A 72,089-nucleotide genomic window follows, 5' to 3' on the forward strand; every position below is an offset into this window, starting at 1 on the left:
GTGACAGCAAAACACTCTCTCCAGACATTGCCAAATGTCTCCTAGGGGCAAAATCACTCTGGGTTGAGAACCACTATTTTAGAGGGAATTATAACAGAAATTATTTTCAATTAGAAATCCTGGTAAATGTCTCCTGCCTCTTCACAAGTTGTACCATCTCCAGAGAAAGGGTTTTCCTTTTCTTTCTGGCTGGTAAATTCTTCCAAGATTCAGTTTCAATGTCCCTTCCCCCACTCAACTTTTCCAAGAAAAATCTACCCCTTGCTCTTTGATCCTCCTCGTGGACTCCATTAGACTTTCTTAATACATTGCTCACTGAATAAATACAAAATATCTTTGTTTTATTTTGAGATCAAATATCTTTGTTCTGTCTCTTTACTTGTCTATCAACCCGAAACCTGTTGCTTGTTTGTAATGCGTATCTCAAAGACCCTGGGGAATTATCTCTATAATCTTAAAAGCATTATATGATTTAATATTAATAATTTATTACTTTTTTAATTTAGGTGCAGTTGGTATACGATCTTAAATTGGTTATACTCATTTTAGATGTACAATATAGTAATCTGACATTTTTATACCTTACTAGTACAATGGGATCACCTCACAAATTCTAGTAATCATCTGCCACTGTGTAAACTTACCACAATATTCTTGACTATATTCCCCTTCTCTTTTTCACCCATCTCCCCACCTCCACCCTTCTGGGTTTCACTTAAATGTGGAATCTAAAAAACAAACAACCAAAACAAAAATAGACTCGTAGAAACAGAGATCAATATACCTTTATTTTCATGAACTAATGTACCATTTTCTCCTGTTAGGTAAAGTAACTCCTCCCCAATAGTGAATGGCCCCTACTTCAAATTTTAGTGAACAAAAGATTCCAGTATATACAGATTTGGTTTTGTATATTTTTTTCCAACCTCAAGAATCTTAATTTCAGTATATAAGAATTATGTGTCACTCCTATTGGGAATAATTAGGAAAAAAGAATAGGTGTTAGGAATAAAAATAAAGCAAAGCAGATGGCATGGCAGTAACCGAGGATTTTGCCCTGAGGCTTTAGGAAATAAGGGAATTGGAAGAGACATAAACCAGGACCTTAAAATGGCACTCCCGCAGCTGCTAGGAAGGAGGCAAGTGATATTTGTGTAAGAGGGGCCTGATGGTATGTGATCTGGGGAGTTATGTCTGAGACTAAGGGTGCAGGAGTCAACAATTCCAAATCGTGAAATCAGAAAGGCATTGTGAATTTGGATAGAGAACCAGCTACAGGAGAAAAATCCTTTCATATGTATATTACCTTCAGCAAAGCAAAGCAAATTTATGGGCATTTCATTGAAGTGGCAGGGGAGAGAGACCCTGAGAAATTTCTATTGAGCAAAAGGTAAATGGAAAGCAATTGTACCATAACCATTATTAGTAATTTAAGACATGAAAAATGTCACTGATGCTCTCCTTATTTAGCATGCTGTCTTGAGGGTTCTACTTTAGAGATTACACAGAGATTTATAAGGGTTCGCATCCAGGCCCTCTATTACCTTATTTTCCCCATAAAATTTAAAGTACCTTAAACTGAAATATCTACTTATTCCCACAATTGGGAAGGAGCTACTATATTTGTGACATTTTCTGAGCTTGGAATCTATATCTTATCCCTGTATCTGCCTCTGCATTTGCACCTGGGACATCATTGGAACACCATCATGGTTCATGGAGCTTGCAATCCAAAACAGGTCATGGCTAGAAGAACTGGCAAAACTCAACCTCTTCTTTCAGATGGAGATTCTGAGAGAAAAGTGGAGAGCGGGACCACAGAAATGGACTCAGCTGCAGGCAACAATAGGAAGTCAGAAGCAGGGAAAGTATGTAGATAACCAATATGTGTTGGGCCAAGCCAGGATGGCCATCAGTGAGATAGTGCAAGAAGAAATGCAGGTGTTGCATCAGGTGCTGGAATATAGAGCCCCAGGGAAACACTATTGCAGACCCAAGCAACAGTAACAGACATGCACATCGAGGCAGGGTGCTGAAGTGTAGGGGCAGGACTCTGGTCTCCATGGTGTCAGGAGAGGGCAGTAAAGGGAAGGTTGCCAAGATTATGTTTCAGGTCTAGTCTTCAACATCGCATCTTGCATAGACAGATTTGTTGAGTGAATAAATGAATGAATAAGTGAATAAAATGAAGAAAGCCAACCATAGGGGAAACAGGCCCATTATCAAAAGAGGAATTCAGGTGCAAGAAGAGGGAAGATATACCCTAAGAATGGGCATACCATTTAGATTGGGTTTCAGATAGATGAAGCCCAACAAAAGAACAGGGCCACAGAGTGAAATCCAGTGAGTGACAGTTGGAAGATGCTACAATCGGAGCTTCTTAAATTCATCACACACAAGGACAGGACCCGTTTCCCGTCTGTGCAGGCCTGGATCTGCAGGTGTGCCTGAGGGGCCACAGTTGTAAAACCAGGAACCTGCTAGAAAGCCCAGCAGGGACTCACAGGCAGAAACAATGACTTCTTTGAAGTTGTAGTCCAGCATCTGGCACATCCTGAAATGGGAAAGTCTATTTTCTTACTAAGCCTCTTGGGTGCTTCAGAAGGAAAGTCCATTTTGTAAGGCTCCGGAGTGCCATTTTTATTCCAGTATCCAATCGTGACATGGGAACTACAGGGAATAGAAGCATATATCTGTGATGTCAATATATAAACAAAATGTTTGAAAACATCCTCTGAGGGTTGGGGGTAGAGGGGCATTTTCTAGAATGAGTAATGAATGGATTTGCAGTTAACCCTGAATCTTTCCTGTCTCGCCTGAATTATTTAATTACCTAGGGAGGTCCATACCAGGTCCTCAGAGTGGTGAATTCCAAAGCACTGTAACAGGGAGAGGTTAATTGGCCCATAGAGGGGCCAAGGCTATAATCCAGGCTTCATCAGCCCTGAGTTGTAACCATTGGGCCAGTAACACTTAGCTTTCTCGAAGAGTTCATGTATATCCTTCAGAACACATTTTCCACTGTAAGCTTAAACAGAGTTTGAATCAACAAAAAGGAATTAAAACTGTCTTTCTTTGCTGTTACAAATACTGTAAATAAAGAACAATTAATAGTCTTTCAGAATGGTCAGCTACCTATTCCCCTTGAACCAAGGAGAATCAAGAAAAGAAGCAATAACTTAACATGCATATTAGAGAGAGAGCAAAAATGGATTTGAAGGGGGTTTTTTTGGAGAGAAGAAGAATAAAGAAAAGAAGTTCATATTTTCTTCACTGGCCTCTCCCACTTTTTCATCTTGTCCTGCTCACATCTCTTCTCCATGATGTTAAATTTAGATAGATCTCAAGTTTAACCGTTTCTCAGTACTAAATCACCTGGAAGACTGTTAAAGCACAGATTGCTACTCACCCACGGAGTTTCTGATTTAGTAGATCTGAGATGGGGAGAGTAATTTGTATTTTTAACAGGTTCAAAGGTGATGCTAGTATCACTGGTCCAGGGACCACACATTGAGAACCACTCACCTCGAGGAAACCTTTAACTTTCCTGAGTCTCAATTTTCTCCTCTGTAAAATAATAACTAATATTCAGACTGTTATAAAGGTTAAATATTGCAAAATATTCCAGACAAATGCTTGATGCTATTTTAATTTAAAGAAAAGAGCAAGAGACTGGGAATCAGGAGATGCCAGGTCTACCATAAGCTACTTTATTACATACCTCTCTAGACATGTTTACTCATTTATGAAATGTATTACTTCACACAACTAAAACTTACTGAATACCAGCTGTGTACCTGACGCTGGCCAGAATTCAGAAATATGATAGGAAACAAACTCTGATTCCACACATTTATAATTATGATTTGGATGACATCTAAATGGTCTTCTAACTCTAAATTTTGTGACTTTATAATTAATAAAATTAGCATTTTCTTATTCTTCAATCATTTTGTTCTTCATAACTCTGACCCAATTAAATAAAATCTTTATGAGATATCAAAGAATAATTATGCTATATTGGGTGCATTAGCTAAAATATGTTCACATATTATTCAAGTAAACTTCATATGTTAATTGCTACTCTTACCTATCAATCAAAAGAAAATTTTAAGTCTATGGGTTAAATGGTAAACCATCAATGAAAAAAATAACCAGAATTTACACTTAAGTTCTATAGTCTCCAGTTATGTCATGCCAAATCAGTATTCAATTATTGAGTAAATACTTGTTAAATATCTATTATTCAGCAGGCACTGTGCCCAGATCTAGGGTTGGAAGTGTGAATAACATAGGCATCGTCTCTGCTATTAAAGACCTCACATTCAATTGAAGTCAGTCAATGAGCAATTAACTCCTTTAATTAATTCATCAATTATCATTGTGATAGATACTAGATATTAGGAGTACAAGGCATTTTGAAAATGTACAATAGGTGAACTTGACCCATTCTAGGAAACCTAGGAAGCCTCAGACAAATCACTTCATCTCTCAAAGCCTCAGGTTTTTGCTTACAAAATTGGGAATAATAAAACACACCCCACTAAAGTCTAGATAATTGTTGGAGGTTTGAGGTAATTCATGTAAAATTCCTGGCACGGTGCTCAGTACACTATATAATAGGTAGTTATGATGTCACATTAACTAACTAAAGGATTGTTCATGCAAGTAGAGAATGCCAAAGGTCAAAATCAAATTTTAAATTCTAAAGAATTCATCAGTAATACCACTAACTTAATTTTCTAGGTTTTTTAAAAGATGAAATATAAATTATATAATTCTAAATATAGTATCACATACAATTAGATCTTTATAATTCTTCTCTATAGTAATGTAAGAAACAAAAAGAATGTATCTTAATTCAACTTAATGGGTGGGTCAATCAATGACCAACACTCAGAACCTTTTTTGCAACTGAGGTAAAGTCTCCTTGTGTCTTCAAGTCACTTGAAAAGAATTGAAAAAATATGAGCCTGGAAACCAAGCCAACCAACCTTCTAATAAGTCAGAGTGAACTTTGGAATGCATCAGCATTCCAGTGCTCGAAAATTTAAGGATGGCTTTGGAACAAGCTGAAGAAATGTAATCAGCATCTTCTCATAATAACAAGGTGCACTTAATTTAAAGCTGAAATTTGTGTACCCTAATAGATTCCCTCTGAATTATGGACCATTGACTATGGAATAGTCAATAAAAAGATACCACAAAACAATTATATCCATATATTCAGTATGAGTACAAGAATACTCAAGTGGTTATTTCATATTTCTAAACTTGAAAAATGGGGCACTAAATCCCACATTAATTCTCCCAGATTCAACTGGGATTTATAACTATTATATAAATAGATTCTGTCTACACATTTTATAGGACCTCCAAAAAAATTGATCATTCACTACCAAGTTAAAAAAAAAAAGTTGCGAGCCTTAAGTGTTCCTTGTTTCAACACTTAAAAGCAGATGAGGAGGGGAATATTGAAGGAAACCTCAGGTGAACATTTCAATGGAAGTCTTTAAAATGGGGTAAGATTAAACATCTGCTTTCGATGATCTCATCCTAACATGCAAAATTCTCTTCCATATTAATCTCAACATCATCCTTACACTATACCCCAGCTTTTTTTTTACTTCTATTATACAGTCATGCGCCAGAAACCAATGTGTTGGCCCACCACTGATGGTATGCACAACGGTGGCCCAATAAGATTACAACGAAAACTAGATTTGGGGTGGTGAGCACACAACAGAGTATATTGATATCGAATTATATTGGTAAACACTTGAAATTTATATATCATTAACCAATGTTACCTGAATAAGTTTTATTTTTTTATAAAAATATTATAATAGAGCTAAAAATTCCTATCACCTAGTGATGTAGCTGTTGCAACACTGTAGTGCAGTGCATTACTTAGCATATTTATGGTGATGCTGGTGTAAACAAACCGATTGTGCTGCCAGTTGTATAATAGTTTAGCACATGCAATTACAGTAGTGGGCTGTACCATCTACTAGTAGATTTGCATAAGTTCACTCTATGATGTTCACACAACCATGAAATCACCTAACACATTTCTCAGATGTGTTTATTACCTCACTTTTCCACTTTCTCTCAGCTGAATTCAATTCCATTGAAACCATCCTCATTAGTGTCACCAGTGACCTCCACATTGCTAATTTATGTAACCTTTTTAGCTTTCTCAGAAACACAAACTTTTAAGCACCCAAAAAACTATGCTCTCCTCCCCCAAACAACCTTTATCTTGCCCTCTGTAATGGAGACGCTGTGGTTTTCTTCCATCCTATGTCGCTGATGCTTCTTGGGCACCTTTATATTTTCTTTTTCTGTTCATTGATGACTTGATGGATCATTTCAGGGTTTTATCCTGGGCTTCAGTATTGTCCATTTCCATACACACATACAACCTGAAATATTTCCTCCACTCCAAGGACTTCAGTAATCTGATGACTTCTTATCCATAAATCTAGGCCAAGTATACGTTTTGGGTTTCAAGCTTAAATATCTAATCATCTGCAAGACCACTCCATGTAATGGTCTACAAACACCCCAAACTCAACATACCCAGATTTGCCTTCATTTTCCTTCTCTCCTTTTACCCCAAATCTTCTCCTCCTCAAATGTTTCCCAACTGGATGGACAATAATACCTGCAGGCAGCCAGTTGCTATGGCCAGAAACCTGGTGATGCTCCTCTAGTCTTCTTTCTCCCTCAATCGCCACACAGATTTGCCTTCATTTTCCTTCTCTCCTTTTACCCCAAATCTTCTCCTCCTCAAATGTTTCCCAACTGGAGATACCAGCTGTCTCTCCGCCGATTTTTTGAATTGAGTTGATAGAGTAATTTGAGTTAACGAGCTCCTTTTCTCCCTCAATCGCCACAAACAAACTTCAGAGTCTTTTTCTTCTACTTCTGAAATATTTCTAAAGCCCACCAACTTCTCTCCAACTCCACCAACACTACCCTCGTTCAGACCACCATGCCATCAGTTTTCCTTCAGAATTACTGCTCCTAACGGTTTTCTGTCTCTGCTGTGTTGCCCTTCTAATTATTTCTCTAGACTGAAGCCACAGTCATCTTTTTAAAAGCACTCTCTCATTACATAATTTCTGTGCTTAAAATCATCCAAACACTCCCATAACATAGTTAAGAAAACACAAGCCCCAGAATATAGCTTAAAAGATGCTGTTTGATTTGATCCCCGCTAAGTCCACCAAGTTCATTTCTAGTTCCTTCTTCTGTTCTCCCCCTTCCCTCCACAATCTCACATGCTGAGACTTCCATTACTCAGACCTGCCAAATATTTTTATGCCTCTGTTCCTGGATTTGTCCCCATCTCTGCTAAATCCTGTTCACATGTAAGGCTTGAGCTTGTTGCATCCTCCAGGAAGCCCTCCTTGATTCCAGCCACCTAAATCTAGATTAGTTGTTCATCTTAAATCTTCTCATAAACACATAAGCTCCCTGTACTCCCCATCACAGTACTCCCAACAGTTTTCTCTATCCTCCAAGAGACTAGAAGCCCCCTGAGGGCAATGACCACATCTTTCTGTTTCACAGTCATACACCGACCAATTAATATAGTAATTGGCACACTAAATATTATTTAAATGAGACCATATTACACATATATACATGTAATATATATATTATTTAAATGAGACCATATATTATTTAAATGAGACCATATTACATATATGTGTAATATGGTCTCATTTAAATAATCAGCAAAAACTGAATAACCCAACTGATATGATGTAGGGCAGGAATTGCCATGTCTTTCGAAGAAATATCACACAGCCCTCAAAACTTTTCAGATACCATCTTAATTGCTAATATCTACTTAGCAATTGTTTGACAACCAAATTAGCTAAAAGCTAGAACTAGAATGAGATAGTGTGGTATTAATGCTTTCCACAGAGTGGATCCTTAATAAGTGTTTGAAAGGAGCCGTCAGTCAGATGCACACTTTGATCAAAGAAAGGAATAGAAGTATAAAACAATATGGCTTTTGCAGGCTGTTCTGCATTCCTTTAGCAGTCAAGTTCCCAGCCATTCTCTTGCCATACTTTAAAGTGTGCCCCAGCTTGTCATCTTCGGTCATAGAGAGCTGAAGAGATCATCTTTTTTGCAACAGAGAATGATCTAGCAATAGGAACCCAGGTGCTAACTGTCTAGCAGCAAAATGTAGAAGCCTTTGATCTCTGCTTCCCTTCTTCCATCCCCCACTCTCAATCTCTACCCTCCTCAATCCACTTTCCTTACTGCTTGCTCCTCCTACTCAGTCTCAACCCCCCTCCCCAACACTCTCACCCCTGCCCCCAGTCACCAAGCTTCCCCTACAGTCACACACGCCATCACAGCCATCACCAGGACACTCACTTTAGGCCTTGGGTCAGCTCTCTTCCCAGACCCACCCCTAGCCACCCAAAGCCACTGGCTGTTTGGAGACACAAAATATTAAAGGGATCTGAAGGTAAGCGTTAAAGAATTCCTCCTATAGCACAAACACTTGATTAACTAACTTTTCCATTGATTGATGAGGAAGAGAAAGAACGGGGCAAAAAAATGTGTAAAAACTGCTAGAACTGGAATCTGTCTCCCACTTTAAAAAGAAAAATTCCCCTTCAGTTTTCTCCATTTTCATTGTTCCGTTTAGAGCAAGCACCTCCCACCAATCACTGAGGACTGCCTGCTTCAAACCCTGCCACATCAGCAGGGAGGAAGCCAGGCAGCCTTTGGTGTTTGCATCAGTTTCCAGGAATGCGTTTCAAGTTCTCCGTTTACTGTGCAGAGATGTTTTTCCTTTAAGTTTATGCTTGTGTGCTTGAATCCATAGTTCTCCAATTCTCAAAAACTGAGCATTTTTATGCTAAATGGGAAATCACAATTCCACTTACCAAAGCTGTTCTAAAATTTACATGATCAGATTGAGTGTGGATTCATTCTACTTTATAATCACCTTCCTAGAACGGACCTGACACCCTTTCAAATTCCCTTACTCAAGTTATTTCAAAAAGTCTTCCAAAGTTGTCCCCCAAGTCACTGCCCTTCCTTAGAATAAAAGAAGAATGTATTATGGTTTTGGGTTGTCCTCTTTTATTTGGTTATTCTCTTTTTGTTTGTTAGTTTTTAAGTTTAGAGGAAGCAAAGAGTTTAAGAATATTCAGTCCCTTGTTTTATAGTAGCTGCTGATGAGTTAAACAGAAATTCTTCCTTAAAGTACAGTCCCTCCCTCCTCCCCCCCCCCAAAAAAAATGTGGGGAGAGGGAAGAGATGGGGAGGGGAAGAAAGGAAGAAAGATTAATAAAGAATTATAATTTCTCTTTGATAGAGATGGAATTGACCTAAAGATGCCCCTTTAGCGTTGACTCCTGGGGGGGGGTGGCACTTTAAGTAATCCAGGGCTGCCTCACAGGGGTGCTGGGCAAGCAGAGGCAGAGCCCCAGACCTATGGCCTGTCCTCTGGGCCAGAAATGACACGTCAAGAGGTTGGGAAAGGGGACAGCCACTGAAGTTGACGGCACTCAGCATTTCACAGTTCCCAGGAGCTCCGGCCTCCCCCCCCCCCAGTCACCCCACCCCCCAGTGTCTCAAGGTCAAGGCCCCAGCTCCTCCTCTCCCTGGTGGAGAACGTAGAGTGGGATGGGAAGAGAGTTAACATCCATGTTGATGGGACGCTGCTTAGGGTGTTGCCAGAGAAGACTGCCCATCTCCCAAACGCGAATTAGAAGCCCCTCAAGACAGGCTAGGTGGTTTCCCCATCTGTGGAAGGAGCTGGGAAGAAGGCAGGAAGATGCGTGGGGTCAGTGCATGGGCAGCGAGGTCAAGAGGGATTGGGGGGCTCACTAGAGGGTTATCTGAGTCCGGGCTCAGGATGAGGCTAGTAAATGCAGACAAGGAGTCTGTGAAGAAGAGGAGGTGGGGGTTCTGTACCGCATGAGAGAGGTGGCCAGGTCCACCTGGGGCAGTCATGTGCAGGCCAGACTCCCTAAAGTCCGTTTAAAATTAGCCTCAGCAGAGGGAAGCCAGGGGGGAAGGACTCCCCAAAGACTTGGTCTAGCCTGGTGTGCGCAAAGCATGTGCACAAAGCATATCCTCCTGGGTGCTGGGTGCCACGCCGCCCTAACCTGCTCCCCACCCCCCAACAGTGGGCGTCCTGGGATTCCTGCCTAACCCTCCACAGACAGAATCCCCCTATCACCACCCTCTCCTTCTCTCCAGCAGCTAGGAAAGAGAGAGGGGGGAGGAAAGAGAAGAGAAGAGAAGAGAGAGAGAGAGAGAGAGAGAGAGAGAGAGAGAGACAGAGAGAGAGAGAGACTGCTGAAAATGTGGGCACACACACTCTCCAAAGCGGGAGAAAGACTGGAGAAAAGCTAGGCGGGGGCTGGGGAGGGGCGGGGGGCGGGCTGGAGGGGGCGGGGGAGGATAGCCAGGGCTGCGCCACGTCTTCGAGTCCTGACTCCCCCCTCCCCTGCCCCCTCCGCGCCCGCGGGGCCCTCTCCACTCCGCCGGTGGCCCGCAGGGCACCAGGTGAGGCCGGGCTGGACAGCTCCTGCTTTGATCTCCCGGCTCCCGTCCCCTCCACAGCTACCCCGCTGCCCCGAGCTCTGCAAACACTGCCCACGTCGGTGTCTGCTGAGCGCTCCCTCCGACGTGTCCACAAGTGTTTCCAAACTTGGAAAGGGCGGGGGAGGGCGGGGGGATGGGGAGGGCGGAGGTATGCAGACAGCGAGTCAGAGTTTCCCCTTGAAAGCCTCAAAAGTGTCCACGTCCTCAAAAAGAATGGAACCAATTTAAGAAGCCAGCCCCTTGGCCACGTCCCTCCCCCCTTCGCTCCCTCCTCTGCGCCCCCGCAGTCTCCTCCCAGCTGTGGCTGCCCGGGCCCCCAGCCCCAGCCTTCCCATTGGTGGAAGCGCTTCTGGAGGCACCCTCGGGCCAGGGAAACTTTGGCCGTATAAATAGGGCAGATCCGGGCTTTATTATTTTAGCACCAAGGCGGCAGGAGGTTTCGGCTAAGTTGGAGGTACGGGCCACGACTGCATGCCTGCGCCCGCCAGGTGATAGCTCCGCCGGTGACCCAGGGCTCTGCGACACAAGGAGTCTGCATGTCTAAGTGGTAGACATGCTCAGCTTTGTGGATACGCGGACTTTGTTGCTGCTCGCAGTAACGTCGTGCCTAGCAACATGCCAATGTAAGTGCCTTCAGCTTGTTTGGGGCAGCGGCAGCGGGGAGAGAGAGTTTGGACGGTTGGGCAAGAAGGAAAAGGAAAGCCTCAACTAAGTTCGAGGTGTGGCTCGGAGGGAAGGCTCTCTGGCATGTAAATAAGAAACACGTAACGTGTCTGAGAAATGAAACCATAAAAGCCCCGACTCGCCAAAAGTTAGGGAACTTTTCTCTGAACTCCGGAGGGAGACTGGTAACTTGGTCTGTTCAGGTTAGCGAAGCTCAAAGGGAACAGGTCTTTCCCTCTGATGGGATGGAACAACTGAGGTGATGAAGGCCCTAACAGGCCCCATAACTGCACTGACGCCCACTGTGTGGAACTTGAGACCTGCTTTGGGAACCCCTCTGTTTTTGTAATATAAAACTAACCCCCTGAGGGAGGGCTTTTCTCTTCTGGGTGTTTTAAGACTTGTCTGGATGATGATGATGATGATGATGATGATGATGATGATGATAATGATGATGCGCCCTCTGCAGGAAGGACCATGAAAGTGCAGGGGACCAGGCCTAAGCTAATGGAAGACTCTGAGGTTTACACAGAGAGGTTGTCTGCCTTTCTGATTAAAGCCACTCCCAGTAGATAGTCAGTGTATTCTGAGGAGGAAAATGGATGCTACTTGGAATGGACACATTATGAAAAGTAATATTAGCTTCTCAATTCATTACCTGGTCATGGAAATGGTAACATTATTTAACCAAAATCTTCTCTGCCTTTTGTTGAACCTGAGAGTTCAACATGTTTCCAACGACAAGCAGATATTCTGGACACAACAAGTTAGGAGATAGCAACACTGATCTGAGAACCCAGAGACTGGTTTTTCTCTCATGGCTTTGCCACTAATTTACCATGTGACCTTGGGCAAATCAAACTGAGCCTTTCCTAAAATGCAGGATAGAGATGAGATGGTCCCCAGGGCCACTTCCCAGCTGTAGGTTTTATGACCAGACTTCCACATCAAGATAGCGTGAAGAAAATCAGGCCATTTTTGTCTTGAAAATGGCTGCCTAATTACCAGACAAAGATAGTGATTTGATGGAGTTTGAGCGGTGTCTGGCCACACCCAACACTCCAAAAAGTTTGCTCCGCCCACATGCCACAGTGTCTACAATTGCATCATTACCATTGCAGTTTTTTTGTGTTTCTTCCTTCATCCACTTTTAGTATACATACTGTGGATACTAAGGAGTAACGGCATTGAACAAATTCACATTACCAAGTTCGTTCTTTATGAGATCAGAGGTTGGGAGGAAAGAACTGGCTCCTAGAGAAAAGATGAAAACAGACCTAAGGAAGTTTGAAGGCAACTAACTCACCTTCTGATCCACAGCCAATTACCATCTGGAATGAATATTACCAAATACACATTCTTTAAAATGGCTCAGTCTGAGTAACTAAGAGTCAAATATCCAAAATCGTAAGGACTTCTGTTAAGTCCATGCATAATTATTCTTCCTGCTGATGGACAAAATGAAGTAAACATATCATTTTCTTAATTTAAAAGTAATTTTCATAAATTGCCCTTAAATGTCAGTGCTGGATGTGGTCCACCCTCCTGAATTGTGACTATTGCAACAGATGTTCTCACTCCAAATGACACACTTCTTGGCCACCTAATTAAAGCAATTTGGGGGGGAGATTTATCTTATTGCCAGCTTGGCCACACTTATATCCTGTGTTAACCTATAATTTTTATACCATAGGAAAGGAATTCAGTCTTAAGGACTTAAAGCAATTATGACAAAGGAGGGGATATTACTTTAGTGTATTTTCCCCATTATTTTTCAAGATTTTTAATTCAGTTTTTCCATTTATACAGAGCAATTCCTTCTAAGGGAAAAAAGTAATACATATTGGTAAAACGAACTTACTTATTTAAGTGAACCAATTTAAAGCAAAATTTCAGATGTCTAAATGAATCCATGTTCATGGTGACTAATTTGTCAGTTAGACTTTTTTTGAAAAAAATAACATTAAGATTGGTACAAACTCAGTGAAGTACTAAGTAACCTTAAGGTTTTATAAAAACCAAAGTCTACCTTAGGTAACATACTTTCCTAAATTTTCCCTTTTTTATATATATATTAAAAATTATCTAAACCATAAATTATTTCTTCATCAACCTACTGGTCTTGATACCTGTGTACTTTACCAGCTTAATTTCTAAGCATTAGAAATGTCCTTCAGACACATTAATATTTCACAGATTTATAAAATGGTAAATAATTAACTATTCAATTCAAAATAGTTCCATGTTAATATTTCATGCAAATCACCTTGCTGATCCCTGCCATACTATTGACCTGCATAATTTCCAAGTCATTAGAATATCCTTAATAAAGAATATCCTTATCTTTAATCAGGTAAGTTAATTTATAGACTAATATATCTACTTGGTGATCGTTGATATTGGTCAGTGAAATAATACTAATAACTATTCCCTATTTTCCCATTTTTTCTACAGCTTTAAAAGAGGTAAGTAAAATTATTTTGATAATTTTTTATACACTTTGATTGCCTTGGCCACAGTAATGTCCTCTTTGGGGAAAGAAGGGGAGGCTACCTTGGTTTTGACCAAACTGGATTCCCAAGAATTATGTCGTCAAACTTTTCTGGCTGCCTTAGAAAGTACCCACCCCCACTTCTAAAGTGGGCGGGGCTACTGAATAAGACCAATCTCATAAGAACACCCATAAGAAATAGAGAGTAAATAATCCAGTGGAAGTTCGGGTTTAAGCATCAGCTACCATAGAGCAGAAGACCTCACAGCCAGAGAATCTTGTCATTCCCCTGGAATCATTTGCAAGTATTATGAACAAATACTTAGTTCATGAATTGAATTTGAGGCATAATTACAGATAAGTATATATTTTGGTTCTATACATATTTTATTTATTTATACAATTTAAAGTTATACTTTGAAATTTAGAGGTAATATTAATGCACGGTGTAACTATATTTCTATACTACATGAAAATGAGATTCATTTTAAAATACATGTATACAATTTTCCTCATAATAATCTTTCACTTTTTCTTTTCTAGGAAACTGCAAGAAAGGTAGGAGTCCAATATTTCTCTACAGTATCTGAAATGATCAGTGATAACTTTTAATTCTAATAAATTTATAGTAGACTATAGAAGAAAAAGACTTTGCCAAGACTTGCCCACATAACTATGCATTAGCTACGCCATAAGATAAAGTAGCTTTGATGTTTAAGATAAAGTTTTATCTTCCAGAATCATCTCTAATTATACTTATAAAAAGTGGTGATCTACCTAGTAAAGACAAAAAGAAAGACTCGTTTTTATTCTGAAGATGAAATGACTATTATGTTAATTATAGGTAATAGATGAAAGTTTATTTTAAAGGGCTTTGACTATATAAATATGATGTTAACGATGTAACAAAATGGTAATTTTACCCACAGGCACCATCTTTCTAAATATAGTAGTTAGAATATTGGCCTAATGACTGGGGACTAGAGTCTCCAACTTCCCAGTTTAGAAATATTACATATAATTATAATAAAACCAATCTACTCTATTGTACTCTGCTATTTTTATAGCTATTATCTAATAACATTGTCGTTAGATCAGTCTCACCGACTAATTTCTATTAAGAATGCTTTGCTTGTTCACTGGAAATTTCTTAGACATTTAGAATTGTGCTATTTGTATCTTCCTCGTAGGGCCCAAATGGAGATAGAGGACCACGTGGAGAAAGGGTATGTAATTTTTGAACTATTAAAGGGCTTTGGCCCGTAATTGAATAATTACACACTAGAAACTACAGAAGACTGACAATTTATAGGAATATTATATATCCAGGTAATTGTACCACCTTTTAAGCAGATAATGCCCTACTACAGAAGAAGCAAATGAGCATTATTATATATAATCAATATTCTTTTCAAGTTAAGATTATCCTTCAAAAAAAGCAAAACTATTACAGACAGCCATATTCTTTGCATGGTCTTTCTTTCTTTGTTTTTGGATGACCTGTCCAACACATACGTAATGAAAATGTATCTACCTACCACCACATAGTCCTTATCTTTTTAATACATTTGTTTGCTTTTCAATTGAGATGTCTTATGTAGCTGGGAATAATAGTGAAATATCAGTCAACCTGTCATAAATGTGCAAATTAGGCTTACATTTTATTCATAATATGCTTAGATCCCTGCTATGTTTATTTAGCATATGTGGTTTTGCATTCTATGATGCTTTTGCCCATACATAAATACCTGTATCTTATATCTTTTGGAAAGTGCAGACTTAAACGTATTCTGCTCAAACGAACCATTAGAGGTAGCATTATGACGGTAAATTACTTTAACGACATAAGTAGTGTTAATGGTAGGAAATCTGCAGGATTTTCTACCCTGTGATAAAACGGCTTTATTAATTATCACATTAATTACTCCGCTATTCATACATAACATACCAGAACAATGGAATAAGTTCATCGCAGTCAGAAACTGACAATCAATATGCATAGCTCATCCCTGTGCACTGTTACCCACATAAAGTTTATAGAATCATACATTTTAGCTATAATTTCTACCTTTATTTGAATGCTGGAGCTCCATTATGAATTAATATTCAATGGCTGAAATATTCCTGCTCATGGAGAAACTACCTTGTCTTGTGTCTTCTTCATATATCAGTTACTAAACCTCCTTCTGAAATAGACTCGTGTTCCGTTTTAATCAGAGACAAATATGGCATATTAAATTTCCACACCACTTGCACATTGAAAGGTCTGAACAACAATTTTACCACATGTATTCTTAGGTATCCTTTTCCACGTATAAATTCTGATGGGATCTGTCTAATCCTGACCTAATTTGCTTTTTACATAACAGGGTCCACCAGGCCCACCAGGCAAAGATGGTGATAATGGTATCCCAGGCCCTCCTGGCCCACCTGGTCCTCCTGGCCCCCCTGGTCTTGGCGGGGTAAGTGTCTTAGTATTTTTAACTTTTATCTGACTTCAGTTTCTTATACCTCTATGGGAAGAAGGCTCATTGTAGAATTTATTTTTAGCAGTTAGGTTTGCTATGTGGATATTAGTATATTTTATTTCATTTCTTTGGTTTCTTCATTCAAGATTCTGCTTTGCCCGTCTCTTTATGAGCTCTTGCCAATGACAGGACTGGTCTTTGTGTGCACGGAAGGGAGCGGCAGCCCTCACGACCATTATTTAATTTGAGAATTTAATATCTTTCATCAGTAGGGCACAAATAAGAGGTGTTGCATTATTAAAGAGTTTGATTAGGTTGAATTATAACTGAAATCCCTGCTCTTAAGCAATTTCGCCAACATTCTACTCTTTTTGTTCTCCTTGGCTTGAAGTCTGCTGAACCAACATTCAAGCAGTTTAGTTTTAATTTGCCTGAAACTAATTTGAGAAAAGTACATTTCCCTCTTTCATTAATATCTTCCTTTAGCTTTATGTCTTTAACAATGGTATGAGTGCCAAATGGCCTCACTGCAGGAAGGAAAACATATTTGCTTAATTGGTTAGCACTATGAATCAGAAGCCTGATTCCAATACTCAACTGTATGCCAGTAAAATAAGACCTTTCTCCCCCAAAGATCTTATTATGATTGCTTATCTATTGGGTGCATTAAAAGGCGCCTTCTTTAATAGATCTACCACTATAAGAGAGATCTTTAACAGTAAAGTTATTACTGTGAACTATTTTTAAAAAGTTTAATCTTCTAAGGGGCATTTTAATTTAATTTCCCTCTAAACTTGAAAACTCCTTATATCTTTTTTGAAACTCCAGCAAGAAAAAGATCTCTTTGTATAGTCATTTTGTATAGTTCTGGAGGAGTGAGGCAACAGGTGGAAATGCAGAGTTGATCTCAGCTTAATTATCAGAGGCCTTCAGTTACTTTGAAAGTTTTGAAAACTCCCCTTTCTCAGAGGAGGGGTTGGAGGTGGGAGTGGAGAGACAGGATGAACATAGCACGAAAGGGCTTGAAAAATAAAGCAGGGAAGCTCCCCACTTCAAACTAGGTATGGATTAAATTTAAAATTTGTTATTTCCCTGACTTTTTAAGAATTTAGCTTGATATGGAATTCTAAAGTAATAATTATATCAAAAGCATTGCTCCCTTTTAAAGAACAACAGAAATATCTTTACAATTAGAATAAGAAAATGAACTATATGGCTGGTAATTATTATGCTTAAGTTTAATATTTACACATGTTTGTTTATGTTATCCTCCTCTAGAACTTTGCTGCCCAGTTCGATGGGAAAGGAGTTGGAGGTGGCCCTGGACCAATGGTATGCTTATCTCTTTTTACCTTAGCCAAAAAATTACTGAATAGAGAATTTCTTTTATGTTAAATTTCACATTGCCATTTATTTAGCTACTTAGATAGCATTCAATACTTAGATCAGATAAAAGCAGCAACTTTTTTTGGTATTCAAATATATTAAAAAATCTAAGCCTAGTTTAAGGGAGTTCAATTTTCTCTACAAACATGCCTCTTAGAATAAATCAGATATTTATATCAAAGAAATAATCTCTGGACACAGTAATCATAACTTAGATAAATCAATTTAATTCAAAACAGTGACCACTCTGATTAAATTTTTTACATCCTTTGGTATTGTTTCAAATTTTAAGCATCATTAGAGACACAGAAGTATCATGTTTTATAAACTTGTTGGAAAGGATCAGCAAGTTCTAGTCCAGACAATTCATTATATAACTAGAGAGTTTAAGCCCTTTCCTGAGGTCATGCAAGTGGCTAATGACAAACTAGGACTAACCACCAGACAAGATGTCTGATACTGGATGGCATCGTGCATCTAGTGCTTGAATAAAATACTAATTTATTCAACAAGTATTTCTCAGGCCTTCAATGAACCCCAAACTGTAATATGCATTGGGGGTATAATAGTAAATATGATAGATTCTCACCCTCCCTCAAGGAGTTGGAAATGTAGGAAATGTTTCTTTTTATTCATTTTGATTAAAATTCTTTTTTAGTCTATTAATTACAAATTAATAGGAGAGAATGTGAGTAAAATTTAGCATTTCTATCACTCAGCACAAATATTCATCATTATATGCTATAATTTGAGTGACATTTAGAAAAGTTTCCTATATGATTATGACAATGATGATCTATCTTTAACAAGTGAACCTTTTAACAAGCATTAGTGAGAGCTATTAAGAAAAAGAAACCTATATGAGCATGCAATAGTATATATTATGTATAAAATAGAGGGAAAATATGTAGGAGTTAAGACATTAAGTTGATTAAACACTACAGTTTAATGCACACATGAAATTTAGGGATTTTAATTAATTGTTTCCAAACAAAGGTATTTATCTGCCCAAAGCTAACAAGGTCCTTGAAAAATAAATTTCACCTGAATAATGTATTCAGTGCTCTATCTTCAAAAGAAGATGTTTGGCTGGAGTTAATGGTCCACAATAAACTAATATACTATAAGGGCAAGATAATATTTTCTGTAAATTAAAACTCTCACTTGAAAGTTATGTGCCTTTAATTGATGATTTGCAATTTCCTGACTTTTCCTGGTAATTTAAAACATTCATGTAGGAAATTAAGAATTAGAGATTTCCTTCTGGCTTTGTTTACATTGGATATTTGAAATTAGCCATTTCAACTAATGTCCAGCATTAGTTGAAATGGCTAATTTCAAGTAAGCAATACCTATATTTTAAGAAGAAGCTAAAGGGGAAAAAACAAAGCGCTAATAAAAAAAAGACTACATAAGCCCAGAAAATTAATATGGATTTCAGATTCCCCTGACTTTGGAACACCTCTCCGGGGGGCATAGAGCAGAGTGTTTTACTTTTAAATATCAATAAAATATTATTTAAACTTGCACATCCATACACATTCACAGTCATATGTAATCAACAGATATGTGTTTCACAAATAGGAAATATAGGCAGCAATAAAGCATTAAAATAATTTTCCATGTTCAAAAATCAATAACTATAAAACCCTAGAGGGTTCTTCCCTGAATTAATGAATACTCATTGTCTGTCTCACAGCCTCCACAAAATAAACTCCTTTTTATGTAAATGAACTTGTGGCAAATACACGGAAAAATGAATAAATATAATTAAAAATTCATGCTGTCAAAGGAAATTATTTTTTAATGTATACCTAAAAAGATATTTGGATTGAAAAGTGACAGTTTCTTTGAATGTCGAGGCAATTTCCAAGACCAAATAAATAATTCTTATAATTAAGATGATGTGCCTTTTCATAAAATTCATATCATTTCACTCTTGGCATTAACACAGTGGGGCAGGCTTGACAGCAGAGTCCCTGTGTGTCATGAACAAACTACTGGAGACTTGTCTGTGTGATATTTTCAGCAGTAGAGGAACGGCCCCTACAGAAGAGCTTGCACGGGCATTGATTACTGCAAAGGGGAATCAAGAATGGATATTTGCCTTGCAAACTAGTAACACTCTGTTTTACTCTACTTATGTGCTACAGAATAAAGAACCAAGGGGAGAACCATCGGCTTCCATTCAGGCCAGATTTTCAATAATAATAGTATACAATAGACCCTTCCAGTCCGAAGTTTCAATAACATTTTACTTTTCCTTTACCCCTCATTACATCCAATTTTGTTTGACATTTTCATCAGTCACCGACAGCCCTTAAAGGAGCTATAAGGTTATAACAAACCTCCCTCTAATCATTAAGAAGGATTCTTTTATCCTTTTCAATTTGTGCCCCTGGGGCAATAAAAATATCCATTGCTTAGCTAAGGATGACATGGGAGATGACGTATGATCAAGGGAATCCAAATGGAAATGCTTCGTCAGCTGCATAGAAGGTAGTCACATATTCTGAACTATGCAAGACTGATTCACTTCATTGCATTTGAACAATCTCACTATGTCCGCTGTGCACAATTTTAAGGATGGACCCTGTGGCCTTCCCATCTAATTTGAGTTCTACTGATTTGGGTTAATAAAAAAGGAAAGGCAAAGGCAGAGTAATAGTAGAGGAAACTTGGGTTCTTCAATGCTTCTTTGGCGAAGGGCAAAAACTATGAAATAAAACCAGGACCATTCTGTTCAGCTGTTCATTACTAAATGTCTATGGTGATGGCTCTAACCCTAACCAAGGCCATGACCACTGTCAGCGCTAACTCTGTCCGTCCTGTTTCCAGGGTCTGATGGGACCCAGAGGCCCTCCTGGCGCAGCTGGAGCCCCTGTAAGTACAAAAAGCCTGTAGAAAAAGAAAAAAAAAGCCTTTATGTAAAAAGCTCTTATGTAAAACGATAGAATTAAATAAAGGCTTGAAGTATGGCGTATTGTTTTCTCCTAGGGCCCTCAAGGTTTCCAAGGACCTGCTGGTGAGCCTGGTGAACCTGGTCAAACTGTAAGTACATTCATCCCCTTTGTGATAAATACTTTTTTAAAAGAAATGTATTAATATCTCCTAACACAATGATGGGTCTCCCATTCTCTAGGGTCCTGCGGGTTCTCGTGGTCCAGCTGGCCCTCCTGGCAAGGCTGGTGAGGACGTAAGTATTTACTCCTAAGCATTTCCAAGTGCCATTTAAATCCTCCTGCCTCAAGGAGAGTTTCTAGCTTCAAACGAAGTATTCTGCCAAGAGCCAAATATGCCCGATATAACCGACCCCATATGGAAAATAGTATGTTAGTGAAATATTAATTAATTGGATTGTATTTAAGAAAATATAATTGTTAATTAAATATATATTTGGATCCGCATTTTTATGGGATGCCATTTTTCCCTATTGTGAAAACCAAGATCCCCCACCTTCATCTGAGAGTTCACCAAGGAAAGGTTAACCCTATAACGCTTAATTATGTGTTTTAGGGTCACCCTGGGAAACCTGGCCGACCTGGCGAGAGAGGAGTTGTTGGGCCACAGGTAAGACTTTTTACAACAGTATACAGTCCAAACATCAGAGGCATCTCGCATGTAAGATTGCTGCTAAAACTAACTTCAGTCTAAATAACAACCTAGAGGTCTGCATACTTATAACACTTATTGAAGGCATCTGACAAATAAGAATGTGGACAGTTTTTATTAATGCAAATAATGTGATATCGATTATAGCAAACACACTATGAACAGCTAAACACAGTATTTTCTACAAACACCACAGTATTAGTTACTCAAACAGAGCAAGTTAATTTACTATTCTGTGCTTAAAATATATATTAGTCTTTGATTCCAAGCTCGAATTTTGATAAGAAGAAATCTTTCGGAGGGAAGAAATAATTATCTTTTTATTTGGAACAAAAACTTCATGTGTCTTCTTGTGTGTGTGTTTTTAAGGGTGCTCGTGGTTTCCCTGGGACTCCTGGACTTCCTGGCTTCAAGGGCATTAGGGTGAGCACATTATTTTCCCTGTGAGAGAAAATGTTGATTATTTTTAGGAAAAACCTCAACTATATTTAAAATTCTGGGTGACACATATTTGCATCCAAAGTCCTGGAGTTTGCCAGAGTGAAGAGAGTCAAAGAGTGAAGGATCACCAGGAAGTAGTTTCTTTCCATCTGTTCATAGTTGCCAAGGAGCAGGGATCTCTACAGAGAAAATTGTATAAAATGGCTTAAGAGGTATTTACAGCATCTAAAGATAGGAAGATGATTAAGGATGGAAGGGACTAAAGAGAGCAGCTAGTCCTATATCCTTCCGTTTCCCGTGCAGGGGGCTTTCCTAGGGAAAAAAAGGGCTTTTGCCAGGGGCTGGAGCCCCGGGACTGCATTCTACCGAAGCGGTCACAGGAGTTAGCCAGGAGATAGTAAGGGCAGAGAAAGAAGATGTTTGATTTGACCGAGCGCTGCCATGGAACAGCATTTTAATAATAAGGATTTGCCTTTCAGGGACACAATGGTCTGGATGGATTGAAGGGACAACCCGGTGCTCCAGGTATTAAGGTAAAATACTAAATCAGAAACGTTCTTTTTAAAACAACTGATTATAATTTCCCATCGCCACCAGAAAGTGTATTTTAACCAAAAGCTACTCATAGTCTAAAGAGGATCTTATTCTCTCTTCCATACTTCAAATCCCTCTATGGTGGGAACCATGGGATTCTGTGACAAAAGGCCAATCCCTAATAATATTTATTTAATTCAATATCTTTTATACAGTTGAGATTCAATGTCAATAATTTTTTCCTTCATCTCCTTTCTTCCTATAATTTCAGTTGATCTCTGCAGCCAAAATAAAAGTAAATAAACATAGAGTCAGGTATTAGGACACTATATGTTACTTTAAACTGTAAATTCTCCTTTGCTTTGCACTAATTAGATAGATACATTCATGTCACAATACACTTTTCAGCCTCTTTGCTGTGATTTATCTATTCACACTCAAAAATTTTTTAATTAGGTAATTAAAGTCTCAGAAGTGTGTTATCTCTTGGCTAGGCTCTTCTCTGACAGCATTTTCAACTATAAAATGTTCTCTCTTCTATTAAGGAGATAATGTGATATTAAAGTGAATACCAACGTAATTACAAATTAATGAGTAACGAATACTAGCGGGACCAGAAATGAACATGAATATGGAGAATCTGTCCTAACTTTCCAGCTGCCACACAAATGGATAAGGTCAAACTTGTTCTCTCTAGAGCCTAATATAATAGCTCAGACTACTAATCAAAGCATCATGAAATGGTAAAGCTTGCAAGAAGCTCTGGGAACTTCCTCTTTTTGCATATGAGGGAAACTGAGGCTTAAAGAGAATGAGTGACTTGTCCAAAGTCACATTTAGTGGTTAGAAGCACACAGGCTAGAATTCCTGACTCCCATTCTAGTGCCTGTTCCCAAAGAATACACGTCATATCGAATCCTACAAATGAAGGCTCCTTAACTGATCTCTCAAATCCTATTTCTTCTATGTCTAAGTCAGATTATCTTGAAGGAAAGTTCTTTTTACCTGTGCCATGTATCAAATTAAACCACCACTATCCTCACCAGCATGTTTTTTTACTCAAGCATATAGATTGGAAATAAATGACAGCTCCAAAAATTATTACGAAGTTCAAATTTTCATGCATACTTTACAAAAATAAAACTATTGAGTGTTAAAATAAAGAAGGTAAATATGGTAATATTAAAAGCAAATTTATCTTCTGTTCTTTCTTTTCATGTTATCGTTTCTAATATATAAGCCTAGTCTAAATGATAGCCAAAATAAAAGGGGGGAATTGGAGTGAGGGTAACACTCAACCACATCTCCCTAGTGCTGTGATAGTTGGTATTATCCAAATAAAAACCCATATTTTAGAACATTTTTAAATGTATGTGTTTGTCATAATTAACAGTATATATGTGTAAGAAATGTTACAAAATATATGAATGGTTCAAATGGAAATAATAGGGCAAAAATGGAAATAATAGGGCAAAAATTACCCAATCAGAAAAAAGTGTGTGTGTGTGTGTGTGTGTGACTAACAAAACCTCAATTGTTTTCCATGTAGGGTGAACCTGGTGCCCCTGGTGAAAATGGAACTCCTGGTCAAACAGTAAGTAATAATTACTTTATTGTAAACCTAAATGTGTACACTCCTTGCAAGCTGGAACGTCTTTAATGTTTTTGCTAATTAATATTTCCTTCAGCATTATATTCTTTGATATTTTTCTAATAGCCTTCTTGCATACTTAATTGAAATCTATTACCTTTTAGTTGGAATTCGAATAAGACCTATTTACTTCTAGTGGATTCTTGCGCATGTTAGAAAATGGACAAAGTAAATGATGCCTGTGACTTTTTTAAAGTTGGCATCTGGGTTTCACTGAAACTATTTCTGCTTTTAGGGAGCCCGCGGGCTGCCTGGTGAGCGAGGACGAGTTGGTGCCCCTGGCCCAGCTGTGAGTGCTTCCGGTTTTTTTTCAGCCTTTTTGAAGATCTTCTAATAACTGCTATTTAACTTTCCACTTGACTTTTCCTCTTTATGTTCTCCATAGGGTGCCCGTGGAAGTGATGGAAGTGTGGGTCCCGTGGGTCCTGCTGTAAGTTTTGACACTGAAGAGTGTGTGATGGGAGCCATCTCCTTTATTAATTGCTTACGAAATAACACCATTTTAGATATCAATGGGGTCTTTTGAAGGTTCTAATTATACATACTATCCCTGGGGCTGTTGAATGATATATTAAGTAAAATCTACTCTACCTTGGATACCTTGAATGTCTTCCCTTTGCTAAGATAGTAATGGCAATAGACCAGCTGTCAGTTTCTTCTCTGCCAATATTAAATAAGATCAAGCCCCTCTAAGCCTTTCAATATTCTGTTGTTGTTGTGTTGCTAATTTACTGGGAGGAAATTTCTTACCATGTTCTACTTTGATTTCAGGGTCCCCTTGGGTCTGCTGGCCCTCCAGGCTTCCCAGGTGCCCCTGGCCCTAAGGTAAAAACATGGTGACAACTGTCATTATATTGATAAACTTCTATAGGGATGAGAAAGATAGAGACTATGTTTGCAGATAGATAATTTCAGAACAGATACCTTAATGGACACAGAATGTCCATTTTCTCTCTCCAACTTTGAAATACATCACCTCTCTGCACTCGAGCACTATGAGCATAGATAGAGAAAGCGACATAGAAATGATCCTGTGGGGCTCCTCTGGGATATACTCCCAAACTAGTGGGGATTGATGAGCTGAGAACCAGAGTCTCTGCCATAGGGACAGAGAGAGATGAAGCTAGCAGTGGTAGCCAGGATGGTAGAATCAGGATGGTAGCCAGGAAAATAAGATCCCAAACGCAAATCTTGTGGTACTAGACTAGATAAGGGAAATGACTGCAATTCTGAAGAAATTTCATAAAATTGGTGTCCTCAAAATGGAGCTATGCTATTTCATTACTTTCTGGCTAATGCCCCAGTGTCATTCCCTCTTTTAGGGTGAAATTGGACCTGTTGGTAACCCTGGTCCTTCTGGTCCTGCCGGTCCCCGTGGTGAAGTAGGTCTTCCAGGTCTGTCTGGCCCCGTTGGACCTCCTGTAAGTAGCCACTGTCATTAACCTCATTTGGGGAAGGGGGAAAGAGTGAAGCTGGGGTCAAAGAAGAAGACAAATATTTCTATTAACTGATATTTTTCTCCCTTCCTTTTTTTCCTGTAGGGAAACCCTGGAGCCAATGGCCTTGCCGGTGCTAAGGGTGCTGCTGTGAGTATATGGTGGGGATGGAGGCAGGGAGGATGTCGGAAAGGGGCAATAGCTCAGATTTGCTGCTGTGATTTTAATGGCCCTAAATGAGTGCTGCCTCTCCTGTCCGTGGCTTCATGATTGACCACACTGCACTTTCCTTCTCAGGGCCTGCCTGGTGTTGCTGGGGCCCCTGGCCTCCCTGGACCCCGAGGTATTCCTGGCCCTCCTGGTGCTGCTGGTGCCGCTGGTCCCAGAGGACTCATTGTGAGTGTCAGGGCTGTAGCTTTCATCATCCTGAAATCCCACCTGTACCACCCTTTCATTACCGTCTAGACTTCCTCTGGTAGTTTCATGATTCTCACTTTTTTCTTCCTTAGCATTTTAACTGGTATTTCTTCTATAAGTGCATGTACATGTACGTACAGTCTCTCCCTCCTACTATCCTAGACTGTCACCCAAAGGTCAGCGAGGCATATTTCAACACTATCAGTCTTGTCCTTTCCAACAAGACTATTCCCCTGTGAGACATTTCAATGTGAACTGGGCACATTTCTTAGAGAACTTGAGTTTCTCTTTACCTTGATCTATAAACATTCCAAGGTGTTCGTCTGCAAGAAAGTTGTGACAAATGTCTGTCATTTGACCACTGTTTTGTATTCAACCCTAGGGTGAGCCTGGTCCAGCTGGTTCCAAAGGAGAGACTGGTAACAAGGGTGAGCCCGTAAGTAGTTCTATTATCATAATTTTATGAAGTTATTACTTTTTTAACCCCAAAAGTAATACTTTAACTTTTTTTAAAGTTATTACTTTTTCTCCACCCGATTATGACATCAAAATGATTTTTTCTATTCCCTCCTCTTTTTTTTTTTTTATTAAACAGGGCTCTGCTGGAGCTCAAGGTCCTCCTGGTCCCAGTGGGGAAGAAGGAAAGAGAGGCACCGCTGGTGAAGCTGGCCCCGCTGGCCCCCCAGGACCTGCTGGGCTGAGAGTAGGTTCCAAATGCTCTTGACCAGACACACCAGAGGCAGATGATAACACCCTTTCCCTGGGAATTGGTCAGAATTATTGAGTGCATTTTCTAGATGGAGGAAGCATCTGCTTTCCATCTGCTTTATTAAATCAGTAACTCGTTCCGGCATGTCATAAAATAGATCTGGAAACAATGATGACCCACTTTTGCAAAATGCTTCCTCCAGACATTCCTTTGGTGTTGGGTAAAAATTTTCGACTTGGTTTGTGTTCGTATCTCCCGCTTAAGGGAATCAAGATTTCTTGCATCTTGCCATGTTTCAATAAACTCTGCCCCACTTGGCTCAAGGATCATCTTCAATGCTCTTCTGTTTCATGCACTTTCTTGCAGGGAAATCCTGGCTCCCGTGGTCTTCCTGGAGCTGATGGCAGAGCTGGTGTCATGGTAGGTTGTCTGTTACTCATTTCCTGGGAAGGAGCTTGAGGCTTCTGGTGGTTGGTGTGTCATTCACTTGAGCCCTGCCCCTCCCCTTCTCTTTAACAGGGCCCTGCTGGTCCACGTGGTGCAACTGGTCCTGCTGGTGCTCGAGGTCCCAATGGAGATGCTGGTCGCCCTGGAGAGCCTGGTCTCATGGGACCCCGAGTAAGTTTCGATTGATTCTGAGCAAGTGACACATGTCACTGCTTCCTTTTTTGAAGATATGAATATTATTTGAAGGCGACAATAAAAGAAATGAAAAGTACTAGTAAATGTGTTAGCAGGCTTGATGATGGTTGCCTTTTTAAATTTAACTTCATCAAAGCCTAGTAAAGATTTTTTACATATTTGGTTAGTTCATAAATTTCCTATTTATGACTTGATACAATAGCTATGAGGTTTGGGGAAGAATGTATTTATTTTCATATACCCAAATTAGGTTAGTTCTATCAGCATGAATCTTTTATCTCAATTGGTGAGTTTTATATAAGGTATTTGTGAAACGTATTAGGGCTATACATTATCAGTTTATTAGATTCATAGTGAAATCATTTTTCCAGCAATCACAAAGTGCTGTAATGTATTCAGCATCACACTTGCTATGGGGAAACGACCTTGAGATCCATAGACACCCTATTTCATAGCAATAGAGTAATTTTTTTGCTTCTGTTATCTCTTATGGATGAATATCAACTATAACCATACCATAGACAACTGATAAAGACATCAAACATAGCAATAAAAAATCCACTTTGGAAAATTGCTTGCTAAAAGTATTTGTTTTCCTATGATGAGTAAACATGATATATTTTGCCCATCTAGTATGTTGCTCAACAGTTTCTTGAGATATCTATAAACAGATCGGTTGTAAAAGGAAAGGCACAAAATAAATAGAAAATAAAAGATTTTCTTTTCATATTTCCCAGCTAGTGGCTAATACTCCTAATTTACCCCAGGCAATGAACAAAAAAAGTAGGAGAAAGTGCTTTTGTTAGATTTCAATTAATTGGTGCCTCATGAAATACTAATTGTAGTATGTGCATGAAAGTGCCAATATGAAAGCATCCTCACTTGCTTTATAGGGTTTTCCCGGTTCCCCTGGAAATGTTGGCCCAGCTGGTAAAGAAGGTCCCGTGGTAAGTATTGTTCCTTTTCCATTATATTTTCAAGAACACTTATTGCATCCTTATCAAGTCTATTTTGTGGCTTATTTATACATGAACACGTTGGAAATAAATATCAGCCATGTACATCATCTGGGAATGCAAAATAATGGGTTGTAATTACGGAGTCCAAACGAATACAGGACTGAAAGGAGAGAAGGAAAAAGAAAAAACATGACAGGGAAAATTGGAGAGGGTGACAAGGGTATGGAAAGAGAGGGAAAGAGGGAATTGTGTACCTATGAAATTGACTGGCTATGTGTGTAACAACATCCTACTTAGAAAAGGGAGATGGATTCATAATTGATCATGAAGATGCTGGATCACAAGCCTGAGGTTGTGAGACCCTGTTGATGCTGGGTAAAGTTTCAATCAACTCTGGTTTCAGGGTCTCCCTGGGATAGACGGCAGGCCTGGACCCATTGGCCCAGCTGGAGCAAGAGGAGAGCCTGGCAACATCGGATTCCCTGGGCCCAAGGGTCCCACTGTAAGAATCACCACAACCTCCTCTCCCTTGGCACTTTTATTTTTTGGCCACATTTCACCAAAACTCTGGTATTTCTCTCTTGCCTCAGTTTACTCTATTTCAAAGGGGTTCCTCTCAACATGGGAAAATTGCAAGCCACTTACCATATTAAAAGTCGGAGTCCAGTGTATCACTCACTGTACACCTGCTGAAAATCCATCTCCTGAGTCATGCTTCTGCAGACACAGGTGTACCTTGTTGCATATGGAGCTGCAGGGCGATGGATCATACCTTAGACAACAGAATTCAAGGACTAGGAATCTAAAAAACAAAAGCAAGAAATGAACATTTCAAAATTGTTATGGTTACTTTGCCATTTAATGTGTATAATTTTTTTAATGTTTATTATAGGGTGATGCTGGCAAACCTGGAGAAAGAGGTCATGCTGGTCTTGCTGGTGCCCGGGTAGGTGCTAACTTCTGTGTAGATCTATCCACGTGGTATTCATCTAGGACACACTTCCTGTGAGGCCACCTGACATCATTTCATCATGTTCTTTCCAAGATGACATCCCCTGGGGTTCTTTTACCATTTAAAATGTTTTTTTTTAAAACCACACTTATAAGGAAATGAGCTGTAACAAAACAGAATATATGTCAAGTCAGAATTATTTATGGATGCATTCGGATTTTATTTAATTCATTCTCTGACCTTCATTAATTGCCCTCTATCGATGGGCTTCCAGTGAACCATCTCAAAAGTTGGTAGATGGTATTTGGGCCTTAGCAGGAAACCCAGAATGAGTTTAATTCATGCTAAAATGACAAGCTTTGTTTTGAGCAAGTACTGCCTGAGGCTTTGAGGCATCTTAAACTGCCTGACTCTTGGCGACCCTGAGTTTTTCTGTTAAACATTTTAGGGTGCCCCAGGTCCTGATGGAAACAATGGTGCTCAGGGGCCTCCTGGACCACAGGTGAGTATTTCTCCCACTCGTGTTCTTTTCTGCCCTAAAATAAATATAGTCCTGCAAAATGGCCATCTCCTTTTTTCAGTCCAAGAGTGATGTCACTAGATAGTAATGGTGCCATCTACCATTATTTATGCTGTCTTTCCTATCACTCTCAGGGTGTCCAAGGTGGAAAAGGTGAACAGGGTCCCGCTGGTCCTCCAGGCTTCCAGGTAAGTCATGTGAAACATACAGAATAGCGCCTTTGGTCAGACTACCCATCTGCAAATCACCATACCACTCTCTACCACCACAGAGCACAGGCTGTCAGAACTGAAGCAAAGAAGGTGCATTTTTTCAAGGCAAACTTTTGTGTAATGCTTTACTAACACACAACAGTTAGTGATCATGTTGATATTAGAGAGTTCCCCCCAAAACCCAATTATTAGCAAACTGCCTGAGGATAGCCATAAGATTGAGATTGGTGTTTCTTTCATCTAGGGACTGCCTGGTCCTGCAGGTACCGCTGGTGAAGCTGGCAAACCAGGAGAAAGGGTGAGTAAAACATGTTTATAGTAAATTCACCTAAACTTGGGACTTTCCCTGTTTAATACTCTACTGCAGTGTAATTATAACACGCAAAAGGAAACTTCATATTTAATATGTGAATGATAGTGTTCTATATATGTTGGTACTGATGGAGAGAATGAGCCAAGTTACCCAATTTTGTTTAAATTACTTTGTGTTGAGGATTGAATGAAACATCACACCATGGAAGTAAAATAAATCAATGAGCATTCCACTTAGCCTTATTTTTTGCATTGCTCTTGGTAATGTTAAAACATAAATCATGTCCTTCTTCGTAGTGAAAAAAGTTAATGCACTGATTTTTCATCAAACTAGACCATGAAAAATTGGTTTTAATGTTTTTCTTGGCATTCATACATGATACTGTGGTCCACAATCAGAGCACGAGTTCTGAGTCATTTTCTCTGTAATTGTGATGAATGTTTCTCAATTCAGTTACATTATGTGGCCTGGTCTCCTCTGTCAACAGTCAGGCATATTGAGGAGACAGCTGGTCAGTAATAAAGGAGATATACTTGGGTATACATTTTAACTAGGTAATGTGTATAATATGATCATTTCTATTAAAAAAGCAGTCTGTTAATGTAACTAAAAATAAGTAACGTCCAATAGTGTTCATCATTATTTATCATATTATCAAAGGACATAGTCTGTGGTCACTTTTCAAAAAACAATACACTAAATAATAGGAAACTTAAATTTCCTGATACCAGGTTCTAGGATAGATAAAGCTTGGATCAAATGGATTCTCACTTTTTGTATCTTTCCATACACCATTAAAAATTCTCTTGTTTCTAATATCCCATGTAGGCAAGGCCCATCTGACTTTATTTAACTCTTTTAAAACATTTCTAAATATCAATTTGTAAGTAGATTTTGAGAACCTACATAAATATCATGCTTCATTTATTTCGTGTTTTGCCTAGGGTCTCCCTGGTGAATTTGGTCTCCCTGGTCCTGCTGGTCCAAGAGTAAGTATTACTTAACTAACTTTCATAAACTTCTGTGCATGTATTTTTAAAACAAGGACTGTTTCTCCTAAAAACTCTTTGTTTTTTAAATAGATTTTTATTGATTTCAGAGAGGAAGGGAGATGGAGAGAGAGATAGAAACATCAATGATGAGAGAGAATCATTGATTGGCTGCCTCTTGCACACCCCCTATAGGGGATCGAGCCTGCAACCAAGGCATGTGCCCTGACTGAGAATCAAACCATGACCTCCTGGTTCATAGGTCGACCCTCAACCACTGAGCCATGCTGACCAGGCTCTCCTAAAAACTCTTGATGACCTTGTGACAATTCCTGATATTCTTCTGTAGTCAAACATAATCTGTAGAGAGCATTTGAATTTTTAATTGATAGTAGACTTTTTTACTTATTTGCTCATATTTCTTATTCAAAAACCATATGGTTATAAGAAACATAAATGACTAATATTTTTATTATATTCATGATTTATATAGACAAGCATGATATATTTATGACAGTGGCTCAACTTTAGTCAAGAAAAATTAATATCTTACTAAGTTTTAAGGTTAATTTTTGCAAGGTATGCTGATGTTTAAAGTCTAAAGCCAAAATCGTGAGTCTACTCTTACAAAAAAATAAATGAATATATATATTTAGTTTGTCTGTAGTCATTAGAATAGCTGGAGTGATTAGCTTACCCCTAAAGTGTCCTACTCTGTGGCTAGTTAACATATATCTAGGATGCCCAAGCAAATGTAGTATCATAGAACTGCAGTATCATAGGACCAAGTTAGAACAAGGGACTTTGAAACAGTAGCAATGTGGACTTACTTGTTAAATATTCTGGGCCACAGAATGTTATGGCATAATGATATTTACATGCAAATTGGGAGATATTTTAATAGATAGATACAAAAATACATATAACATATACATATATATGTCTTCTCTGGTAAATATTGTCACTGTTGCATAATTATTGCATGCAATTATAAAATGGGAACATAGATACGTTAATATCTAATCTTATTATCACCTGGCATTGCTGTCCACCTAAAATGACACAATATTTCCCTTTCAATATTATACATAACTAGCATCTCCTTTTACCTATGGATCTATCACCAAAAAAAGGAAATAAACAGAAAAAAGGAAATTAATTCTAAATCTGAATATTATAATCTAGGAGAAACAATTTTGGAGTTGTAGCCATAGAATATTAGAGCTGAATGAGATTTTAGAGATCATCTCATCCCATCCCTTCATTTACTGGTAGAGAAATTAAGAAGAAATAATTATAATTTTCTAATCAGTAGCAGAACCAGGATTCTGAAAGCTTAACAAATATGAACTCTGATGTGTAAAACAGTATCTCTGTAATCATGAACCCTGCAATACTTCTTCCAATCCCTTTTTTTACAGGGGGAACGTGGTCCCCCGGGTGAAAGTGGTGCTGTTGGTCCTTCTGGTCCTATTGGAAGCCGAGGTCCTTCTGGACCCCCAGGGCCTGATGGGAACAAGGTAAAATTTCATGTTATATATTGCTGATTTGGCCCACTATCCTCTAGAATACGTAGATCCTTTACAATAGTGAATTCGTTGTTTTTCAGATTATTTACTTATTTCCAGTTCTATGATGATGGCCATCGAAGTAAATAATAATCCAATTCCAGTGAACCTGATTTATTTCCAAAAAAGGGAAATCCCAGTCTTCTACACACATAAAAAATTTAGTATGGGTTTTCACTATTGTCTCATCAGACTATTTATAAGGTCTCTTTCTGTTCCTGTCTGGACTGAGAATCTGTTTTAATCTCCAGATACATTTAGATACTATATTTAGAGAACAAGCTTTTACCTTCTCAGTATCCTCTTTCATAGAGTAAAATTCCACAAAGTAGTCTAAATTTTAGTAAGTCTGAAAATCTTGTTTCAAAATGGAATCTGGGGCTTCGAATTTAAAATAAGTGAAATTATACATTTCTGAAAAACAGGTCACTTTAATCAGAATAAAGAGAAGACAGCTGATACTACTTTTGATTCTTTAAGGGAAAAAATGTAAAGATTAGCTGCAGAAAGCTATTCTAGTCTGTAGAAGAATATTGGGGGGAGTGATAAAAACAAGGTAAGAGAAAACGTGGAAATCAGAGAGTAAATAAGGTTCACCTCAGAAGCTAGTAGACAGGCTTTAAGTATGTGGGACTGTGGAGCTTGATAGAGAAATGGAAGCTATAATCCCCCCTCTTAAGGAGATTAAAATGTAAACATTTCCTCGATCGGTAAGGTCTCTTTCTGTTCCTGTCTGAGCTAAGAGTCTTATTCTCGAGAAATGTTGGTTGACAAGTATTTTTCAGTCTCTGCCTCCTATTATCCAATCCTATCCTTTTCTTTCCCTGCCTGCCTCCCTTAGGAGGATTGGGAGCAGGTTATAGGAAAATCACAGCAACAATTCCCACTCCCCGCTTCTCTTCAGTCACTGTCATAATAGCATCTCCCTCCATTCCATTCTCCCTCCTCTCATAGCCCTCCTTTGTGTCTCTAAGTAGGCAATGATGCTATCTATTAACTGTTTCAATTGGAATCCTTCAAGAGTTTGAGTTTTCTTTTTTCTTTTGCCACTGAAATAACTGATTTCACGTATGTTTGATTCAAGGGTGAACCTGGATCCGTTGGTGCTCCGGGCAGTGCTGGTGCCCCTGGTCCTGGTGGACTCCCCGGAGAGAGGGGTGCTGCTGGCATCCCCGGAGGCAAGGGAGACAAGGTACCCTTTTAGTGTTGGACTTGAATACATATTGTTGATGAACTCTAGCGAAAGGGCTGCACGAGGTTGCCCAGTTTTTTACAATTCTTGGCAGGTGGTCTAGTAGCATTTTGATATCTACGCATGTATGTTTCCCCCTGCCACCTAGCACCTACGCATTTCTAAACTCACTAATGTGGCAAAATTCCTTGCTACCATGGAATTTCACACAAACAGATGGTGTTGAGTAATACATGAGGCTCATTTTAATGCCACTAACAATAATGCCTCATCCTGCCCTAATTAATGGCAAAAAGCTATATTGAACAGCTGTCAACCGTGCTGCTGCATTAGTTATGCCATAGGAGGGATTGGGCACTGAAGCCCGCTGTGACGTTACCTTATAATTCTGTCCACATGAATTATGCTTGATTATGCTTCAGGAGGGTCATGGAAATTAGAAAAGAATATTTAACGATCATCTGAAAAGGTCCTTGATTATTTTCCTATTTTTTTTTAAATTCCTCCTTTCACACATGTAGAATGGTAGGGAATCAAGGCATTACTAAGATTTTCAATGACTGAGATATTATAGTATGTTCTGTAAGAACACTTCAAGGTAATTTTGATTAAAAACTTTGGTCGGAAAACAAAACGTGGTTCCTGCTTTATATTTCAGGGTGAACCTGGCCTCAGAGGTGAAATGGGTACCACAGGCAGAGATGGTGCTCGTGTGAGTAAAATTTTGTTTATTGTTTGTGCTTAGATTATGTTTTTGTACCCCCACTCAATTTGAGTTGAGAAGCTTTCCAAAACAGAACTGACAAATAAGGATTTGAGTTTAGTCAAAGAGCCTCCTATCCCTTCCTGGGTCTACGACGAATGATACCATTTTACATGTTCCAAAAGCAAAAGTCAAGAGGACTTACCACTTTGAAAATCATAGCCTGAATTTTCTACCTTCCTCATTGTTAACTGAACAAAAGTAAAAAGTACAAACCAAAAACTCTGGGGTTACTGGAACTTTAAAGGATTGCTGAAGTCATTAGAGGGCTTTAGAAAAAAAACACTAACTCCTACATTTTAAGAAGCCAGAACCTCCTAACCAGATCCTGTTAATGCCATGGAGATGCCAAAGATAATCTCATAATAACCACACCACAGCTCTTAAAAGCCATAAGCTACCTTGGTTTCTTCTTCTCATCTCTCTCTTGGAGCTGATATCTCACTGTGGCACATTCATAGTAGTCCTTTCTCTGAATCACAAAGTCCTAACAGTTCCAAACAAGGCCACACATTTGCTGCTCTCAAGGGAATTTGATAAGAGCAGAGAGTTCAGATCTCCCCAATTCCTAACCTGCCCTTGCCTTACACATTTCCATAACCTTTACCACGGGAGCACTCTCCTCCTGAGAGTGGCTTCTAATAGTATTGATAATTAGAACTGAAACGCATCAAAGGTTTTTTTGATGTCCACCTAGACTAGAGTGTGCAATGAAAGTGGCCTGTCCCTGGATAAGCACAGCAGGGGGGAACAGCAGGGGTCACTGTTGATGCTAAGGGAGGTTATTATAAGATCTGTTTCCTTTTTGGTCCTAGGGCGCTCCTGGTGCCATGGGTGCCCCTGGTCCTTCTGGAGCCTCTGGTGATCGGGTAAGCATGCATTTTCTCTGAGTTGCAACTCTCCGAGCCAATAGCAGTAGCTAAAATTTCCTGCCTGCCTTAGCTCCCAGAAGTCACAGTAATTCATTTTTATGGCTTGGTTTTAAACCCACTTATTTAAAAACCTATGTTTTATGATGGGGCAGCAGGAAACACTGTGTGTTTAAAGTTCTCTTCCCCTTCCTACATATATGCCAGCTATGTGATCTACACTTTACTCCTTGTCATTTGTTTTAAAGTCCTACTCTGTTGCTCATTAAAAACATCCTAATGCACTGAGCCTTCTCAAAGCCTGCAATTGTAAAAAAAAAGAAAAAGAAAGAAAAGAAAAGAAATCAATAAAATACATAGTGTGCTCATTTCCCATTGAACACTTAAAATAGGCCTTATTTATTGTACTGCACAGATTGCAGCAAATAGATCAGCCCTGTGTTCATCTAAAAAATAGAATGTCCTCTTCCTGGTATTGTAGGCATGATTTATAGAGTTTTTGCAAGTGTATGACCAATACCACTTCAGCCCACAAATTGAATACAAACATTAAGCAGAGTCAGAACCACTTCATTTTACTCTGTAGATGTGCATTAGTTATCTCTCCCAATGCATCAGCAAACTCGGACAGGGGACAACTGTCTAGCATGGTTACCTCTCCTTCCAACTCTGTGAGCATTTGTGTTTGGCACATTAACAAGCTCATCTTTGGCCCCATCATAGGGTGAAGCTGGTGCTGCTGGTCCTGCTGGTCCCGCTGGTCCTCGTGGTAGCCCTGTAAGTAGAAACCTGGGTCATTGTGGACACTCATAACTTTTAGACATTGATGAACCTAAGATGCTAAGACATAAAAATGCCTTCTCTCACCTAGGGTGAACGTGGTGAAGTTGGTCCCGCTGGTCCCAATGGATTTGCTGGTCCTGCCGTGAGTATCCTGTAATAAAGGTTAATCTGAAAACATCATAAGTTCGTAAGTGAGTTTGGACTACCTGAACCATAAAACTGTTCCTTTCCAACAGGGTGCTGCTGGTCAACCTGGTGCTAAAGGAGAGAGAGGAACCAAAGGGCCCAAGGGTGAAAATGGTGTTGTTGGTCCCACAGGCCCTGTAGGAGCTGCTGGACCATCTGTAAGTTGAATTCACTGGTGCTCAACGGCTACCTATGAAATATTAGAATTGCACATACATCAATTAAATTCCTACTATACACAGCAGAGAATATGCCAGATAGAAGATTATTTTTAAAATACGAATTAACATTTGCATCCTGTTTTATATTTGTAAAAGTCTCATTTATATTACCTTATTTTTTGATAATCCCATAGGTGGTAATATTGAAGTAAGAACACTTATTTTATTTTATATGACACAGATAATTATTTTTAATTTCTATATTTGCTTCTAAGAGACATGAGAATGATTCCTTTGAATAAAAGAATAACGATTGTAAGAATTGTTTTGTGATTTGATCCCATCTTCTTTTGTTTCCATTTAGGGTCCCAATGGCCCCCCAGGTCCTGCTGGAACTCGTGGTGATGGTGGCCCCCCTGTGAGTATTTAAAATGGACTCATGACTTTTCTTTCTTTAAAATCTAAGAGGGACATATTTACAAAATAGAATACTATGCAGCTGCAAAAAAGAAGGAACTCTTACACTTTGAGACTGCATGAAGGGACAGGGAAAGTATTATGCTAAGCGAAATAAGCCAGTCAGAGAAAGACAAGTATCACATGATCTCCCTTATATTGGAATCTAATGAACAAGCTAAACTGATCAACAAAAGAGATCCAAAGACATGGAAGCATGGAACAGATTGACACATCTTAGAGGGAAAGGGAAGAGAGTAACCAAATAACTTATATGCATAACCCATGGACACAGACAATAGTGTGGTAGATGTCGGGGGTGGTGGCAGGTGCAGGGTAAAGGGAGTCAATGGGGGGGTAGGGGGGCATCTGTAATACTTTCAACAATAATTTTTTAAAAAATTGAATAGGTACAACTTGAAAGTTTGGATATTTTAGGTAAATTTGTACTAATATAAGGAGACACTTGAGATTCAAGTTAACTCTGATCAAAGAAATTCTCATATTGAAGTGAAGGTCAGCTTCATAGGATATTAACATAATCCCAGGTATGACTCAGTGTCATGTATGTTGCTACCACCTCACTTGAGGTAATAACCCAAATTAAAATTCCTGGTGGTTTAATTGTGGAATGGGTAAAACATTTCTTTGAGACCCTTTATCTTCTTGTTGATGCTTCACTTCTTCTGCCTGACCAAGTCCTTTCCTTTGACATCCAGTGTTATCACACCAACTCCCTAGAGACCCTGAGCTCCCTAAGGCTCCTTCCTTCTTTCATTGGACAACAACTAAAACTTTGTCTTTTGTTGTATCTTCCTCTGTAAACAAAATTACTTATTCAGTGTCCATTCCCTTAGCACCCAGCCAGGTAGTTAAGATAGTTATTAAGGTATACACAACAAGGTGTAATAATGGCATAGTGTCCTTATCTTCTTGTTCTTACAACCTCCAGTAATATATTAACATTTAGAAAAGGACCATCGGAGCTTTAATGCAAAATGTGGGTGTTACAAGTGGAGGAATGCTGGTGAGGAAGATGGTAGAGATGGAGGGTCTTGGGGTCCTGATTTAATAATACTCTATATGAGGCTGCCACTACCTACTCCTTGGTCCATCCCTTTGTCACATAGTATTGAGGATTTGTCAGAATTTTCCATTTTACCTGAATCTTTGAAGTTGCTGCTGACTGTAGAATTTTAATATGGAATTTTAATGTGCTTGGTTCTAGGGCATGACTGGTTTCCCTGGTGCTGCTGGACGTACTGGTCCTCCTGGACCCAGTGTAAGTAAATCACTACAAAATATGTCTTCATACACTCTAGCCAAAAGACCTGGCCTCTGGTGGGAAACTGGTAAGAAACTGTGTAAAAATATGCTACTAATATTTAGCTATCACTTTCCTAGTCTAAAATCAGTTTTTCTGAACCGTTAAGGCAAATTCATCACAAATTATATCTTATAATATCAATTTAAGAGGATTTTATTCATGTGAACATAAGTTCCCTTTTAGGGGCATAGTCTTTTTGTTAAAAATAAAAAACAGAACAGTTTTAGTCACATATCAGATATTTCTATACCCTTTATAGCCAACATTCTGTCCCGTTGTTAAGGTATAATTGTTCCTGAATTTAAAGGTGGTTTGGCCTCTAATTTAATTCTGAATCAGACTCTTCTGTCAGGACTCAAGAGAATTTAATTAATTACCAAGGATTAAGTCTTCCGGTTAAGGTTTCAGGGGGGAAAAATAGCAAAGATGTTGATTTCTTGGAATCCTTCTACAGGTTCATAACACAAAAATCTTCATTCCCTGTAGGCATTTAATTAAAGCTAGTTGAGAGCATATGTGATTCCTCACTTATGAACAAAATGCCAGTATTGGCTTTCTTCAAAAAATAAATGACTAGAGTTCTCCAAAACTCACTCATTTACAACCAACTTGATAACTTTGCTTAGTTCCAATATGCCAGGTTACTAGTACTACAGCATTGCTTCCCCTCACAAACATTTGCCTTAGCTTCTACCTCTGTTCACTTTATTACAGCCTCCAGAGAAGGAAGATGGGAGTTGCTTCTTTCTATAAGAAAGAATGTTTAAAAATCTAAACATTTCTCCCAAATGGCGAGGATACTATTTTGTTGTTTCCCCTGCATCTTAATATCAAAAATCCCAGCTGCTCTCTTCCAGGTCCGTGATGATTAACAGAAAGTAAATGACCTTGTACATTTGCCCACAGGGTATCACTGGCCCTCCTGGTCCCCCTGGTGCTTCTGGTAAAGAAGGAATCCGTGGGCCTCGTGGTGACCAAGGTCCAGTTGGCCGAACAGGAGAAACAGGTGCAACTGGGCCTCCTGGCTTTGTTGGTGAAAAGGGTCCTTCTGGAGAGCCTGGTGCTGCTGTAAGTGATTTTAAACTTCTCTTTCCTAATACCTTACATTGAATCAAAATAAAACCCTTACACAAATCTTCAAATGGTGTATATTTGTTGATGAGCATTGCAGGCTCTTGAGTAGAGCTCAGTTAAGCCAGGAAATCTGTCTAACAGATATTGAGGGTCATCGCTTCAGTGGATGCTCAGAAGGTACTAGATGGGAATAATGATAAAAGAGAAAACTCAAGGTTTTACCAAAACAGCCCTTTAAATTCTTGAGGGCACCTTAAGATACGGGGATTAGAACAGAATCCCAGCGCAGTGGTCATCCTACCATCTATTATTTGATCTCAGTAAGCTACCAGTTCCTTCAACGTGCATTGTCCAATATTATTCCTACTCTGAAATGTGCTTTTGTTAGACCTGGTTCAGTTAGAGGCCAAGGTCAAAATTTGCTTGCTGGCATAGATTCTATAAAAACTCTACTCTATAACCCAGAGGGCTAAATTCATTCATTTCAACCACATATTTTTAATGTTGTTCCACTGGTTTCAAGAAGGGACCAGGAACAAAAATATGCATGCCAAGATGGAAACTCATTGTCCTCACTAAAGAAAAGACATCTAAGGATATGTCCTGCTAACCGGACTGTTTCTAAACTGAGGATAGCTCATTCTCATAACCCTCAAGCCAACCTGTTATCAGCTATGGTCTTTACAGTAACACTCAGTCTTCTTCATCTTGTTCAGGGACCTCCTGGCACCCCAGGTCCTCAGGGTCTTCTTGGTGCTCCTGGTATTCTGGGTCTCCCAGGCTCTAGAGGTGAACGTGGTCTACCAGGTGTTTCCGGATCTGTGGTGAGTGTTTGACACCATTCTTATTCTCATTAACATAATAAAAGATTTTAAAAGCTGCCACTTCAAATGTGACAGATTGATCACTGAATAACTCCACTTAAGATATTTTATTCATGGCATTTCCTTTATTCAGATCACATGTCACTTCTCCAAGAAGCTTTAATACCACCTTACTTAGACACATGCAATAAAGACACAGCTTAACATTATGCAGAATGATTTTTGTTCTTTTTACATGCTTAAGAATGACATAAGCTCTAATTGCATTTACTCCTCTGCAATATGAAATGCTAGCATCATTTATCCTGTGGGAAGAATGAAACTCTGAAAGTTCTGAATCATCCCATTAAACCTTAGACGTGACAGCAACTAGGAACCATCTCATCTCCATAAACTCTCTCAACTTTATGAATTCATTTCATTTGGGCTAGCAGATGAAACTAGGCTCACCGTATACAGAGGACATTCCAAAACTACATAGAGCAGGGCATCCTAAGTGTGTAGGGGAACGGTGAGGGTGACAGTTCTTACCATTTTATAGCCTATTCATTTTCATTCTTTCTTCAAGCTGAAAACTCCTGGCTAGGGTAGTTCTGGGAAGGTAGGATTGGCACTCTGTTTAATGAGAGAAATGCTATTTTGTCTTCTCTGCCTTTTTAGGGTGAGCCTGGTCCTCTTGGCATTGCCGGTCCACCTGGGGCCCGTGGTCCCCCTGGTGCTGTGGGTAGTCCTGGAGTTAACGGTGCTCCTGGTGAAGCCGGCCGTGATGTGAGTCCAACACTTGGTTTGTAAAATAAAACCTGGCAATATTTCATTATGTGCAGCTTTATATCCTGCCCTGAGGTCCACTTGTTCCAAGTTTCTAAACATGGTGTCAGTAATATCTACATATACTGACCACTCCTAGTATTGAAAATAAAATAAAAAATTACTTGGGATGCAGGGTAGGTCTTTAAATAGTATACAATACTTCAAAGCTGGCCAAAATATTAAGAAAACACTTCTAAAAAAATCTAGGTTGGCACGGTGTTGTTCCTATTTTTAACAGTCTGAAAGGGTTTTCACTATTGAGTTCTGGGAGTGATGAAGGCAGAATAGCTGAACTAAAGGGGCTGGTGGGCTACAGAGCTCATTAAGTGCCTTTGTTGGTGTGATGTCTTCACAGGGCAACCCTGGGAGTGATGGTCCCCCAGGCCGTGATGGTCAACCTGGACACAAGGTTGGTATACCTCTTCATCTTCCTCTCATTTAAAAGTGACTAAACTACAGGCAAGATGCTAAGCTTCATTTTGCCTTTGGTAGGGAGACCGTGGTTACCCTGGCAACGCTGGTCCTGTTGGCACTGTGGGTGCACCTGGTCCTCATGGCCCTGTGGGTCCCACTGGAAAACATGGAAACCGTGGTGAACCTGTAAGTTGTAAATACCAGTTCCTTAATGCTGTCATCCTCATAGGCTTTACCTCTGACTGCCCCACACGTGGGAACCTGAGAGGGGCCGGGGAGGACTATCTTGGGCATGCTGATAACTTGTATTTTTCTTTTCCAATTCACAGGGTCCTGCTGGTTCTGTTGGTCCCACCGGTGCCGTTGGTCCAAGAGGTCCTAGTGTATGTACATAGTGAAGATTTCTTTACAAATGAACATTTAAGAGAAATCTAGACTGTCCATTAAAAAAAATAGACAATATATAGGCTAGACTTTTTTTTAATTTAGTCCCTGTTGAGAATTGTTACAAATAGCTTTTAAATCACAACTTCAAATCTCTTCTGCTTGTTTGTACTAAATAATCATGAAGATATAGCCAACATTACAGACAGCTCAACTAAAGCAGATTGAGATGGGAGTAGCATACACATGGCTTTTAGACCTTTGCATGTCTTGAGTGTCCTTTGTAAAGAGATTCAACAGTATTTGTTGAGAAGTGAGTGTCATTTTTCTAAAAAGGTAAATGTCCTATATGCCCTACTCTTTCTCTGCAGGGCGCACAAGGTATTCGAGGTGATAAGGGAGAGCCTGGTGAGAAGGGGCCCAGAGGTCTTCCTGGCTTAAAGGGACACAATGGATTGCAAGGTCTTCCTGGTCTTGCTGTAAGTAAAATGAGGACATCCAGCATCTATGCAGATCTTAAAGGCCTTCAACCCAAAATGATCTTCCTTAGATTTTCACTGGTATTATTCTAAAATGTCCTGCCTCATATTCATTTACCATTCTCCGGCTAACTTCATCTCTTGGAGATAATACTGTTTCATCCCACCGTGAAAAGGTGAGGGTTAAGGGAGATAAAAATACACATATATTAAAATCTCCTGGCAACAATGTCCTTCAACCTCACTTAAAGTAAATGTAATTAGAGGAATGACTAATATTGCACTGCTGAAATAGCTTGCAGAAAAAAAATTGAATATAATAGACATAATGGGAGAAAAGAGCCCCATTTTACATTTTCAATTTTCTCAATCCAGAGTTCATTGGAACTAAAGTTTTCCATTCAGTTTTTAAAAATCTATTTATTGACAGGTGTTCTGAAAATGTGATTTTCCTGTTCTCTCTTTAAAGGGTCATCATGGTGATCAAGGTGCTCCTGGCACTGTGGGTCCTGCTGGCCCCAGGGTAGGTAACTCTAAGAGACATCTATCTCTGAAATAGAGCCTATACAGGGGTTCTCAACCTGTGGGTCGTGACCCCTTTGGCAGTCGAACGACCCTTTCACAGGGGTCGCCTAAGACCATCCTGCATATCAGATATTTACATTAAGATTCATAACAGTAGCAACATTACAGTTATGAAGTAGCAACGAAAATAATTTTATGGTTGGGTCACAACATGAGGAAATGTATTTAAAGGGCCAGAAGGTTGAGAACTACTGCATAGAAGGTAGTGAGCCCCAGGCCTTTGCTCTCTTAGGGGGGTTTCACTGGCTCACAAAGTCCTTCTTCCCTAGGGCCCTGCTGGTCCTTCTGGCCCTCCTGGCAAAGATGGTCGCAATGGACATCCTGGTGTGGTCGGACCTGCTGGCATTCGTGGCACTCAGGGTAGCCAAGGTCCCGCTGTAAGTATTATTTGGGGAAAGAATAAAGAGCATCACTGGCCTAAAGACTAAACCAAGATAATTATGTCAACACATTAAAGTAGTCTCCCAGTTCCATGTTTTCTAAAATATCTAAAAGTGGTCTGTATATAATGAGTTGCTTAAATCCATCCCTGCATGTATGCCTGGGAGCAAGTTGTTTATTTACATAAATCTGATTCTTTTTTTACTTATTAAAACATGCTTTTGTGTGATGCCCATCTGAAAACCTGCTGTCATTGATGTCTCTCAGTGAGCCTCCTCTTTCTCACTTTCACCTTTGCAGGGTCCTCCTGGTCCCCCTGGCCCTCCCGGACCTCCTGGCATAAGTGGTGGTGGTTATGACTTTGGTTTTGATGGAGACTTCTACAGGGCTGACCAGCCTCGTTCACCACCTTCTCTCAGACCCAAGGATTATGAAGTTGATGCCACTCTGAAATCTCTCAACAACCAGATTGAGACCCTTCTTACTCCCGAAGGCTCTAGGAAGAACCCAGCTCGCACATGCCGTGACTTGAGACTCAGCCACCCAGAGTGGAGCAGTGGTAGGTCAAGATGTCCAAGCCAGAATGACCCTTCTCACAAGTTGGGCTTTTCAAAATCAGTTCCCACTGATACTTAGAATGAAAAGTAAAACCTCAGCGAGAGGTTTTATGGTCCGGGTCTTGTTTTTTTTCTTAAAGGTTACTACTGGATTGACCCTAACCAAGGATGCACTATGGATGCTATCAAAGTATACTGCGATTTCTCCACTGGTGAAACCTGCATCCGGGCTCAACCTGAGAACATCCCAGTCAAGAACGGGTACAGAAGTTCCAAGACCAAGAAGCACGTCTGGTTAGGAGAAACTATCAATGGTGGAACCCAGGTGAGGAATCCCACAAACATTCCTTCCCTTGCTAAACAATATTTTGTTAGGATTGTTTGTTTTTTAATCCTTTACTGGAATGGACTTATTAAAAGAACCTGCTCTTTTTGGGATTCCAGTTCTATCTTGAGTTACACATTAAAGACATATTGATTGAACATATCCATACAATTCAAAGTTATTACTCACATTTAACTTAACTGATAATCACTGGAGAAACTGACTAATGTCATTTAATATGAAGGTGTACTGACCATGCATATGTATTTTCAGCATATGTGCTTATTTAAATTTTTAATTAACCTTTTCACCGAATTTATTGAATGCCTACTGGTGGGAATCACAGAAAAAGAACGAGATCCAAATTCCGATCTCTGCTCTTTTATTGTAAATAAGAAACATACACAAAAAGGCTTGTCTGAAAGAGGTACCTTTCTGAGATGACCTAGCCTCAGCCTGGTTGTTCCCAAGGCCCTTCTAGGTAACTAATACTTCAAAGACAAGTGGATTCTGTTTCCTTTAATGGCCAGTGGGGAAAAAAGAGGGGACATATGTAATACTTTCAACAATAAATATTTTTTTTAAATAAGAAAGTAAAATCTCCTTATTCTTAAGGTTCAAATCTGACTTCATTGTTTTTCCCTATACCAGACTATTTTTTTTCCAAATTGACTCTTAGTAGCTGAGTCCTTCTCCACTTAATTGGAATTTCCATCTTATTCTCTGTAGTTTGAATACAATGTTGAAGGAGTGACTACCAAGGAAATGGCTACCCAACTTGCCTTCATGCGCCTGCTGGCCAACCATGCCTCTCAAAACATCACCTACCACTGCAAGAACAGCATTGCATACATGGATGATGAGACTGGCAACCTGAAGAAGTCTGTCATTCTGCAAGGCTCCAATGATGTTGAACTTGTTTCCGAGGGCAACAGCAGGTTCACTTACACTGTTCTTGTAGACGGCTGCTCTGTAAGTAAAAGTGAAATATGGGAATAGTGAATAGGACTTACCTGAGGGGCGGGGGGTGGGGGGGAGTCCTAATTTAGAAACACACACAAAGTAAACAGATAAATGAGTGGCCTAACTTATTTAATCATTTTACATGAATTTAGTTATCTAAATTCAGATGTTAAATCCAGAGTATTCTTATCAGATCTTTCTTGCCTTCTGAAATTCTCTGAAATACTGAAATATATACTATGTCCATATATTAGTTGTTTTTTTGTATTAGTTTCTTCTCTTTTCTTAAATGATAATTTATGCCCATAACTTAAAATTACTTGAGGCTTAAAGGACCCAAGCTATAATTTATAGTTACATGTATGTTGTTTTACTTGCTAACATGGCCTACATTTAAATTTTTTCATGCTTTCTCTATAATCCTATATAATAAAAGGCTAATATGCAAATCGACCGAATGGCAGAACAACCCATTGCTATGACGCACACTGACCACCAGGGGCAGACACTCCATGCATGAGCTGCCCCTGGTGGTCAGTGCGCTCCCACAGGGGGAGCACTGCTCAGCCAGAAGCTGTGGCAAGCATAGCCGAGATGGCGGGAGCCACTCCCACCTCCATGGCAGCGCTAAAGATGTCCAACTGCCTGCTTAGTCAGTCGGACATCCCCCGCAGGCTCCCGGACTGTGAAAGGGTGCAGGCCGGGCTGAGGGACCCTCCCCACAGCACACAAATATTGTGCACAGGGCCTCTAGTATACTATAAATGGAAGAAAAATTTAAATATACTGATAGCAATACTCTCCAACTCCCCTCTCCCCCACAGACACACACACATCCTGAAAATGATGATGTAGAGATAAATCACTAGGAATATGTATTGCAATGTTGTTGTTGTTTTAATTAGACTGGTAGGAAGCCTCTCCCTCTAAAGACACCCCCCATTGCTTCTGTTTCAAAGATGAATGTGTTGATCTGGGACACATGTCTTCAGAATGACACAAGTGAAAATGCAGTTCTTATATCTAAGATTCAGATGACATTAGATTCCAAAATATTGCTGCTTTATGTATATTTTTTCTTCTCTCTCTTTTTTTTTAACAGAAAAAGACAAACGAATGGGGAAAGACAATCATTGAATACAAAACAAATAAGCCATCTCGCCTGCCTTTCCTTGATATTGCAATTTTGGACATCGGTGGTGCTGACCAAGAAATCAGTTTGGACATTGGCCCAGTCTGTTTCAAATAGTTGAACTCAACCTAAATTAAAAGAAAGGAAATCTAAAATAACAACTTTCTCTCTTTGCCATTTCTTTTTCTTCTTTTTTCACTAAAAGCTGAATCCTTCCATTTCCTCTGCACATCTATTTGCTTAAATTGCGGGCAAAAGAGAAGGAGGATTGATCAGAGCATTGTGCAATACGATTTCATTAATTCCCTCTCCCTCTCCCCTCCCCAAAAGATTTGGATTTTTTTTCAACACTCTTACACCTGTTGTGGACAATGTCAACCTTTGTAAGAAAACCAAAATAAAAATTGAAAAATAAAAACCATGAACATGTGCACCACTTGTGGCTTTTGAATATCTTCCACAGAGGGAAGTTTAAAACCCAAACTTCCAATGGTTTAAACTACCTCAAAACACTTTCCTGTGAGTGTGATCCATACCATTAGGTGCTGCCCAGACAGAGATGAGCTGAGGTACTTGTTTTGTTTTGTTCAAAATACAAAGGTGCTAATTAATAGTATTTCAGATACTTGAAAAGTGTTGATGGTGCTAGAAGAATTTCAGAAGATACTCCTCTGTATTGAGTTGTATTGTGTTTTTTCCATTTGATTTTGCATCAGTAACTTACATCTTATCCCTGAATAAACGTATGCAGATCATTTGCCCACCATTGTCCTCTTCTTTACATTCAGCATTTGTTCTCTGCCAGTCTCATTTTCATCCTCTCCCATGGTTCCAAAGAAGCCTTGCTTCTCAAGACAAGCAGAAAAATTAAATTGTACCTATTTTGTATATGTGAGATGTTTAAATAAATTGTGAAAAATGAAATAAAGCATGTTTGGTTTTCCAAAAGAAAATATTGAGTAAAATTCTTTGCTTCAATGCTCTTTGCAATATAAATATGGATTATGACATCTCTACCGGCCATTAGACCGAGTGTTTCTTATTGGATAGAAACTATGCAGAAGGGCAGTTTGGTTTGGTAGAAAGAGCAGAGAACAAGGGCCCAGGATATCTGAGCCCCAATTCTGGCTGATTGACCTCGAGCACTTCACCTTTTTGAGTTTCAGTTTCTATATCTATAATATGGGGAAGATTCCTTCTCTGAACTATTATACATTTGTCCTACTCAAAATACATAATACCTAAGCAACATGGCATTGTTGACCTAAGTTTATTCTAAGCAGAGGACCGCAGACCCTTTTGGGTTACTATCCATTAAGCATTTTGAAACAGTGGCTGAAAGTTGGTCTATGCACAATTAACACTATCAACTAAAACAGTTTCAAATATTCATAAAAAATGCCATACACTTAAATCTGATGCAACTGAATACAATGCCTGTTAAGAGGCAATATGTGTGCTGTCTGTCAATCAGCATAGACAATTGTGGATAATAGTACCATGAACACCTACCTGCCAAATCAAATTCATTTTCCTTCCCTGCACCTTTCAATGACATCTTAAATACATTTAAACATAGTAATGTGTCAAGTAAAATGTTAAAATTCATTTACAGCTTATTTCCTGTTGCAGAACATAATTGTGATTATAATATTTGCCTCCTGTTATAAGTCATCTCAAGATTCAATTAGTTTTTTAAGCAACTGAACATGATGGAAATCTAACATTAACTCTAAAAAGTTAGCAAGGTCTACTAACCAAATTGTAACTTCAAATTATGGTTTTTCTGCTACCTGAATCAAATACCTGGATGTTTAGTAAAAAGCAGGTTCTCAGTCCTCATCCACCAAATGAAGACTTGTAAGGAATCAGTATTCTGAAAGCATCTGGCAAAATTCTGATGTGCACTAATTGGGAAACCTTTGGTTAAGGTGATTTCCAAAATCCTTTATAGCTATAATATTTTATGTCTAGCAAGAATGAATCAATATACCTGGACAGACAATATAAAGAAAGCTAAACCTCTGGGATCACAATACTAGTAACTCCCCACAAATTAGTAATTGCAAATAGTCAAGGCAAACTTGCATGATAACCAGTTAGAAATCTCTGGATTAAGCGTATGCTATGCCCCCAGGCTTACAATACAAGATGCAATCATACAGATAGTATAAAGAGTGGAGAAAGATAAGAAGGAAGAAAGCCAACATTTATTGGTACCAACTATGAGCCAAATACTATATTAAATGATAAGAATAATGATATTTGTTGAACTGAATCCAAATAGGTAGATTTCTTAAGCCAACAGTCACCTAATAATTATTTAATCACCGGTTGAGACTAAAGAAAATACTTAAATAAACAATGGTATTTCTGATAGATAACAAAGAGGAAACAAGTGATGGTATATCCAATAAATATACCAATTATGAATAAATAATGATATATCTAAAAGATAATATGAAAATAGTGAAACACATTTTGGTATCCCAATAACATTTATGAGGATGATTAAGCAAAAGAAAAATGTTTATAATGGAGTGTTACAATCTTTAAAATATAATATTGAAGTACACTTTCAGAAATACATTAAAATAAATCTAAAATGCCGAAGAGTAGGTGCATTCAACTAGTAATGACAAGAATAATTTTTATCCCTAAATTTTCCAAATATGCTATAATACAGTTATATTATTTTGATCATTTACAACAAACTTACTCTTAAAATATTATGAAAAGAAATAAGCAGTCAACAAGTGAAAAAAATCCTGGTTGGGGAGTGGCAGCTCCAGGTGATGGCTCATCAACCTCCCACCCACCTATTTTCTAAAAGGGAATGAAAACCCTAGCTCAGGAGTCATCATTTACCATGTCCCAGCCACTCTGGGGACCCTGGGGAGGGGGGCACAAAGCCATACCTCCTCAGGGGCAGCAGCATCCTCAGGGATCTTGCAGTTCAGTTGCAGAGGGAGAATAAAATAATGTGTGAACACAATTTTAAACAAAGTGTCCTCTGAGGATAGCAGTGGGCACTGTTAATTAATGAGAGGGAATCTCAGGAAATTAACCTGAGCATCATGCAGTAACAGTGATATTTGGATTGAGCTGGCCAGTTCTTGCCAGATATCTCATTTCACCTTCAAGCCCTCTGTCTGCCTAAACACTTTTCCTCTGGAAGCCATATAGTAAAAGTCTGGTGCTTACCAAGCCAGGAGGTCCACTGTAAGTGTTCTCAGGGCCTGGGCCAGGTACTGAAGGTTTGGCCCTTGCATAGCCTCTGTAGAGGCTAACCACCAAGCCTGAGAGACCCTCCTCACATCTTTCTGACCCTTGGTCATGTGAAGGTCAGCTGTCTCTAGCTAGTGCCTGTGTGAAGTGGAAGAACATCACACGTGAGAGAGGAAAGGAGCAAGGTAGCCGAGATGAAAGGAGGAGATATTAATCAAGTCTGGTAAAAGGGTCACTTAAAATTCTAAAATCAATATAGCTAATGCACTGGCAAAGAGCAAAGACACCTGAGCAATGCTGAACACATTTATTATCTTTAATGCCAAAAGTCTTTTTTATGCTATTCCACTTAATATCACTGAAAAGGAAGTTCAGAAATTGGATTATATATAAGAAAAGTTGGAAATGTCGTTTTGGGTCAGAACAACAATCCATCTGGATGAGTACTTCGCCTTTGACAGTGGCACCAGGGGAAATTTGGGAGAAAGTAGTGGTTGGCACTTCCCGTGAAGTCAGCCTCAAAACTCCCATTTAATAACCCATTATAAATCTTTTCTGTACACAGATGTATCTAAACCCTTCCAGACCTTTCTATCTGTTTTGAAATATGTTTGGTATTACAGTACCAACAGCAGGGAGTAAATGCTGAATTGTTAGCTCAGCTTCCTGGCCCTCTGATCAAGTAGCGAAAATATGTTCTATCCTTGTGCCTGGATGAGCCAGGGATTCAACAACTCGTCCTCGGGGAGCACCAGTAACTGCAGCAGAGGGGCCATAGACAGCCCATAGTGATTGACTTCTCCCTGTGGTTCAGTGGAGCGAGCACATAATCTGTGGTCAGCAGCCAAGGTTATGAGCACCAGCTCCACCCCTGGCTAGCCAAGGATCCTTGGGAAAGTGTCTTAAGTTATCTGAGAATTTGGTTAACATACTATTGCCATTAGCATACCTACTTCACGTATCTTGGGGGAGGGGGGGCGGTTAAATGCGGTAGGTGTTAAAATGCCTAGTGAAGTGTGGCTGAATGTTACCTGTCATCATTAGCTCAAAAAATCTGTCAACGGGAGTCACCTCTTAATTAACTCTCCTATCCTTGGCCCACCAATTTAGGAAGAGAAGAAACTATCATTTAAAGAGACTATCATTTAATTAGCATCACTCTCTAAATTGGTAGTCTATCAATTTTAAGTCGTGCTGCCCAATCAGTAAAAATGTGAGCTCTTACAACTAGTTTTATTGAATTATTTACATGTACGTGTTATAGGTGTACTATGGTACTAATATACTATGTGCAATATAAAATCTACATGGAATAAAAACTTTACAAGGCAGAAAGTAAATAAAAAGAGAAAATTCCATACTCCATTGGATCATTTTGCACCCACCCTGGGGTGCATACACCTCCCCACCCCACATTTTAGAGATTACTGCTCTAAACAAGATTTCGTGAGGGACTTCTGTGTGTGTGTGGGCGGGGAGGAGGCATCTTGAAATAGAATGCTAAGTTTGTGTTTATGTGCATTTTTCTTGAAATATGTTATGAACTGATAACCTAAAGAAGTATCACTCACTTCATTAAACTCTGGACCTTTCTAAACTATTGACTTTCATATCTCATCTGAACAGGCTGTTTCTCCTGCTCTAAGACCTGAGAGAACAAGCTGGCACCGGCTCAAATTAAAGTAGAGGTTTGTCTTTCATTCTTTCGCATCCCTGCTGTGGGTCCTCTGTCCCAACCTTTAACAAGGCTTGGCAAATACTTTATGAACCAGCCTTGTACTTTGCAAAATCAAAATGCACCTGTTCATTGACCCTTTCCAAATAAGAAAAAACAATCATGGAGATCGACTAATGAGTTGGTCCTTTAAGGTAAAATATGCATATTTTAGTTTAGTTTTGTTTTGTTTTTCAGAAGCCCTAACCTAAAAGGATTGCAATTCCTGGCACCATAAAAGGCTCGAAGGACAAACATTGGAACATGTTTTTCAGGGACCCTCAAACTACCCCAGAGAACCAAATGTCTCCTCCTCATCTGACTGCCCCCAAGCAGAGCCCAAGGTATAAGAGTAATTTTGGCCAGAACTAACCATCCTAATAAATTCTAGAAAGGTATCCTTAAAACTGCAATTCACTACATATTTAAATAAATTCAAAATCACAGAATGCATTTTACCACTAAAGTGAATAACTTTTCCGAGTGCAGCATCGCTCTTGGTGTTCAATGTCTTAATTAACCATAAACAGCATGAGAGAGAGAAATTTTTTTAATGGAATCTAGTAATGCCAGCCAGGATAAGAACACCCACTCATAAACCACTGTGCTGAGGGGATGGCCTTTCTCTCCTTATGGGATGTCGCTTCAAGTTCACTGCGCCCCCTGCTGACTGGATAGTAGAACACCCCAGTCCTTCAAAAGTGCCACATGCACCCCGTCAGAGAATGAAAGTTCAGTGTTAGGAGGAGAAAATAGAACAGCAGCTTCCTGTGCTTACTGCCTGTCTGCCCCAAACACGCAGCCTTCTCTTCAGCTTCCATGGTGGCCCACCTTCCTGTCGCCAATGATCCCTTTTGATCCCTCTCTAATCTAACGTTGATATCTTTCTAGTAAGTAGAAGCCACAAGGAGGCAAACATAAATTCAAAAGGAGAATGGACTTTGGGGCGAGCAGAGCTGCCCAATGCTATAAATGTTGCCCCAAGATGCTGGGAGTTACCCTTCGGGATTGAAGCAAGGGGTTTTAGGGATGATGTGAAACAGAGACAAGAAGATGGGGACAGAAAGAACAGAGGCTTAGGGAGCAGAGATATCTGGATTTGAATCCGGCCTCCACAGTTTCCTCATCTATAAAATGGGGATGATGATGCCACGACCCACAGGATTGTCAGGATCAGAATTGGGTGGAGAATAGATCCGCAGCACCATTGCTAACATTATCCCCACAAGGCTAGATCTCCTCTGACAGCCATTAACTCCATAGCTAAGGAAAGTATCCACCTTTCCACGAGAACTATATTCTCTGACAGCAGTGGCCTACCATTCCATTTTGATTCCATTATACTTCAATTTCTCCTACAACAAATAGGATCCAGCGAAGGTCCAAATTTTAGTGAGTCTTCCATAATCCAATAAAAAGGCTCTGAGCTTTTATTAAAAGTTTGAAAACCTTTTCTTTTTTTTTTTTACAAAAATAATATCTAACGATTGCACTTTAACAAAAAAAAAAAAAAAAAGTAAAGCTTCTGACCAAAAAGAACAAATTTACATTCAACTGGTTTCTGCCCTGTGCCATTGGGTGCATCCAATTTCGGAGAGAAAGCTTTCTGAGCTTAGAAATGGCCCCTTTGCTTATTTGGAAGCCGGTTCTACACAAATAGACCGTAACTCATACATATTAAATTAGCCAAACTTCTGACACTTAATTTTCGCAGTTTGATTTTCTAAAACTTGGACTCTGGTAGTGGAAATCCTCACCCAAGAGTTATCAGCACAAGAAATGATCATAATTATTAAATTCATGTCCTCGGGGAAGTGTCTCGGCCTATTACATTTACTCTAGGGCTTTAAATAGCATTAAATCACCTATTATTGGCAGTGCTTTGAATGTCTATATGAATAATATTATAAGTGGATCCACTTCAAAGAGACGTGGAAGAAGTTTTGATTATAGTTATTTCCAACATAGTTTTTTATGTTTCTGATTACCAGTTTCCTTCTCCCTCTAATACAGAAGTCTAAAATAATTTCAAAAACTTTTATCAATATAATGTAATTAAAGTTCCCATCTTCTATTTGACACATTAGGATATATATGCTCCTAATCAAAAGAATTTTTTAAAAAACCTCCTCAGATAACATCTATAAAATTGCCCATGTAACCATTTCTCTGGATTATCCATAATGAATATTTACTTTTAGTTATTGTTGAGCATGCCACTAAAATACAGGGAACTTATGGTCAATTTTAAGCTCCACAGGTTTTCTTAGATTTTCTTCAACTAAAATGTCATAATAAACACTCACCTTGCCACCATAAATTATAAAGAGAGCATTGCTTTTCTTCTCTCAAGCTTGGGAGAGCTATCTAGCAAGCAGAGTACAAAGTCCACTAAATCCTTTGAACCTTTGAATAGAGAAAGACAAATCAATGCCAAAAATGATGTGCCTTCTCACCAATACATAAATTAAACTGTGTATTTTAAAGGATTTATAGGGTAACTGGACTTCTTTTTTATTATCACTTTTGCTAGGTTTCTGTCAAGTGAGTCTAATTCAGGAAAATGGATTGATACATTGGGAAAAATCTCTAGTCTCCATTCTGGGTTGGGGAAAATAACACCCAGACAGATTAGTCACCCTGTACCACTCATATTATGGTTTAATTGGTCTGAAATATTGTTTTAAAACTCCCTTGTGATTGTAATATGCAGTCAGTCTTGAATGAAATTGTACTAGGTTAAAGCCATAGGTTTATGAAACCCTCCCTTAAAGTTGGAAGTATGTGTATAGGTGCTTTTTCTAGGAAGACAGTGTACAATACTTCTCCAGGTTTCCAAGACCCTCCACAATATCTACCTAACCAGAATTGCTGGGGGTGAAGAATACTCTGAGATGATTCTCATGTACTCCCAACATGGGGGAACTGCTCATTCACTGCTGTGATCATCTTATTGGCATATTCTTGGATGATTCTGTGCTCTTCTCCCCAAAATGTTTAGGACGACAGCTCTAAAACCCTGGGTTCTCTAAGCTGCTTAAATGAAAACATGTAATGGCTCATTGAACACGTAAGCAATTAATTTGGGAACAGTTGCAGTATTATAAATGTGATTACTTATTGCAAACCTAATTAATCCAGTCAGGAGGAATGTTAATTGCAAAGGAATATGAAAATTAGCATGAGTGCATGACTAAATGCCTAAATTCTAACCTATTATATTATCTTTCTGGTAATTTACTTTTAAAATACTTCCACGGGAAGTCTCATGTACATGTGTGTATATGGGTAATAAGATAACATTAGTCCACACTTGAGGGCTGATTAAGTAATCCTGGAAATATGCCTTAAAGGTATCAACTCTGGTATTTTAAATAGCATTATTGAAATCTACAGGAGAGAATATGTTAATTAGCATAAAAGATGTTAAAAATAAATTTTTATTGTTGAAATTATGGTCTTGAAAATATATGACTAGCCAATAAATATTAACAAAATTTAGGCTAAACCTTGCTCTACTCTGTAGATACCACTTAATAGCAAAATGGACTATACTGGTAAGAAACATATAGTCCAATCTATGTTCAATCACCAGAGGCTAGTTATATTTACCTAAAACTCTTGACTCACTAAATTGGTTTAGATCAGTTCACAAAATGACTCCAAAAAAATTGATAAATGTCAGAAGATGGCCAAAAACATGACACACAAAGCAAAACTATATTTAATTGATTTTTTAAACGACATGGAATAATGCTGAAAACAATAACTGTATTTCTTTTATGAGCAGGGGAATACCTATCAAACAAATCCAGATATAGTAGAAAACAATTAAGGTTTCCAAAGCTCCTAAGAATCTCTCCTAATTTGGAAACAGCCAAGATTTACGAGGTCTGTGCATTCATGATCCTTCCCTGTTGGGCATCGTGAAAAGCTAGAGGCAGAGCCTTAGCCAGGCTATGCCATTCAACTCCTCTCTTCTGAGAATTTACAACTTGGAGTGGGGAATGACAGAGACTGGGAGCCACTGAAGTTGCAGCCTATTAATAATGATACTCTTTAAACCACTTCAATTTCTGATAAGATCCCAGACAGTACTATGTTTTTGGTTGTTCTTTGAATTAGGAAATAATCCAATATTCTTCCATTAACTTTCTTTTTTGCTTAAGTTAGAGAAAGTTGGTTTCTGTTACACACACACACACACACACACACACACACACACAAAAGGTTTTAACTATACATCTTTAAACGGGATATGGCAAAAATAAAGGAATATGGGTGAATCTTAGAGTAAGTAGATACTTAGGGTTAGTAGAAATAAGAACCAAAAGTATGAATGGTTCAAAAAAAAAGTATCCAGAGAAAGAATATTCTTGGGACACAATTCTCCATGGGTCGTTGGCTTTCTGCAAAATGTCTTGCAAGCAAAGGCCTTTGCTTTGGACTGCCTTTTCGAGAATGTTCATAGTGACAGTGCAGAGAAGCCTCGGGAGAGAGAGTATGTGTACATGTCCCTGCAGAGTGGAGGGCAGGTTACTGCCCAGTATAATAAAGATAGTTTCCCTGCAGGGCAAATGTCAGGCAGGTTTTCCTAAGCCCACTGTAAAAGACCTGGGCTCCCTTTGCTTGGTGTTCCTTTGTTGTGACATGTCCACCTGGGTGCTCTGCATTGCCACCATGGGCAAGGGTACCAGAAGCAAACATAAAACTTATGTTGCTTGCCTTGTTGTGAGTAATAGAATCCTTTGTCTCTGACTCAGAAGTCACATGTCTTCTGCCAGCATCTATTAAATTTTGACAGGCTAACAGCTTTAAAGTAAGAAAATTTCAGACCCTTCACAGTCCTTGACAAACATTTCAAAGAATTCATATCAGAATGAAGCTGCAACCGTTCTGTATTCTTGTCTTTCAAGTTGCCTAGCAACTGGTTGGTCACCATTGATCTGACAATCTGCAGTAATGAAAGACCATGCTATGTAGAAAAGTGCGTTTGAACTATATGCGTCTAGATGACAGAGATTGTCTGATTCATCACCGATTTCCTTTACCGCCTAGCCCAATTCCTAATATAGACTGTACGCTCAATGATTTTATGTTGAAGAAATTGCTAAAAGAAAGAATTAACTATAAATATGACTGTTGGGAAATGTATAGAGTCGTGGTAACTCAGATAGTTTTAAAATATGAATCATAGGTACTTTTCCTCAGAATCCTTCTTCTTAAATGTGAAAAACAGAGACACACTCAAGGGAGCTCAAGAAACAGGGATATACATAGAGGAAGAAGAGTGGGAAAGGTAAACAGCTTTGCTGAAATGGAGCTGGAATGTGCCTCTTGAAGGTGGTTTTAGAGTTCTCAGGAGCAGGAATTTGGGATGCTTTTCACTCTATAGTTCCACCACCAATCTGATTCATCCATATTCTGCATGTTTGTCCTTTCAGATCTGATATTAATTGGCAATTTTTTTTCTACTTACTATTCTAATTCCTCAGGGAGAGATTCCGGTGCAGTTCATAAATCCCTTGGCAGCCTATTAACTGGTGACCTTTGAGTAGATATCCCATCAACTATGATCTTTAAAGTCATGTGGTATAACAGGTGGCCACCTAGGAACCACAAGCCATGAGTAGGGCAATTTTGAAAGGGGGAAAGGGTGTGAAAGGCCATGAATAACATCTTTACCTGAATGTCTGCTGCCTACCTATCCTTCTCACAATCTTCCTATTCCTACTTGCTCTTGAAAAATGTGCATCTTATTACACATAGTCTGAGTATTTTGTCTTTAGATAAGAACACAAAATACAAAGAGTTCTCAGACATAAATTAAAACAAAAATGCTTACACAAAAAAAATGGTGGGAGGTGGGGATGAAGAACATGGATAAAAACATAAAAGACAAAAGGTCATTAAACATGCAAACAATGTTTGATTTCTCTAGTTATTAAATAAATACAAAGTAAAACCTCACCTGGTCTATGGCTATGCTTCTGTTAAAAACAATAGTGGTTTTGCCCTAACCGGTTCGGCTCAGTGAATAGAGCGTCGGCCTGGGGACTGAAAAGTCTCAGGTTCGATTCCGGTCAAGGGCATGTACCTTGGTTGCAGGCACATCCCCAGTGGGAGGTATGCAGGAGGCAGCTGATCGATGTTTCTCTCTCATCGATGTTTCTAACTCTCTGTCCCTCTCCCTTCCTCTCTGTAAAAAATCAATAAAATATATTAAAAAAACAACAATAGTGGTTTTGCCAAAAGATCAATCTCATATAAGTTGACTTGAGTATATGTTGGTACAAAATTTCTGGAGAATAATTAATCAGTATGTACTAAAACCTTAAAAATGTCTATAATGTTGACCGCTTATTATTCCATACTAGCATGGTATCCTAGGAAATGAATCCTTGGTTTTTCTAAAGACTTTTGAACAAGAAGAGTCTTTATAAGGGGTGTCTCATAAAGCTGTGAAACCCTGGTTTTCTTTCCACTGCCCAAATCAGAATGACATATAGCTATCCCCCAGTGCAGCTGTCCAGAGCAACTTAAGCTTGGAGGAACAGCATGTGTTGGTCTGAAGGACATGCACATGAATTATAGAAGTCTTCTAACTGAAAAATGCCATGTCTGCTTGCAGAATGAAGCCAACAGAAAGAACCAGAACAGTGCATTTCCCAAAAAACCACAGCAAATACACTCTTTGAATTGGCTCACATGAATAAATGTCGATCCAACCCTCTGAATAGGAGGTGTCATGGCAAGAAGTCTCCACAAAACACCAAAAGGTTGTGTTCAGAATGGATGTTTTATTGCCTCCTCTTTCATTAAAGACAGCCCTTAATTGGTTATTGTGCAGACCAATTCTCCTCCCTCCTATTTCTTATCAGCATGAAAGTGGTAAAGGAACAAAAAAAAAAGCACCTGAAGGAAAGACACTACAACAGCAGTAAGTAGATGCTCAAGAATAATGGCTGACCATCACATCATAATACAGGCACAACAGTTGTTCATAGACTTATTTATAGCAAAACAAAGAACACTTGATATGAGAAAAATTAAAAGCTATACACTAAAACAGGTAGAATTCAGTGAGGTTACATCTGATGTAGGAAATAGGTTTTAAAATCAGCACATGAAAAAAATCTCAGATAGTTAACATTACCCTTGACAATTTCCACGTTGGATACCAAATACCATAACTTCAACACAGTTTTTCTTTTTAGTATTAGAATAGACAGCTGTTTGTGTGATTGAGCAGGAAAGCTATTGGCTTGAGTTTTGATCATGCTGTAAGTATGTACTTTTACCATTAGAATCATAGTCCCTGCAACAAGATGTATATACTATAAGAGATGAGCAAAACTGAGACTGATTGAGGAAACAGCAAATTCCTATCCCCCATCTCATGCTTATTACAGAGTTATATCCTCATGAACACATTAAAGCGGAAATTTTAAAAATCTATTTAAATTGTTGTCTCTCTCACACACACAGAATAAATTCACCTAGGTTAAATGTGTGCAGTGGTTTTCCGTATAAATCATTATATATACAATATAAATCCAATTTTCTTTAAAATTTTTCATTTTATGCAAGACACATTTAAAAACATCCAGAAAGAATGTATGCAAAAATTTTCACAGCCATCATCTCTAATGAGAGTATGGATATTGTTGTGTTTGTTTGTTTGTTGTTTTTATCTTTCTGTGCTTTTCAAAATTTTTAAATGAAATTTTTTATTTTTATTGTCAGAAAAAAATATCAATTATTTTTAAATGGCATTCACAATACCAATAGAAGATATCTTTAAAATGAAGCCTTATTTGATGACAAATGCCTTACAATGTATAGTTTTGGTATGCAATTTCTGTATTAAAAAATAAACATGTGGTTAAACTACTGGTAAACAAGACAGAAACATTAGAACATATCTATAATGCAGGAAGTTTCAAACAACTTCCTGCATTATAGAAATAATCCATTACTCTACTTTGCTAAAGCAGTGCTATTAGGGACTGGAACATGGAAACAGACTCATTCTACTGAACTGAACATTAAAAAGTACTTGTCAAAAGAAAAAATAAGGTTCTACCTAGATGTGTATTATATATACATGCAAAGTCTACAGCAGTGGTTCTCAACCTTGACTGCACATTAGAATCACCTGGGAATCTTTTTAAAATCCTGATTTCTGGGCCTCATCCTCCGGAAATTCTGTTTCTTTGATGTGGGGTGGGGCCACAACATTAGTAACAAAGAAACAGAATTTCCGGAGGATGAGGCCCAGAAATCAGGATTTTAAAAAGATCCCCAGGTGATTCTAATGTGCAGCCAACATTGAGAACCACTGCCTTAGAAGGTGCCCTCTGAGCTTCCATGAATTCCTACACTGTATGCACTTCCCTAAAATATCATTAAAACACCTATTATGGCAATACTTCTCCGTTTCATTCATAAAAAATGCAGACATATTCATGCAATAAAGGTAACTTCGTACTGAAATACATATCACTCTAGTAAGTCTGTTTTAGTGATTGGAAAAAAAAGAAATGTCTCATATGAGAAGGATTTAAAAGACAGGTCAGTTAAAATAGTTCTTTAATTATGTAAAATTACTGTTGGTTGAGCCATTGTGTCAGATGTGAAATGAGATAAAACTGTCAGAATAACTTTTAAATTCTCAGCATTAAACTGAATTAACAATTGAGTAAAGACATGGTTCAAGTAGGACTGAAAGGTTCTGCTAAAACCAGAGTGTTTAGAGCCATTAGCAACACAGCTACAAAGAAAGACTATCTTATCAGAAAGGCTGTGGAAAATTAATAAAAAGTGCTAGACCCAATCTTGGGGTAGAATTACATGGAAGGGATTAGGAAGTGAGGGGAAGGTAATTAAGTAGAAAGAACAGCCGGAAAGAACTGAAAAGCAAAAGATCAGATGGTCTGAGGTTGAGCCCCTCGCCATCTGTTGGCAATCATCAAAATTTATTTGATCTTATTGTGTAGTTACTTTGTAAAAGGAAAAAAAAGACCCTCATTCTAATGAATGAATAGGTAAGATACAAGGTGAATGCCCATTATTAACAGAGCTTATTATTTTGGCAAGTAAAATCACTCCCATTGCAACATAACAAATACAATTAATGCAACTAATTGTTCCATCTTCCTAAAAAGGTCTTGGATTTTCTGGCCTTTCATGATTTAGATGGAGGGCTTTTGTCTGTAATTTTCTTTTCATTGTTTGTTGTGTGTCTGTCCATATAATTTGCTCTTGTAAAATTTCTGAATGACAAAATAGAAACAGACTCGTAGATACAGAGAACAGACTGACAGCTGTCAGAGGGGTTGCGGGGGGTGGGGGCGGTTGGGGAACTGGGTGAAAAAGGTGAAGGAATTAAGAAAAATAAATAAAATAAAGCAAAACTCATAGCCACAAACAACAGTATGGTAATTACTGAGGGAAAGGGGGTAGGGGGAGGTAGAAAAGGATAAAGGGGGAAAAAGGACTTGGGGTGGTGAGCATACTATACAATATATAGATGATGTGTTATAGAAACATACACCTGAAACCTATATAATTCTATTAATATCATCCAATAAATTAAATAAAAATTTTTAAAAATTCTGAGTGACTGCATGTCTCCATTAGGAAAGTAGGTCAACCAGCCTCTTATGTATCCCCTTCCAATGGCCACCAGCACCTGTGACTTCAATATCAGTTAAGGGTGCTACTATCTACCCAGCTGTATAAAAATGAGAACTCAACTCTTCCCTCCGATTTACCTCTGGCACCCATAATTCACTCAACTATCAAATCCTTCCAGATGTTTTTCCTACGTGTTTTACCTTTTATTTTATTTTTTTGAATTTTAATAATATATATTTTTTAATCTGTATAGTTGAAAGTATTACATATGTCGCCCCCCCCCCCCCCCCGCCACGTGCCCAGGGAAGCAGGGGAGGGTGGGTGGATGGGAAGAGATCAACCAAAGAACTTGTATGCATACTGGTATATGCATAACCCATGGACACAGACAATAGGGTGGTGAAGGCCTGGGGTGGGGAGGCTAGAAGAGGTCAATGGGAGGAAAAAGAGGGACATCTGTTTTACCTTTTAAATACTTTTGTGCTTCCTCCCCCCCCTCCCCCTTTCACCTTTACTGCAATTTTTCACTTCGGGCTTTCACAGTCTTTCACCTTAACTACTCTCTGCCTTTTTTCTCATCCCCCTCAAACCCATCTTCCATCACACAGAGAAAATACAAATCTGGCCTTTCAATCTCCTGGTACAAGATCTCTGTTTCCACAGCACGGACAGGATCAAGTCGAATGGCATCTGTGTAGTGTATGAAGCCCTTAACCACAATGTCCCCTGACAATTTCACCTCTCTAGCGCTTCTCTCCCATCCCACAGTTTATGTCCTTCAGCAAAACCAGAGTAATTTATAAAGCAACTATTAATAAATAATTAAGCAAATTTTATTATAACCAACTCAAGACATGCCTCGGGGATGAGCGTATTCATTCATTCTTTAGGCCTGTGCCATGCATTACTATTTTTAAATTAGCTGCTTGGGTTTTAGAGTGCCACTCTTGCAAGTAAGGCAGAACAGACTACACAGCCAGCTGTCACACAGGAGCATTTGCACAAAAGGTCTCGACACATCCAGCTCAGCAAGACTAGCAGATACATCATCGTATCTCTGGATACGTATTAGCATTGCCTGCCAGTCAGGCAATGTGAAGCTACACAGGAGAGCAATATATTTCTCTTTATTAAAAATGATTAAGACAGTGTCATTCTTTGTCTGCTACCATCATTCACATAGCCAGCAACACACTTTTAACATAGTGGGTATTTAAAAGCTTTATCAGGAAAGGCTGGCTGCCTCGAATCAAGGGTTTTATTTAATTTAGCTCTAAAGTTGCTTGAGGAAAATAAATTGATGTCAGGTTTTTTCATTTTAAAGTTACATTTGCATTGCAGATGTACTATTTAACAGTTCACATGATCAATAAAATTACCGCTGAAGCCAAGGATGTGTTAATGAGAGACTACTATCTGAGTAAACGGTTTCCTTCTGAAAAGTTGGATTGTGTTGGCTTGTTTGTTTATGTTTGTTATCATAAGAAATCATCTCTTTTTTTAATGAAAAAATAGCTGAATGTTTTCACAAAGAAGTAGGCTCATTGTACATGATGATAATTTCCTTTTAGGAACTAATATATCTTCATAAGTAGAAATAGTCTACACCACTCCTTCCACCTTCCTACTCCAAACTCGTATAAACTGGTTTAAAGTGCTGATTCATTACTGTGCCAAATGCCAGTGAAGAAATATTTTTAAATGTCTTGGGTTTTCTACATATCTACAAATGCAATAAAATAATATTGAGCTAGTAAAAAATGCAGACTGCATTTTTAATTGATTTTTAGAGAGAGGAAAGGAGAGAGAAAAACATTAATTGGTTGCCTCTTGCACCCACCCCACCCAGGAACCGAACCTGCAACCTGGGTATGTGTCCTGACCAGGCTCAAACCCGCCATCTTTTGGTGCACAGGAAGATGCCCCAACCAACTGAGCCACACTGGCCAGGGGCATACTGCATGTTTAAATGTTTATTTTTCCTTTTAGATAGAGAAGATGAGATTTGTTTTTGTTTGTCTATTGTATAGCACACTTTTATACTATACTAGAGGCCCGGTGCACAACATTTGTGCACTGGGGGGGGGGGGGGTCCCTAAGCCCAGCCTGGGCCCTCTCACAGCCTGGGACCTCTCGGGGGATGTCCACCTGTGGCAAAAGCCAGCAGGGAGACATCCCCCAGAGGTCCTTAGTGCTGCTGGGGGGGGGAGAGGCTCCCGGGACCGCCCCTGCGCTTGCCGTGAGCCCGGGTTCTGGCTGAGCAGCACTCCCTGGGGGGAAGTGCACTGACCCCAGGGGGCAGCTCCTGCATTGAGTGTATACCCCCTGGTGGTCAGTGCATGTCATAGCGACTGGTCATCCTGCTGTTCCGGTCGATTTGCATATTAGGGTTTTATTATATAGGATATTTTAATAGCTTTATTGACGAAATAATCAACACAAAATAAGCTGCTTGTATTTAAAGCATACTTGATGAATATATTTTATATATATATATATATATATATATATATATATATATATGGACTTCACTGTTTCTAGTTAAAAACTTCGAAATGAATAAAGAAAAAAAATATCAACTGTATCCATACAGGTAATCACAATGAAAACTTTTGAGCATGCCCTTCCAAATTTTTAAAATCATGTGTGAATAAAATAGATATATGCATTCACTCTGATCAAATTGTGAACAAACTGCATAGCACTACACATATTTCCCTATTTTTAATTAGTTTTTATAAATACTTTTCCAAAGCATTATCTTTCTAAAGATAATTTTAATATACATCATGTAAATTTTTGCTTATCATTAGTAAAATCATTTTAAAGTGAATGTGGAAGAAAATACCTTTAACCATAGAAATAACCACATAAAACCACTATTAAAATTCTAAAATAATTTTAATCTACATATATGAATTATAAATATAGATAAGTGTATACGCATATGCTTTTATTTATAGTAAAATAATAATCCAACTATATGTATTATTATATACCCTCATTTTAAAATATTTTAAGGAGTATTTTATATTTTTGTAAGCTTCTGCTTTCTAAAAGTTAAGCAATACAGAAGTAAATGCAGAGGGAAATTTATCACCAATAATTCTAGTTACACAGATAATCACTATTAACCCTTTAGAAGAATATCCTTCTGGAGTGACAAAAATATATTGTTACTTAAATCCTACTTGTAATCTAACTTTGATATGAGCATTTTCCATGTTCTTCTAAAGGAATAATTTCAAATAACAGAATAGTTCTATAATATGTAGTATTTTTGACATTGCGTATAATAAAGTATTATGAATCTTGGCTAACTTTATAGCTGGATTTTTCATTCTTTTAAATGTATAATCTTTTGGTTATACCTATAGGTTAAACCTTTCTAGTTTTTCAAATGCTTATAGGCTTCCTTAAAAAGTGTTTTATCTATTTTGTCAGTTCTTTGTGCTATAAATATTTTTCCCAGCTTATCATTTGCTGTTTGGTGATATTCATATACAGAAGTTTTCAATATACTTTTTCTTTTGCATTTTTGCTTAGCCTAAATATCCACATATATATTTTTAATTCATTTCACTTTGTATTTTTAATTTTTCACATCTGGAATTTATTTGGTAAATGATGTGAGGTAACCAAGCATCCTTGCACGTGAATTTGAAATGGCATCTTTATCACATAATAAATTCTTATGTATGCATTTGAATTTAAAATTTGTGCAAGTGGAGTGATGAAAGCTGCAGTTCAATCTCCGGGCTTTTGTTCCTTTTGTGTCTGTTTAGTTAAATATGGCATTGATTTGGGATGGTGCTTTTTTTTTTAGCACTCCATAAAATGCTGTTATGGAAGACTTACATTTCAATGTATATACACACATGTAGTTATTTTTCCTCTTCAGACTTATGTTTTCTTTTAAAGCAATACAAGCTTTCAATAGAAAAAAAATGTAACTAAATAGAAAAATAAAGAAGCAACAAAAATCATTTTAATCCCTCTTAACTCTTAGTACTCAACAGCAACCACTGAGAACACTTTGGCATATTTAACTTCAAGATTTTTTTTTAATCACTTCTTCCCTTCATAGAACCAGCGAGAGATATAAGTAAAGGTTTTTCAAGGGTTTCATAATAATGATTTAGAATTTTTTTCAGTGTAGCTTTTACTATTTCATAATAATGGAATTCTTTATTCTTCTAAGGAAGTTAGAAATATATATAGTTTTGAAACGAAACATATAAATTCATACTCTGGAAACAGAAAACACACACGTTTTCTTTAAGAACTAATTAACATGGAAATTCTCTATCTTACCAGCGGGTGGCAATCTCAACATAGACACAGCCTGGTATTTTCAACAGACCCGGTTCATACAAAGAGGAAAACGACCTAAAATGTCTGACAACCGTAACTCAGCAGCTGCTTGTTGCCCTTTGGTTGCTGTGATTTAAAAGAAAGAAAGGAAGGAAGAGAGAAAACAAGAAACCTGCAGGAATAATCGCAAGTGAGAATATTTCACGACATGGATCAAAATTACCTTGGCTTAATGTGAGCTCCGTGACCAGAAAAGCTATGGGGTAAAATAGTATTCCTCATGTGCTCCCAGAGAACAACACAGTGTCTTAAATATTTCCAGATAGGACTGAGTTTACCTCAAACCAATGTCCTACAATTACATGACATACCCTTTTTGCTAAACAAAACATTGAACAAAAAAGTAATGGAGAATGTAATTGTGATGGGAAAATGGGAAGTTTGAATTGTTAGCAAGACATCCAAAACACACAGCTGAGCCACCATGACAGTGACAGGCAGTCAGGAGAGCAGAAGGCTTGCAAGGGCAGAAGAATCCACATGGAGAATCCACTTGCAAATAACAGTCTGCAATTGCACGTAGCTCCAATTTTAGAAACAAAAATGAACAGCTTTTTAAGTGCAAATTTTCTTTTATATACATATATATTTTAATTGATGTCAGAGAGGAAGGGAGAGGGAGAAAGAGAGAGAAGCATCAACGATGGGAGAGAATCATTGACCAGCTGCCTCCTGCACATCCCCTACTGTGGATCAAGCCTGAAACCCAGGCATGTGCCCTGACCAGGAATCAAACCATAACCTCCTGGTTCATAGGTTGACGCTCAACCACTGAGCCATACCAGCCAAGCTAGTGAAATTTTCAATAATCCCAAACATCAGATCATGAAAGACAGCAGTTCTGGGAGCCTTCATGGATAGTTTTGGTCTACACATTTATGTAGTATCTTCCAACCAAAGATACTATATATATGGCAATTCTTTTTATTTTGTAGAAAAACCATACACCTTTTTGCACTGGGAATTTTAAATGAACTCAATAGCAAAATCCCTTGAGAGAGAGAACAAAGCCTCAACGCATAGGGCAGTCTAAAATTGAGGGCAGGGCGGGGGGGGGGGGGAGGCGGTTATAGAAGCAAAGTTGTGGAGTTTCTTCAAACCAAGTGCATGCTCTGAGACAGAGAGAGCTATGAATCCACACTGTCCAACAAAGTTCTCGCTTACTGGCCATGAACCCTGGACCCTTGGCTATCTACAGTTGGTTAGTTCCAAAATCCGACTTACTCCTATTCCACTGGTCGAGAACCTACTGAGCCAGTGGGATCAGGGCATAATGAGAGTTTGATTCAGGATTCAACAATGCTGAGAGCTTCTTGGAAACTGGTAGGCACTCCTTCAAGAAACTCATAAAGATTGAGGAGGCTGTAGGGAGAACTATTTGGGGGAGGAGAGAGAGAGAGAGAGAGAGAGAGAGAGAGAGAGAGAGAGAGAGAGAGAGAGAGATGGCAAGGACAAGAAAGCTTACTTAGAAACAAGCCATAGTAGCTGCAAGAGTAAGGGCTTCCAAAGTGATGGTGAGGATCCCAGGTTCAGCCTGAAGGACTGCTATTACTAGTAGAGCTTGACTATAAATAAAAACCTAAAAACTGCAAACTTCTCCAACAGCACCTAGCACCAAAGGAGGAGACCTTCTCATCCACGGCACCACCCAGACCTCTGAACCATTTCTCATATGGCACAAGGTTTCTGGACCCTCCTCCACTTGCTTCTTATCGGCGTCATTCTCAGGGTGTCGATGCGCATAATGAAGCCCAATATTCTAGCAATGAGAAATAAAATTGCTTCTCTATGCTAGACACTTTTTCTCCATTAATAGAACACAACAGTCCTTTAGCTTTTTTTAGTATTGAACTGGAGCTTTGAGTAAATATTTATCGGAGGTCAGTTTCATGTGAACAGCACTAAAATAAGCAATCTGCTGTCTTAAACACTATGTGAGCCATATTCAGCAATCCGGGGAGGATTAAAACCACCTCAGTAGATGGCACTGGATGAATTAATGCAGGAATGTGTGCCAGTACGAGCACTGCAGATTCCAAGAGCTTTAATAGTTCAGAGTCAAGGAGAAGTTGTGGCAGACAGGACTTAACAGCTTACATTCACTGTGTTTGTTTGGTGCCAGGCTCTGTCCCATGTTCCTTGAGAAGCATGATCTCATTTAATCCTCACATCAACCCTGTGAGTTAGATCCTATTCTTATCTCCCTTTTACATGCAAGGAAACTGAGGCTTAGAGATACGAAATAACTTCTCTGAAGTTAGTAATTGGGGAGCTCTGGTTTTGAACCTAGACAGCCTGACTCCATTCTGCTATGCATTCTCCCTACACAGCTGTGGCACCATCAGTTTCTCAGTCATGCCCGAAAAATCAGAGGTGTCTCATTTAGCTTAGTTCATAATGGCTGCTTTCTAATCTTCAGGGACTGACACTTCTAGGCTCTCCTTTTTGTGTGAAACCAGGCAAACTGGCCATAATGAAACAGTCTGAAGCTTTGTCACATCTGAGTCTGCTGCATTCATAAGGATCCAGCCCACCTTGGCAGGTTAGGGCTCCGTAAAAAATGAGCAGCATAAACATCAAAATAACCCATAATAGAAGATGTAGGGAAAGAGTTGACATTACGATTCATTTTTGATTCGGAGGACAGCAGCACAGATTCAAAACTATTTACATCTTATTCACTCAAATAACAAGCAAGACAATACATATTGTGTGCAAGGTACGGCAATACATACTATTGGTATTCGCTGCAGGGCTGGGGGAGTGTTAATGGATCTTTAGATATGCTTCTTACGATTTTTCATTGTGACTGGAGTTTTTCATTCTAAGCACATAAAGTTATAGTGAGTATGGAAAGTACTACATAATACCAAAAGGAGATACACCAAAAGAATAAAACCTCTCCAGAAAATTAGTTGAGAATATTAATATTAATTGAAAGCCAAGATCTATTGTGATCATATCAAGCCTCAAGAAAACAGGGCGATGAATAATGACAAGGTAGAAAGAATTCCTTCTACAGTAATACAATACTTGGTCTTTTCATATGGTTCTTGGGGGAGACAGCAAAACAACAACAAAAATGCCAACAAACATATGAATAATCCCTATTAGACGAATGAAAAGGGGGGGGCAGGAACACCAAAATAAAGTAATTTTATGTCCTTTGTGAAACAACTTAAACATTTTTCTAAACAAGTATTATATTTAAGGAGCCAAATTCTGCCTCAAAGGGAACCAGCTGGCCATGAAATATAATCTCTTTTGCTGGGTGGAGGATAAACAAAGTTTAGTCCTTCGTGCAGAACATGCAATGAAGATGGAAAGCACATTGCCCTGGGATTTGTCCGGAGCAGGTGTCAGCAGCCTCTGGGAGATGGCTGCCAAGTCTTTATTTCTTCACTCTCTCAAGAACTGGAAGAGGGAGAGTTTCTAGTATCCTTAGGTCACTCACACACACATGCCCGGAGTGGGTGCACTTTGAGGCGGGTAGGTTACATCTGTAAGCAGAAACACCGAGAGAAACACCTGGTTTGTATTTGCTGCTCCACTGAAAAGGTGAGGGTAGGGCATCACCCCCAATGAACCTCTCTTCCCACAATTCCAGTGACTGCGACTTGGGCCTCTTTCAAGTCCCCAGGAATTTCTTCTTATCGTGCAAATATTCTTTAGAAAGACCACATCTCATACTTGGTATTGCAAAAGCCTTAGTGAAGCCGCCACCCAGATAACACTTGGGCGTCACTGCAATCTTATGATCAGAGGGAGGACAACTCGGCTCCATGTGTCTATCTGGCCTCCCTGGTATGGGTGCGGGAGGCAGTGACAGGGAAAGGCGAAGAGGGCTGTTGGTGAAGAAATGGAGTTGCTGTTTATGTTCCTGCTGTTCTATTTTTATCTGCGTTAAGATCTCAGAGGAAGGTGAAATAGATCAGCTTTGAGGCTAGAATACAATCATATTTTACATATATTTATGCTACTGGGTGGGTTAGTAAACAAGAATAATTGAGTTCTGACCTGAAGCAGCACACTATATCTGGGATTTGGCGGAACAACAAACACTATAGCTTGTTTTACCCCTAGATTGCTAGCAAACAGATTTCTTTTTTTACTGCTGTTTATCTACTCTCCAGAACCAAGAGGAGCAATGTGATTAAAGTCTTTCAGGTCGTCACAATAAATACATAAAAAGAATTGCACATACACTTGGATCAGTTAAGAAAGCATTTACTTTTTCCATTTTACTCCTATGTATTTCTTTTTTGAAAAGTTTGATCCCAAGTAAATTTTCTTTAGCCTATACATAAGAACAGAAATGCTCTGTAAGACTGATGGCAGAATACTAATTAGAGGCCTTTACAAATCTTTATAATTTGATAAGTTCTGTAATCAAATGGAAACTCACGGCCACCTCCAGATTCTCTGCACTTGGTAGTTTTTAGCCTGTTTTCTCTGTGTCTTCCATATCCAACCATATCTGTAAGACATTTTGTTGTTCTTCTTGATTACCCAATATTCATCTCCTGCTTTTTTCAATTAAATTCACAGTTTTCCTTGACAAACTATTTCCACACCTGCCTCCTAACTCTCAATCTGTGTATTTACACCATCCTGGCTCCTGGCCAGTCAGAGCAACAGAACCAGGAGAATGGGTCAGGAACCACATGACCCAAGTTAGTCCTATTACAGTGGCTGTGAGGATCTGTGTGGCAACTGCCAGAAAAACACTTTCTCCCTTTTCCTCTGTACTTGAACTTTGGAGAAGCCAGGCCTAGTGCTCGCCTAAGAATGAAGCCAACACAGGAGATAGCAAAATAAGGAGAAATGTTATTTGAGTCCTGTATCAAACTCCTAGATGTTCTGCTACATGAGACAATATATTCTTTTTCTTAAGCTATTTGGAGTTAACGTTCCTTTCCCATGCAGCCAGGGTAGAGCTGTGTAATCCAGAGGCCAATTTAATTGCTTCTTTTGAACCCTCTGACTATTATGTCCTTTCTGTTTCTATTCTCTAACTCATTATACTAGCTATTTAACAAAACACCTTATTTCCTTAACTAAATCATACTTTTCTTTCACACTTTGTGTCCAAAGAAACTTTGGGAGTAAGCTGTGATATAACTGGCATTGCCTACATGTAGACCAGGGGTCCTCAAACTTTTTAAACAGGGGGCCAGTTCACTGTCCCTCAGACCGTTGGAGGGCCAGACTATAATTAAAAAAAAAACTATGAACAAATTCCTATGCACACTGCACATATTTTATTTTGAAGTAAAAAAACAAAACAAGAACAAATACAATATTTGTATTTGCATGTGGCCCGTGGGCCGTAGTTTGAGGACCCCTGATGTAGACGAACTTATCAAAGTAAAACTAGAAGTCAGGCAATATCCTATGAAGAGGAATATCCTATGAACAAAAAGGCCTGTATTCTTTAAAATTCTTAAGATGATAAAAGATAGGGACAAATGAAGAACTGCTCCAGATTGAAGGGGACTAAAGTCACATGACAACTAAATACATTCAATCCTGGACAAGAAAGGGAAAAAAAATGCAAACACATATGCACATCGTTGGGCCATTTGGCAAAATTTTAATGAAATCTGTACAGTAGACTGTAATCTCTGTGCCAATTTCTTCTTTGGATTATGGTATTGTCATCATGTAAAAGAGTATATTTGTTTTGGGTAAATATACATTTAAATATTTAGGTGTGATGGAACATCATGTCTGTAAAGTGGCTTCAAATTATATAGACAAAATAATGACAATAGACAAAATAAGCCCATATCTCTTATTTGAAATTGCAAAATCCAGAAAGCTCTGAAAATCTAAAGTAATTTTTAAGATCATTTGTCAGGAAAATGTAATCTGATCTGAAATAATCTGGTAGCAAAAGCTGGTCTTAATTGACAAGAAGCCATTTCATTTAAAGACTTTATTTATTCTAGAATGTGACTATTCAAATGTTGGTGGCAAAAAATAAATATTTCTGGGTAAGCAGTGCTACCCCAACCCCTCTGGAAGAAGTCATAGAATAAATTTATATACTATATAGGAATTTATATCACCATTACACAATCTGAACAATTTTGAACTCTGTAAACACATATCATACATATCTCACGTGGGCTTCTGCAGGGATTGTGCTGGTACAGTGTTTCTTCTGCATTCTGACCTAAGGAAACAAGGGCAATGAGGGAAGTTTTTCAGCTCCAACATCTATTTTCCCCTTCCTGAACAAGTATCTTCCCAAACAGGCAAGACTCCAATTTTATGACTATAATAACATGTAAACTTAAACTGTTTAATTTTTTCTTTTTTTCTTCCATGTAGAGAATAATGAAATGCAAATATTTTCCCTTGCCCAGAGGCAGGATTTGAATATTAAGGGGGAGGAAGTTGGGGGGGAAGGCACACTAATATTTTGATTGTTAATGATTCAGCCTGTAAGGGTAACGAACCACCAAAGTTTATTGTGAAAAAAACAACAACACAGAAATAAACTTGAGGGAAGAGAAAGTGTCTCTGAGGGAAGTCCAAGTAGAGTGAAATGTATTTCCCACCACCTTCCCCTATCCTTGGCCTAAAGGAAGTTAGAAGGAGATGAGTAAATGAAAGGGAGTGCTGGAAGGAACCCCAAGGGGCTGTGGAGCCCAAGAAGAGAGCTTGCTGTCTGGGAAGAAACCGACGGGTAGGCCTAGTTAAGGACACTGCCAGGAGCAGGGCCCAGAGAGTGAGTGCAAGTTGAGTAAACAGGAGCTTTCACTTGAGTGAGAATGTCACTGCTCCGGCTGATCCTCTTTAGCAACAAGAGAGCACTTAATAGAACCCACTGCTTCACCTATTGATTTGGGGCAGGGATGATGCCTTCTGAGTTATAGGATTTTACTAAACCCTGTCTGAATACCCTACT

At 38.8% G+C, this 72,089-nt stretch overlaps 1 protein-coding gene across 2 annotated transcripts; it reads left to right on the plus strand.

Annotated features, from left to right (window-relative positions):
- The first annotated feature begins 10,674 nt into the window (after positions 1-10,674).
- Positions 10,675-46,654, plus strand: COL1A2 (collagen type I alpha 2 chain). Of its 2 annotated transcripts, none has more exons than XM_006084963.3 (52): positions 10,675-11,213; positions 13,708-13,718; positions 14,288-14,302; positions 14,935-14,970; positions 16,114-16,206; positions 17,491-17,544; positions 20,437-20,481; positions 20,596-20,649; positions 20,741-20,794; positions 21,115-21,168; positions 21,580-21,633; positions 22,131-22,184; positions 23,735-23,779; positions 24,072-24,125; positions 24,222-24,266; positions 24,608-24,661; positions 25,159-25,257; positions 25,378-25,422; positions 25,570-25,668; positions 26,072-26,125; positions 26,285-26,392; positions 26,765-26,818; positions 26,918-27,016; positions 27,934-27,987; positions 28,403-28,501; positions 28,892-28,945; positions 29,400-29,453; positions 29,606-29,659; positions 29,928-29,981; positions 30,941-30,985; positions 32,407-32,505; positions 33,638-33,745; positions 34,404-34,457; positions 35,324-35,377; positions 36,101-36,154; positions 36,249-36,302; positions 36,397-36,504; positions 36,872-36,925; positions 38,192-38,245; positions 39,197-39,358; positions 40,081-40,188; positions 40,849-40,956; positions 41,354-41,407; positions 41,491-41,598; positions 41,742-41,795; positions 42,168-42,275; positions 42,745-42,798; positions 43,130-43,237; positions 43,542-43,800; positions 43,939-44,123; positions 44,853-45,095; positions 46,189-46,654. In XM_006084963.3, exons 1-52 carry the CDS (start codon positions 11,144-11,146, stop codon positions 46,333-46,335), a joined length of 4,101 nt encoding a protein of 1,366 aa, XP_006085025.1. In that variant the 5' UTR covers positions 10,675-11,143; the 3' UTR covers positions 46,336-46,654. The 2 variants fall into 2 exon arrangements, with proteins under 2 accessions (XP_006085025.1, XP_023606493.1); XM_023750725.1 differs by having other exon boundaries at positions 10,930-11,213; positions 44,853-45,099.
- The last annotated feature ends 25,435 nt before the right edge of the window (positions 46,655-72,089 follow it).

This window comes from Myotis lucifugus, unplaced genomic scaffold (genome assembly GCF_000147115.1).
Source record: "Myotis lucifugus unplaced genomic scaffold, Myoluc2.0 scaffold_15, whole genome shotgun sequence".
In the NCBI taxonomy this organism is placed as follows: domain Eukaryota; kingdom Metazoa; phylum Chordata; class Mammalia; order Chiroptera; family Vespertilionidae; genus Myotis; species Myotis lucifugus.

Bases quoted from the DNA above. Each gene is read 5' to 3' on its own strand.
- COL1A2 (XM_006084963.3), top strand. From the start codon at position 11,144: ATGCTCAGCTTTGTGGATACGCGGACTTTGTTGCTGCTCGCAGTAACG. The intron at 20,482-20,595 runs GTAAGTACAAAA...GTTTTCTCCTAG, and splicing joins CTGGCGCAGCTGGAGCCCCT to GGCCCTCAAGGTTTCCAAGG. The intron at 40,957-41,353 runs GTGAGTCCAACA...ATGTCTTCACAG, and splicing joins CTGGTGAAGCCGGCCGTGAT to GGCAACCCTGGGAGTGATGG.